Below are 72,089 nucleotides of genomic sequence, written 5' to 3'. Positions count from 1 at the left end.
GGATATATTCACCAACTATAGTAGACATAGAGTGACATGAATAGGTGCAATATCATGCCATCAGGAAAATGATACGGACACTAGCAATAGGTATATTAACTATATAATATTTTAATATGAATTATGTTGATTAGTTTATATCTAAAAAGTTCCATAACACAGAAAAACCATGTAATCCAGAGTGTAATCTAGATACATATCATTTATGACTATATTGTTCTTACTTATTTACTAATGTACAGGTGTTTCCATATGGAATCAATTAATTTTGTGTGTAAGAAAAGATCATTTTTGATTACAAATCATGAACACCAGCTTTGACATACACTCTTGGAACAATGATTAAGCACGTGGAAAAGTTAGGCAAGAACCAATTTTTTTAACCTTACTGGTCATATTTTTTATTTTATTTTTTATTTTTTATTTTATGGGGTGTTTTTCCTTTCAAATTTATTTGCATGTTAAAAAGTTCTAGTTTTTGTTTTCAAATCTGGTTGAATTATGTTACATATATAGTATACATTTTTAATATTGAGGTGAAAATAACAGTAGTAATGTACATAATAATAGTACTAATGTACACCATCATAATATGAGAAAAGAAAGTGTCTGCTATCCAACACAGATTAGTGACTAGTATATAGTGACATGTTTTAATACATGAACTAATGTAAACTTTACAATGCTAATCCCATATTACATTGATAAAACATTCATATTACACATTTGTATGTCTTTTTTTGATAGGCAAAAATGTTATACCGTCTGATACAGTAATTACAGAAAATGTGTGATAAGCAGAAAACAACATATTGTAATATTGTGCTACACTGTATTATGGATCTGGCAAATTGATGCATCCATACAACAGTCCAACATAACCTTACAGAGGATATAATCATAATATAATTCCCTACACAGCCATAGGAAACAACACCTTCCAACATGACCTGACAAATGGACTTGATCATTACACAATTATACCATACTTCATACAGGCAAAGGATACTAAGAGCTGTGAAGAGGCGTCTCTTTTCTTGCACATTGTCCATATCTAACTTTACGTCTTCAGCAAAGAGGTGTGAACAAAGGTGTATTTAACTGCAGTTGGGAAATGTACAGTTATCTTTGTGAGGAGGAGTTTATCTGTGAAACCTAATGTATTTGAGGTAGGGATGAATTGTCTAGGCTAGGGCATTGCCACTATCCCCTCCTCTGTTACAGAAGTACTTTAATTAGTGGGTAAAAGAGATGCAAATATGTAAACCCGACCCTTTGTGCTATGCATCATAAAAACCTCGAGGGAGATATCACATTGTATTGGGAAGACTAATGTATGATTCAGAGGCCACTGTATTACATATTCAACTGCAAACAATAAAACCTAATTGCATATTCATTTTCCAGCAAGTTCTACATGTCCTCTTTTGAAACTCTATTACGTATGCATAATACAGCAGGAAAAGACTATACATTATTCAATTGTTTCAACCTAATCTGTTCTGAACTGTTTTCACTCTCAGTGGAAAACAAAATAGTTAAAGGAGCAATCTAATAATTGTGTCATCTCCTAGCTCTGTATTGTGTTACATTCCTTAGTCTCTCTGTGGTTTGGGTTTGTTGTAGTTTAAATACATACCAGTTTATTCATGTGCAAATTCAGAGCCTGTCAGATATATTAACACATACTTCCACCGTTGTCAAAGCATATACATCCTTCCAATATGCTACAAAGGCATTTTTAAGCAGAGACCGCTTTCAAGGAAATAACACTGGATAAATCAGACTGGCTGAATTAAAGCTGCATTATAATGGCAAAGTGTGGTTCTGTTGATAGCATGGTCGCTTATCTAATAACCACCGTATGAAAAGTCATATTATAATGTACTCATATCAGATAAGTTTTCTTTTAGTGTTATATTTTTTTCAGTAGAGCTCTATCTTCTCCAGTGACATTAAATACTTATGTGCATTATTGTTAATTGCTTTACTTATAGTAATCACTATAGTCTGTTGCATAAACACAGTCAGTGTCAGAGTGGCCCACAAGGATACCTAGAGAATACACAGGGCCTCCAGTGCCTGACGATCCCTACTCTACCTCAACACTCTTCCTGACACTCTTCTCAGCTCCAATTTAAATCTGGATAGCTAAGCCTAAGCAAATGCTGCTATTACATAAGTATACTAGAGGGGGATGGAAGTAGTTGGTAGGCAGAATAATTGAGTTATAGCTATGCCCTCTATGAACTGGCATACACCCTCTGTAAGTTTACCACCTGCTCACTATTTCATCAAGCCATGCTTTACCCTTTCTACTCAGTGGAGAAAGCTGTTTTGTGGGCAGGATAATTTATTTAAAGTGTATTGGATACAACAGGAAGTAATAATATCACTTAGGTATCATATCACTGGAGTGAATTTATAGGCAGCATTCTCATGAACATTGTATCAGACTACAACATGGCTCCCTCTGTTGTATAGCTGATAAGCGCACTGATTACAACTATTGTATACTTTAACCCAATTCTCCATCATATATTCTGCCATACCTCCTAACTTTGGAGCATCGGGAATTGTGGTAGGGGGAGTGGCCCTTACTCCACTCCCCTTCAAACACGCATTGCAAGCAGATGGGACTAGTCTTGGACAGTTTGGAGATATGTTCTGCCATTCTCTTCATAATTAATATAGGCATAATGAACAATGTTTATTTATATGCTTTTTGTGAAAATTACTGTAGTGTATGTGTTTTCTTAACTTCTAAATAATTAAAAAAAGTTTTGAAGAAGCTTTGCGCAAAATTACTAGCCAATAGATTAAACCCACTCTTGCCATCCCTTATTCTTCTCGACCAGGTCGGTTTCATTCCGGGTAGACAGGCTCCAGATAATACCAGGAGGACCACTGACTTCATACATTCTATCCACAGTGGTAAAATCACCTCCCTGATTAAGACGCTTTAGACGCTGAAAAAGTATTCAACAGTATCTTTTGGTAATTTATGGGTGGAGCCCTCGAGTCGATGGGTTTCTCTAGTAGACTTCTGAATGGTATATTGGCCTTATATAGATCCCCATCGGCCACCATCTCCGCTAATGGTATTATTTCAGTGTTGTTTGGGATTTCAAATGACACGCGAAAAGGGTGCCTGCTCTCACCACTCATTTTTTCCCTTATGATAGAACCTTTGGCTGCCAGGATTCGTATTAACCAATAGATTTCCGGCATTGAAGTAGGTTCGATGGAGCACAAGCAGGCGCTCTACGCCGACGATGTTTTACTCACCTTGGCCAATCCAACTACTTCTCTCCCCTCTGGCCGTACTTGATTCATAAAGCTTTTTTCTGTCTATAGAATCAACCTGGACAAAACAGAGGTCCCGGACTTTACATTACTGGACCAGATAACTCTGCTTAGAACAAATTTTTCCCTTTAATTGGCAACTCCAAAAAATAAAATAACTTGGAATTTACACTATCAAACAATATCACCAACTTTTCCAAACCAATTTCCACCGCCTACTTTCCCAAATTAAATTCGATCTAACCACATGGTCCCGCTGTCTCATCTACTGGAAAGGTCGCATTAACACAATCAAAATGAACATTCTCCCTAATCTCCTCTATTTCAGTCTTTTGGCTAGATTTACTAAGCTGCGGCTTTGAAAAAGTGGGGATATTGCCTATAGCAACCAATCAGATTCTAGCTTTCATTTATTTAGTACATTCTACAAAATGACAGCTAGAATCTGATTGGTTGCTATAGGCAACATCCCCACTTTTTCAAACCCGCAGCTTAGTAAATCTAGCCCTTTGTCTCTTCCAATGTGTCCAAATTTCCCCAATTCACAATCTCCCGATTTATCTGGTCAGGTAAACGTCCTCAAGCTGAAGGTTCTACAGCGATTCCCATGGGGCAGAGGTCTAGGCATCCCTGACTTTAAACGCTACTACTTTTCTGCTCACCTTGCTCAATGTGTCCTGTGGTGTTGCTCTAATTCCCCTAGAATGTTGGTCCACATCGAGTCTGAAGCTTTAGGTTTAACATCTCCTGTGGCTCCCACTGACTCGCCGCCCGAAACGGGTTCTACTACATCCTATCGTTTCCTATTCTTTGACAATTTGGGACATTCTCGAGATGTCAGATTTTTGAATGACCTCACCCATACTGATCTCTTCCCTCAATTCTCTGATCTCCAGAATGCCATTGCAGTCCCTACCAAATTCTTTTACCAATATTTACAAATTTGCAGCTTTCCCAATACAACCAAAACCAACTCTCACCTCTTTTGAATCCCTCTGTCTTCGTCAATCTTCCACGGCAGGTTTAATATCACCCCTCTACTCAGAACTCTCCCTGACCAGGCAGTACCAGAATGACCCTCATGAACAGGCCTGGGAAAAAGAGATTGGGGAGGCCCTTGATGCTGAAGAGTGGTGTGAGATTCATGAGAGTGCTCCTTCTAGTTCCATATGTGTGAAGATTAAAGAATATTTTTACAAACTTTTATATTGATGGTACTATGTGTCTACCAGATGCTTCGGACCGATGCTGGAGAGACCGTACCCTGGAAGGGGCGTTCCTCCACATATGGTGGAGCTGCCCAAAGCTGTCTCGCCTCTGGCTTGAACTGACTAACTTCATAACTGCTATTCTACAGATCACTGTCCCCAGGAAACCTAAATATTTTCTATTCCCATTAGGAATACATGTGGCTACATGTCACCAAAACAAACTTATTCGACATATCCTCACGACAGCCACATGCCAACTCACTGCTGACTGGAAGCAGCAGAAACCTCCTTCCATCCAATCTATAATTAATCGGGTTTGGCACATTTAGCGTATGGAATTTATAACCAGCATTCTCAACAACTCCTCTAAATCCTTTGATAAAATTTGGTTCCCTGGATTATCTTTCTTCAACTTTCGCTCTCCCTTTATCTGACCTAAGAGAAGCTCATCTCCTTCCACTGATGTTTTTATGGATACAGACATTTGGGTCGAAATCTTTCCTCTCCCACTTTTTTTTTCTTTTTCCACGGCTCTAGCCACACCATCGCTCTGCTTTCCCTCTTCTTTCCTCTACCCTCACCTTCCGCCTTACATAAAAAATGGAGCTATCCGATACTCATATGTTAACGCTGATGTCCTTTTTTTTTACTTTTTTTTCTACTGGACATGTTATATCTTGATTTGTTGAAATTATATGCGGCATTGCTATATTAGATTCCTAATGTTTGGATTGTTTGACTCCCACACTCCAGAAGCATACTGGTAGATATATTATGGTATATATAGTATATATACAATATGGTACATATTGTCTACTGAAAAAAGTGTGTGTGTGTGTGTGTGTACTTGCATTCCTATTCTTGTGGGGACAATGACCTGCTTACACAACAAAACGGTGGGGACCTTGGTCATAGAGTGGACAAAAAATGAGGTCCCCACAAAGCTTACCAAGGTCCAATGCAGGGGGCCTTTCTGTTTTGCTCAGCATAAAAATCTGGCATGTTCTCGCAAGTCACTTTTGTTGGACCAAAAGTATGCGTGTGTCTGATGTGGAGGGGTGAATGTGTGTGCACGCCACCGCTAGAGGTCATTTGACCATCCACAAGGAGCAGGAAGAGGAGGAGATTGCAGCTTTCCTGGCCTTTTTACACCAAATGGGGCTAAGATATGCTCACATCAGTCTGCTGATGAAAGTGCAGTGGGAACAGTGGAGCATGACAAAGCCCATTGGTGGCTCTGACTATAGCTCAGAGAGCAGCGGAGATGAGTATGCCCCTGACACTTGAGAGTAGAGTGGTTCAGACACCAGCGGTGATGACTGATTACCTGAAAATGGAGCAAAGTGCGGGTACACAGAGATGTGTTCTCTGCACAGCCATTATCAACCTGGTGACCACAGTGTTTTAAACACAGGAGGTCGGAAAGACTGTGCGGTGTCCATCCTAATGGCATCCAGAAAGAGTGATAACTCCAGGGTCTATAACAAAAAGCAGTACTGCCTGTACTGTGCGAAGTCCCTCTCAAAAATAGCCTAGCATATAGAGCATGTTCACCACAATGAGACTGAAGTAGCCTTGGCTATGAAATTCCCCATGCACTCAAAATAAAGGTGTATGCAATGGGAACATCTTCACAATAGGGGAAAATTTGCGCACAACGCAGAGGCGGTGAGGACAGGATGGTTCTGTGTAAACTTCCAGACTAAGAGATGGATGCCGAAAGCACTGGGCAGCCTGCCAAGGCTTGTTTGCAAAAAATAGCTGTGGTGACACATGAAGAGATGTAAACTAAGCCAAAGGGGCACCAAACCCACAAATGACAAAGACAAAGTCCAGTCTCTGTGCATCTTTGCTCAGCCTGTTCCACCTAACATCAGTGGTGGCTACTGGAAGCATCTCATCAACCAGTTTGGTTTAGATGTTGGCAGGCACGAGTACATCTGTCAGAAGCTTCGAAAAATGGGCAGGCTACTGAGGCCAGAAAAGCTACCCTTTTGGAGAGGATGGAAGACTTTACTATCACATTGAATTTTCTATATGTAGTAGATGCTGTGAAGCTAGTAGCTGACCTATGATAAGGAGACAGGTACGTTTAAGACACCCTCGCTGGCACTGAAGGACAGTCATGGCTTGCAAAAGATAGTGAACATTGATGGAGGACTGAACTGCTGCAGTTGAAAATGCACGTAACTTCAGGAAGATTCAGGAAGAACTTTAAGACCAGAAGGAATCAGTTGACCTCATCGGCTGCCTCTTAAGGAGACCAAGTGGAACATGGCTCAGCTCTCACCTATCACAGAAGATGTGATAAAGAGGTATATATATCATGATGAGAAGCAGCAAGCCTAGTGAAGTGGTCTATCTACCGAGTTCACACTTAACAACTGCTTGCAACAGTCACGCTGGCACAGGTGATTTTGTTCAATTGAAGAAGGGAAGTGGAAGTTTGCAATATGATGCGGACTACCTTCTCCTCAAGAGATATTTCGGATATCCATGAAGAATTGGCCGTCGCGCTTTCAGAGGTTGAAAGCTCTACTGGCACTTCACTCAGGTTGAAATCTGGGGAAAATAAAGGAGAACAGTTCCCATCCTGCTGACACCAGCCATGCAAGGCACAATGGAACTTCTTGCAGAGAAGCATGAAAAATGTGGAGTGGCTACCCAAAATGTCTACGTTTGCCAGACAAGCTGCATTGTCAACCTTCAGAGGTTCCGATTGCATATATCTGTTTGCCGAAGAATGTGGGGTCAAACATCCCCACATGCTATATTTCACAAAGCTTCAAAAGCAAATTGACACTCTCTCTAAGGTCAAAGGTCCTCAACCTAAACGACACAGAACTGGATTATTTGGCAGACTTACTTGGGCACGACATCAGGATGCACCAGCAGTATTACTGACTCCCAGAAGGTACCCTCCAACTTGTCAAGATCAGAAAACTATTAATGGCTCTCAAGAGTGACAACTGCCTGAATTTAAATGCAAGAATTTGGACAAGATGCACACTGATCCAAACAGTAAGTTGGAAATCTTGTGTCCGATGTATGCTTTTGACTTTTCCTCGGACATTTACATATCTGTTTCTTTTCAGAACCAGTCCAGCTACAGAGCGATTGGTCAGTTGATGAGCAATCCCCTGTGACAGAGGACAAGTTATCAACTGTCCGGTCAACACATCCACACCAGAAGAAAGGCGGTATTGGGACCTGGCAACACTGTGCCATTGCCCAGCCAAGGCTTCCACAGGTCGGTGTAACACACAGTTTCATTAGCAAAAGCACTTCTCTGTATTTTGCAGAGTCATAATGGACCGCTCTACTTCCTTTTAGGTTGTAAAGAAGTGTAGTGATAAACCTGGAACAGAGAAGAGATCCAAGCTGTGGAGAAGCACATGATTAAGTTTATCCAAACATCCAGGTGCCCGTAAAGAGTGACTGCGTTGCATGCCTCATGGCTGAACCATCAGCCCTGAAAGATTGGAACTGGTCGGGGGTGAAATTCTACATTAAGAACCACATCACAGCTTTAATGAGAGATCAAACTTGTTGAAACGATAAAAAGGCATTAAACATCCCCCAACCATGCAGTCCATGTCAGTACTTTTAGCAGAGTCAAACTGTAAATCTCAAGTGGTGACATATGACAAACATGTTTATTCTGTTGACAGGGCATTAGGAAAGGAGTGTCCCTCTGCACCATGGTCCAGACATGGGTCCTCATGATACAATAAAAACAATTGTATCAGTGTGTGTGTGTGTGTTAGAGAATTTAGACTGTAAGCTCCAATGATGGATGACGATAAAATTGTGCACATATGCAGAAGTTGGGTCCATAAGAAAAGGACAACCACCGTTTTAGATGTTAGAGCCAAGGAAAATGGGACCTCAAGGTTCCGATTAGGACTACAAGAAAATGGAGGCTACTAATGTTTCTTTTGTGAACCTATAATATTTGTCTTAATGATTTTTCATTTTTAAATTAGTTTCCATTTATATAAATAGATATTGTTATTACTTAGCATATTATGTCAAATTTGCTATACATTAAGCTAGATACCAATATAAGTATTGTATGGACAGGAATTGAACAGTGACCCTGACAAAGTCACAGTAAGAGACAAAACGCGTAGAGTGAGCCAGAAGTGGTGTGCGGAAACTGGACTGGTGGAATACTGAGAGAGGCATGGAACACAGCAAACAAGATTGCACTGCCAGGATAAACTGTAAAGGTGACCTGTAACCGAACTCTGCATATAACGATTGATGAGTGAGATGTTTAAAGAAAACGTCTTTTAATCTTGACATATTAGTTTAAATACAAAGATAATACTCTATCCTGTCCCTCTCTCCTGTTTTGTTGTATATGCAAATGTGAAACTGCAAAATAAATTTTGGAAGAGCTACAGAAAGTGAATAGAAGAGCAAATCTCAGCAATAAATTGTATTTAATCATAAAATTATATAAGAAAGCCGATTATGAAACAACATGTGCAGCATTACACGAGAAGTATCTTGTGAATGGTAGATTGCCTACATTGCCTACATAATATTGGAGAAGGAATAAAATGCTTCCTTGCAGTGTTATTGTTACTCTCTAGTTTGAAATGCTTGTGACTGCACCAGATGCTCCATCAGATGACAGGCTCACATTAGAGTATGTCAGAAGCAAACTTGTGGATGAATATAATTGGAAGACAGAGAGTGCAAGCAATGATCTTGTGTCCAGAACAGAATCGGCATTAAAGACACAATGTGACAGCAATATGAAGCACATGAATGGAGAACTAGAATGAATTAAAGAGGCAAACTAGTCAACAGAAATCCATATTACTATATAATAGGATGACAACATTCCACATATCGAGGCTGCATTTATTATCAGTGTGGGGTGTCATCAAAGCATGCAGGGTGTATGGTCTCTGAAGCCATAAGACATATGACTAATAATATGAAAGTAATATGGAAAGAGCAACAGCAGCTAATAGATAGTATATGCCGTGAGAAGAAATAAATGAAGGTTACCTTTACTGCTACATCTCTCCTACACTCACCAGACACATACCAGTAAATAATATACAGTATGTAGCTACTCTTGAAAATATGTTATTTTCAGAAGTACAAAGAAACAGTCAACTCTGACAAATAGGGTTGATATATTAACTGCATCCAAATGTGGCATTGTTGTCTAGGACATGTAGATCCTGAAGCAATAAGGAAGCTTGCTAAAGAGCAGCTTGCTAACAGTATCACGTTTGATCAGTTCAGCCAAATGATGAAATGCACTAGCTACTTCAAGGGAAAAATGACAAGGAAAATGTTTCCACAAATCAGCAATAGCAGAACTGGGCAAACTCTGGACAAGATAGAAACATATATTTGTGGACCAATTGAGCCCCTAGGCAAAGATACACAAAAGTTTTCCTGCTTCACAGCAAAGTTATTTATGAGAGAAAGTTGAAGAATATGTTCCCCAAGTAAGCAACAAATCTGTCAATATGCTTAAGATACTACATCCAAATAACCGATCTGAATGCTCAAGTGGTAAGACTCAAGCCATTTTGAAATGGAATGGATTTTTTTTCTAGACCACAATACCAAACAGCCCCAAACAGAATGGTATAGCAGAGAGAAAGTGCCAAACTCTGTCGACAACATATTGGGGTGAAGCAATCATGACAGCCTGTATTGGAAAAATTATTTACATATGGGAAGCTTATGCAAATGAAAGAATTCTGGTAGGCTACATTAAGAGCCCCCCAAACAATCTGAACCAATACACCAACAAGATAACAATTACTATAAACATAGTGACTGATGAATATTCTGTGTTTCACTCAAATGTCACTAAACTTTACAAGTAGTTTATATTACGCAACAAGCTCAATCAGAAACACAGGAAAATGAGCCAAATGGTATTGATCAAATTGGGTGATCCAGATCTCAAGGAAGGAGGGAAAGTAGTATCACCTCTATATTAAGACAAGACAGAACAAGAGCATTTCAGCAAAGTGCCTGTCCTACGTGGTTTGAACAGCTCCACAGCCTGAACCTGAATCATGGAAGGAGATGCAGAGGTTGTCTATCCATGAGAATCAGAAATTTAATTAAATCTGCTGAAGAATTTAAATTTACTACTATGAGTTTCCACACCTGGAAACTCACCAAGTTACCATCATGCAAACATGTAATTGGATACAAAGGAATTTTTAAGACCTGGTGCAACTCTGAAGGCAAAGGTCACAGGTTCAAGATCGCAAAGTTATTAGCTGCAAAGGTTTATTTGCAAAAATATGGATATATTAGATATTACTTTTGTTCCAGTTACATAACAAAGTACATTCAGGACCCTGATGGCTATAGCATCTGTCAAAAGGATAGAAGGTAAAAGTAAAACAGCCTTCCTTTATGGTGACATTGAAAGGGGAGTTGTAAATGACACAAACTGAAGGATATGTCCAAAAAGGAGAAGAGCACTTTGCAATTTTTAGAGATCACTTTATGGACTCAAGCATTCAGCCAAAACATGGGACTCTAGGATGAATAAAATGTTAGAGTAAGGGATCACATGATAGCAAGCTGATCCAAGGTTGTACTCCAAGTATAAATATGACAAATGAATGCACCTACTGTAGATGACCTGGTCACAACTCACAAGGAAGCAAAATAAATAAAAAAATTCTCATAAACACTTTATATCTAACCTGGGAGAAGTGACATACTACATAGGAATCCATCATTATGGAGAGAAAGATGGAAGCTTTTTATTTAACCAGAATGCTAAAATCAGTGCGATCCTCAAAACATTTGAGATAACAGACAGCAAAGGATCACCAATGGATAAAGACTACCTAACATTGGAAGGAGAAGATGATCTTTTACCTAACAACAAGAGGTGCAGACAAGCTTTGAGAGCATTGATATGTAGATGAGGATTGAGCTGATAACTTTAGCGATCAAATGTCCAGCAGAAAGCAAATAACAGTGGTATAATCATCTACAGAGGCAGAAGATGTTTCAGCAGCTTAGGCCTGCCAAGAAGTGAATTGGTTGTGTCAGATGTAACTATTCAATAGCTCAACCAACAGTAATATACGGAGATCAATGCTAAACTTTCTTTTACACAAAAAAGATTCTCTAGGTTTGCTGAGCCCAATGCAGAATATAGAGGCACCATTCACTTCTCAGATAAACACTTTAGTTGTTATTACTTTTTTCCCTCAGTTAATTTTTGAACTTCTGATGAAATAATTCTCTCACCCTACACTTTGTTGCCTCCAACCGGCAAAAGCCTAGTGTGCATATAGCTAAACTCTGCCCTGTTTATATTGGACTGTAAATGTTACAGTTCTTAAACATTGGTTAGTTTGTGGATAAGGGTCTTCACAGGCAGCATCATAGCAATACAATGGATCTATTGAAAGATATGCATTCTTCCTAATTAGACAAATCACAAAGCTCACTGTTATTATTAGTTATACACAGTATATTAACTATACGTTGACCATAGTTTTCCGTTAAGACAGTAAAAGAACACCTACTAATACTTAGTCATCACATTAGTGAAAGCTCCAGTTCACTATTTGAGCAATGTGTCACTAATCAAGACAAATAAAATACGAGGATAGCTTCCATTTATCAGTTTGCTGGAAGTGGTACATTAACACTCCTAAGGTCATCAGTATGTTGTAATTTAAAACAGTTGTCTAATGAAGGTTGTTGTATTTTTTAGTAGAACAGTGGCAGTTTTTTTTATCTACAGTTTATTGTGTAATACCCAGCAACTCGGATTGACAAGAGGTGATAAACGAAATAATTTTTAATATGGTATACTAGTAGCATATGGTAAGAAATTAAAAACATAAAAAAGCAAAATAAAGAAGAATTAATGTTTTCTGGAAAATTCTGCATATGTATATTGCATTGTATCGTTTTACAAACAAATTTACAACAAGTACATAATAAATATATGTTTAGAACACTGATTTGAAAAGACAACTATTTAATTTATTTCATCTGTACAGAAAATGGAGTATGTTTTTAAAGGATTGAGTGTTTTAAGATGAATATTCGTATTCTTCAGCGCTACGACGGCCAAAATCCATCCATCCCATGTAATCTCGGTCATTTATCCGATGGGTGGGATCAATGACGGGTCTGTTTGGCAGAACTGCATATCGCCCAGTAGAAGATCCTGCTAAAATATAAAAAATATGTTTATTCCAATGGAAAATATGCATATTTGAACATAGTCTCAAGATCATTAACATTTCTTGAGTTAAGTTTTCTACAGCCACTCAGTGGTTATGCTCCAGCCCTCAACACAAAATATAAAATGTATCTAAGTTCCTGTATTTTTAGTATTTAAAACATACCAGAACTGCCTAATAATGCAAGACAATGGTTAGCAGGTATACACCTTCTTTTTTCTGTGTCACATGTGTGCAAACAATCTATAAGTTTTCACACATGCAAAGTCTTCAAAAATGAAGTCTATTGTGTTCCCCTATTCTGTAACTACTGGTGCAAAGCACAGCTTCAAAACACTGCATGTGAAGCAGCATCTACAGCATGGAATGGACTAATATTGAAAAGGTTTATGATAAAATTAATGGCAACACTTTTTGCTGCTTAATGGTTGCCAGTATTCCAATAACACATGATCATGTCCAATAACGTGTATGTCCAGTAACACATAAGTGTGTCTTTGTTTGCAAGAAACTTTAAAGAAGTGTAAACGAGGAGTCAGTGAGTAATATAACTAATAGTAACATATGTGATGTTTGCAGCCATCAATCCAGTTGGAACGATATTAACGAATGCAAAAATGTGATTAGATACTATGGGCTATAAAACCTTGACCAATTTGTTTGACTTGTTTGATTACAATATTGATCATAATGGTGACACATCAACATATAAAACATAGTACTTGGTGCTTGAATAAAACAAATTTGATTTCTACCAGTTGTCACAAAACGCTTTTATGAACTACAAAATGTAATGCTAAATATATATTATATCATTACAAATATACAGTTTCACTATTTGCTATTAATTTGGTTGTCTTCTTATATAATGTTTAAAAGACATTATCTTTTAGTTTAAATATTGTTACAGTAACACAACAAGCCAAACATCTTAATAAACACTCGGGATATATTGTGTAATGGATTTACAATGTAGTGTAAAAATAACAAATAGTTTAAAAAGAATTTGTTAAATATAAACTTTCATAATGTGAGTCAGTGTTATGATTTTATTTGTATGCTAAATATTTACATGTACCAATGTGGGTGATGATGTGCATTATAATCAGATAGAAACCTCCTACTGGATATTACTACACATCAAGGTGTTTCTGCTGAGTGTAGGAGAGACCAGGCAGTAAAGGTAACCTAGACCTATGTCTTCTCAATAATATAATTGAAATCATATATGTATTTATTTATAACAATCAAATCCATTCAGTATCCTATTTATCCCATGTCTACGCTTAATGTTGCCATCTTTGAAATGCTGCTTAGGAGGGAATGATGCATCATTCTGGAGCAGTTCAGAGGCTGAGAGATATGCTTGAAGTCTCTTAACCAATGCTGTATATATTGGTGGATTCTTAGACCAGATACAGGAAAAAAATTCAGTAGATAAAGTTCTCATGTGATACTACCCTAAAGGGTGTTTCTCCTGCTGTTTCTGATGGGCTCTCATACAGTAAATTTTCATTCATACTTCATATACAAAAAATTGTGTTTAGCTGCAGTTTAATGGGAGGCTACTGTAAATGTTGTTTGTAGTGTGGTGAATTTACTCTGGAAATGTGTATATGCAGGGCCTGATTAAGGGTTCAGGTCACCCTATGGTAATACACTCATAGTGCCCCTAGCTTTAGATCTCAGGCTAATATGCAGAAGTTAAACACTAACCTGTCTATAATTTAAAATCTGGCTCCCTCCACACACACACTATATCACACATCGGGCCTGAGTCATTAAGAAGAGCAAAGCATAAAAAAGGAGTAACTTTGCACCTTGGCAAAGCCATGTTGCATTGGAGGGGGAGGTAAATTTCAAATGTGAGGACAGATTTATAGTTGGGGTAGGGCATGTCCTATTTCAACTTTAAATTTCAGTGTAAAAATAAAGCTAGTATTTATTTGTGTGATACATGAAAAAGCAGCCAGCGTTTAACTTATGTGCAAAATAATAAACTAATTTTCACCCCTTGCATTGTAACATGGTTTGACCAGGGTCAAATTTACTCCATATTTTTGCTTTGCTCTTCTTAATGAAACCCAGCTCCACTTGACTTTTTAAAAGGGTTATGGCAATCATTGTCAATCATTTCATTTTCATTAACTGTATAGTAGAACAGAGGTGTGAACGAGTGCCACTGAGGGTGAAGATGTGAAGGGAAAGGGGGCTGTCACACCTGCAAGCCCCTACTTGCTTATCCTCAAGTGTAAACCCGAAGATGACTCATTGTCTTCAGCATTTACCATGAAACTATGTCAAGAGTAAAACCTTGCTACATTTTTATTTATTTTTTATTATTTTTATTTTCAAGAACAACTGTTTTAAACTTAATTTCAATTTATACCTCTACATGCCACAATTTTCCACCCCCAAATCTTTTGCCTCCCCCTTAAAGCCTAGCACCCTAGCCTAGTCTGACCCTAGACTGACCCTATTATCACTCTAGACTGAAGTCTATTGGATAATTAGGTGTGTATATGGTAAACATTTTCATACTTTTTGAGATGACCATATGTACTAAGGCCAGGTATCTACTGGCATTAAAAATCATGTTTAATAACATCACTAAATGCTAGATAAAGCATGCAAATGGGTATAGTGTTGCAACCTAACTTTTTCCAATTACCCCATGCTCACTTGTGCCTTCTGTCAGGAGCAGTGGCGGTGTGGCAGTGTACTTTGGATGCTGCCTACTCTATTTACTTGCATTCACTTGTGTCTTCCACTCACACCCCCCAGACTGTAGGTGTAAGCTGTGGATACACACCATGCGTAAGACACATGCACACAGGGCCGAAACTAGGGCTGTGCGACAGGGGCGACCGCCCAGGGCGCAACACTGAAGGGGGGGCGCAATTTCGGAATATTTTAGGTTAATTTGGTTAAAATTGAGGGCTAGGGGGGCGGCATTTGTCTTTCTCGCCCCAGACGCTAGAATTCTAAGTTACGGCTCTGCATGCACATTTCACATGCGGTGACATTTTCTTAATGACACCGCATTAAAAAGAACCATTACATTTTAATTGGTTAAGACACTGCTGAATCTTCTCCCTAACTGTGTTATCATATCATATCAAAATGCAGGAAGTTGTATGAGTGTTCACAGGTTCAATAATATAAAGAAAGTAAATTTATACTACTTCCAACTAATGATTTGCCTCAGATTGCATGATTATTTGTAGTAGGGGCAGGGCCGGATTAAGGCCCTGTAGGCCCCTGGGCTAGGGGTACTGTGAGGCCCCCATTTTTCAAGCGACTTATGCCTAATCCGATATTATTGGGGGCTCCCTAGTAATATTGGATTGGGCATAAGTAGTTTGAGCTGTGTTCCTTTTAATATACTAAATCAGTATTCTCAAAATGCACACTTTGCCAGCCAGCCCCCAACCCCCCCCCCTTGCTAATATCTCCCTCAAAAGTACACACTTTGCCAGCCAGCCCCCAAACCCCGCCCTGCAATAATCTACCCCAAAAGCACAATATGCGTGCCAGCCAGCCCCTCCCCTTGTAATTCTCTGCACCAAAAATACAATAAGAAAATGGTAGTGGGAAGGGGCCGCACTTCCTTATATGTGAGGATGCAGCCACAAAATAGAACCCGTGGTATACGGAGGGAAATCCCCACCCTCCCAAATAAAGATGGGTAACAAGATGAGGTTCAGGGCGCAAAAGTACAAAAGTATGTGCCTAAAGCTGGATATACCGAATAAGCAAAGAAATGTCCAAATGTAAAAAGGGCAAACTTTCGGTAGTATCGTGCATTGAACAGCTACTTACTTTTCATTTTATGGGTTTTGGCCCCAACTCATGTGTGTTTGGACTCTTTTTTTTGTTTTTCATTTTTTCTTTTCCATTTTTTCTTTTTTTTATCTATTTTATATCATTTTTTCATAGACTGTTTAGTCGTTTTTCATACTCCTGATCAGTTTGCCCTTTTTACATTTGGACATTTCTTTGCTTATTCAGTATACTGTTTACTGTATTGCCCAGTGCAATTATCTCATACCGTGCTCTGCATTGTGCACATTTTATTGTTTATATGTCTTTGTTCTGGCCAGAACATGTTTATTTGCATTTATGTACACATAATAGAATAAATTCCAGCTTTAGGCACATACTCTTGAGCCCTGTACCTCATCTTGTTACCCAAAAATACAATGTACAGTTGTCTGAGCCAACCAGCCCCCAAGAGCGAGCTTACCTCGGTCTTCATCGCTGGTCTTCTCTTCTGTCAGCTCACACCCTGTCCCTGCTGCCTGTAGTGTCCGTTCCGCGGCATGCACCTATCTCTTTCCTGAGGAGATCTCGTGAGAGTGAGATATTTAAGGAGATAGGTGCACGCCGCGGACGGACCATTGCCTGCAGCCTGTCAATGGAGGTGAGTGACGTGACGTCACCATCATTCAGGACTCTGAGTCGCCGACCGCGGTACAGGCTGTAGCGTGGCCGGCGGCTCGCTACAGCTCAACATAAAAAAAAAAAATACTTTCAAGAAAGGGCCCTACGGATGCCGAGGCCCCTGGGCTGTAGCCCAGTTAGACCTCGGGTTAATCCGGGCCTGAGTAGGGGTCTTGAATCATGGCATTAACAGTCCCTGCAAAGCAAGGGTCCAACAATCATATAAACCAATGGACTAACTGGATACACAAGGGAAAAAGGACTCATCAAAATTAGGGAAGCTCCTGGAACTACACAATGTCATATCCTGTGACACTCAAATTATATCAAGGATATACTTTTGCTTTAAGCCAATCACACATGCACCAATCTTGCCACTCTGCCAAAGTGAGAGTGATAGAATCAATGTTCTACCTATGGTCTGAGTGTTTGGATAATGTCTGATTCTTCCGACAGCATCTACCAATATATATGATCTAATTATTTTAGAGCGTCGTGGTCATTTTCAGGCCATATACTGTCTGATAGTTACTGTAATATTACAGCAATTGTGGTCAACATTACACAGATAAAATAAATTGGTTTGAGGGACTGAGCGAATTCTTTTACTTGATACTTTGCTACATGAGGATGATTTGTTTTTATCCTGTGAGTATATCTTGAACTGTTTTATGTAGATGTGATTAAATTATTGAAATTGTTTGTGGTACAATCATAATAATTGGGCCGGTTTTGATTTGGGTCCGAGAGTTGCAGTTCAAAGTTTGCAGCTTGCAGTTAAAATAAACAATAAAATGATGCATAGTCATGCTAAATGGCTATATTTTTAGCATTGTTAACATTTTTTTATTCAAGCTTCAAAAATTACTGTGTTCAAGTTTTTTGTTCACATGTAAAACTGTTAAAAATACTACACAAAGTAGCAATTTAAGATTGAACAAGCTTGGACATGTTATGGGACAAACTTGAGCTTTTTCTGCTTATGTATGTCCAAAACATAAAGGTGTGCTTGTAGCATTCATACAATTTCAGTGGAAAATTAAGCACAGCAGGAGAAGCTGTGGCAAACATCCAGATATGTCACTTAGTAGCCACAGTAGCTCTCTGTAGCATTAGAACTAGCATTTGGCCAATCGGAATATCGCTTTAAAACCCCTTCATACATAAGAGAAGGAAGCAGACACTAGACATAAAACTATCAATAAGACAACTTGTACATTTAAAATGGCCAATCTTATCCCTATCATTAACCATCCTTAGCCTTATCAATAATGATCATCACTATCAGTCATGGTCATTATCAGCCATAATTACCATTACATTGACCGTGTAAAATAACTATTAACAATATTAACACCAACACTACCAGCATGAGATGCCAATACAGGAAAGCTCTACAGTTTGATGAATGGTAAGTTCCTCTTACCATATCAATGTATAACGCTTTATTCAATTGGTATATAATTTGTCATCTAAAAAGTATTGTATATAATACCACTGCTATCTCCTTCATATGTGAAGATTGTTATCAGCTTAATGACCAGATCAGTGTTTATTCAGATATTGTTATTGCTTCTTAGGGTTGGCAGACCAGACAGAAAGAGACAAAATGTGCAAAATACAGTGTTTGAAGTGGGCTTGTACACGGTGGTATGTCATAACGCCACTTCTCCTACTGTCTTCATTAAAACAATCACATTTTCTATACTCCCACTTCTAAATTTCCATACTGTCACTTCTAAATTTCCACTTTGATCACTGGCTAAATGTATATACTTTTATTAAGGGCCATATTCAGAGAGTCACCCCAAGTTTGTATTGGGTTTTTCGTCTGAGTATGAGGTATCAAATATGTATATTTCACTCATGGACTTCTTCCAACTTTGAAATAGGTTTGACTAGTTGGGAAAACAATTTCTCATTGTGTGGAATACTCATATAGTAATTAGGTGGTTACATTGGAGCCCTCCAGAGCAACCTCCAATGTTACCTGATGCATAATATCATCTTGACAAAAATGCAGAGGCTGCAGTATTCAGCACTGGGGATAGGGGCAGTCCATTTCATTACATCAGCTAGGACAGGAATTATGGGAATCATGGGAATGCAAATTTCTGTGGCAACTGATCAGATGACAGTGATTGCTGTCCAATAAGATTCTTGCATTCACTTCTTTATTGCTGCCCAGCACACTTGAATCACATAGATGGTTCCCATCTTCCAAAACTGAAAGCTACTGTAAAAATGGTGCAGTGCGGGGCTCCCATAAGGTAGTTGTGTGAGTGGCACTGAATGGATTCCTGCCTAGATGGAACATGGGGGCAATGTAAGTGGAAAAAACCATGTTGGTGTTCTCCAAAAGAGGTGTCTGTAACATTTTTTTTTACCAGGAGATCTACATTACTTGGAAATATTTTTGGTCCTTCTCCATATTGAGAAATAGTCTAATCTAATATATAAAAGCCTAGCGGCATGTGTTAGTGTGTGTGTGTGTGTGTGTGGAAAAAACTACCGGGTGACAGAGTGCTCAAGCTGCAGAGCCACCTGCTGGGTGGAGTTATATACTACACCGACCTACTAAATTCTTAGCATTATCTAATATATAAAAGCCTAGCGGCGTGTTAGTGTGTGTGTGTGTGTGTGTGTGTGTGTGTGGAAAAAACTATTTTCTCAGAAAGGGCTCATCCAATTGACCTGAAATTTGGTATACTGACATTATTTGACCAAAAATTTATAATAGTGAAGTCAGTTAACTTCCATCATACCCCCTTCCCCCTGTGGGAGGGGTAGTAAAGGCTAAATTAACAAGTTGAGGGCTCAAACTCATTTTCGTGAGGTAATTTTACCTCATGAACACACATGCTGTGTTAGTGTGTGTGTGTGTGGAAAAAACTCCCGGGTGACAGAGTGCTCAAGCTGCAGCGCCACCTGCTGGGCGGAGTTATATACTACACTGACCTACTAAATTCTTAGCATGATCTAATATATAAAAGCCTAGCGGCGTGTGTGTGTGTGGCGATGAAGATGACAAGAACCTTTTTAACACCTTAAGTAGCTTGATTTGACTAGAATGCATGAGTATTATGCACGGGTTAACTTGTTTGAAATATCTATCTATCCTTATTCACAGCTAAACATTTATGTTTATGGAAAGCTTAACAAATCACATTAATGGTAAACCTTTAAATTATTTGTGAATTAGCCACTTTATTAATTAAATCTACATAATATTGTTTTGTTCCTCCATTTACCCTGAGGACAACCTGAATTCATCAGAGCATGGCAAGTTTGTGAGAGGGAAGCTTGTCTAAGTTGACTTTAATGTGTCACATACTGAAGCTATTGGTAATTAACTAATGGTCCAGCTCATAACATGGATACTTCATTGGGTTAAATCCAGTGTCTGGGATGTCAGTGTATTATGCTGAATTCATTGCAATTTTCCCGGCACAGTTCCATGACTTCCCAAGCCTTGAAGCATGGATCATTACCAAGCCCAATTTCAAATGGGTATGCTCTAACCATGAAAGTCAACAGCAATGTTCAAATATATTTTGGCATTTAAATTTTGTTCTACACATCTCCAGGGGCATCATTGCAACACTATCACCAGTCTGTATTGTTAAAACCTGGCAGGATGAATCCACCAATCGGAATAAAACGGAAGGGACCAGCATCCATTAGACCAGTGAAGAAAGAGATGAGCAAATGTGCAATCTTGTGTAATTATCCTTTGTATTTTTACAATTTGTAGCTAAATATCATCATTAAAAGCTCAAAGCCGATTTAAACAGCTGTGGCATGCATTGGGATGGATATTTAAACATGGAGACCAAGGGCCTGATTTTGAGTTAGGAGCAAAGCAAAGGAGCAAATTCGCACCTGGGCAAAACCATATTGCATTAGAAGGGGAGGTAAATTTATAATGTAGGAGCAGCTTTATAGTTGGGATATGGCATTAATGATCAACATTAATTTCAGTGTAAAAATAAAGCTATCGAGTATATGTGTGCTTCATGAAAAAACAGTCAGAATTTTCCTTGTGTGCAAAAAAAAATTAGTCAATTTGTACCCCTTCCATTGTAACATAGTTTGTCCAGGTGCAAATTTGCTCATTTCCTTTGCTCCTAACTCACAATCAGGCCCCAAGTGAGAAGACAGCAGCTTCATCATGTGATGTCTTGAGTGCACCTTGAAATGCACTTGATGGACAATAAGACGGCCATAATGTCCCGTGTTATTTGCATTTTATGAATAAGCCTCAATGTTAATATGCACTACCTGACTTTTCACTATGCTATTGAGCAGAAATAAATCATGAATACTGTATCTTCTATGAAACCTCATCATATTTTAATAACAAGATTCTACCCAAGGGCACCATAAAGTAAATAATTAATCAATCAAATTGTTATATATATTTAATTTGTATGCCTTGAATTTCATGGCCCCTTACCAAAATAAAAACAATCTGCTAATAGGCTTTCTACTAGGTACTTATTTTTACAACTCTAAAATAATAAGTGTGCCATTTATGTACGACTTCCCGATGTAAAGTACTGTCACAGATTATTTATAAAACAGTAACAAACTCTTTGTTAAAAATATATAATTTTCCCTGGTTTAGAGTGCTTTTATCACTGTGAATAAACATTTCACTGGTTAAAAATGATTTTTATCCCTGACACTCAATTGCAATTTCACAGGATTTAAAGATATCACTGTATTAAATATATTGGTTGCCCCTCATTTGTAGTTATACATTTTCACCATAATGTTTGTCAAAATGGTAGTTTGTATAATATGTCTTTTATATTGACTTTTCATAACTTTGATTGAATTTTGAATCACTTCAGCTTTTATAAACATGCGACCTTAATCTAAGAGTATAAATTTCAGATTGTATTAAAGATGTGAGAAGGTCTGATAGAAGCAGCTTTGCAATAATTGTTTTCTTCTTATTCTATTATAGCACTTTTGATTCAGCAATTAGCAAGAATTATTCTTATAACCCATCTTATTAGCTATTATCATCTAACGCTCATGTTACTTTGGCCACTTTTCTTTCTCTGTATGTGTACCTGCTTTATTTAGTAATAACTATACAGTAACATATGGTACAGACAGGCATGGTACTGGACTAGAACTTTGTATACAATAAAGTACTCACTGGACCTCATTTAGAGTCGGACGCAAGTCAGTTTTAGGCGCATCTAACAAAAATACACTACCACGCATGTGCAGAAAGCATCAAATCCGCCTGCATCTTGGACGCAATTAACACTTGCGACAGCTTGCGACTCACTACAAGAGAATGGGAGGAACACAGAATTGTGAAGGCGTGACCATGTAAATGCATCCCAGTTGCAGTGAGGCGCAGACGCAACACACGTCAAAACAGGGCTAAAGCTATGCAGCAGGAATTAGGTGGCGCAAGCGTTAGCCAGCTGCAGGAACTGCTTGCAGCTCAATAGGGTATTAAGAGTGGGACGCAACTGGGGTTTCTTGCCACTCATAATACCCTACCAAGCTGCAGCACACTCCCACTCCTACACTTCTTAAACTGACTTTGCGTCCGACTCTAAATGAGGTCCACTATGTGCAGAATAATTTTATTAGTGGAACACTGCAAAGAGAATGAGGCTTGCAAGATTATTACACTGAAACCACAATCAAGACTTTTGTTGCAGACAATTCATTTATGTTATAACTTAAAGGGGGAATGCACATGTGTGACGAAACAGGGTCCCTCTGGACTGAGGACTTTTTATTCATCACTGGTTTCTCATAGTTTATTGTACTTTTTAATCCTTCGCCCATTCTATGTATATACACCAGAACATCTGTGTATTATGTGTATTGTTATTTCATGTTATTAGGTACATTGTGCCCTTGCTATTACCTGCCATATTGTATGTATTGGAAATATAAAGACTCTTGCTAAATTCCTTGAAAAAGTCCAAGATATGGATGAAACGCTTTGGATGCTTTTTAACACACTAAATCCACCGTAATTTGGGTTCCAGGGGTCACTTTCGCCTTACAGATACGGCAAGAACTCCGGTTACACCAGGCGTGGATACAGAACATCGGAAAACAGGAGCCAAGACCAGGACCGCTTGTAGGGATTACTAGGGTAAGATTTCCAGGTCCAAGCAGACTATGCTGAGAAACAACGCTACTTTTTCTCAAAAAGAGCTATAATCATTTAAGCCCACAATGTGAATCTGGGTCAATTGTTTTTCTTTCTACATTACTTCTTTGCTAACCACAAATATATCTCCATTCATATATAGAAGCACTATTACATAACATTCCACTTTACTTTGCGCCCTCTGATTGTCTGTTTGATTTGAGTAAAAATAGCAGGACAGCAGAAACCCTTTTGCATGACAGGATGCAAAGTTGTGTTTGCTAAAGTAATTACCATTTGTCTCAAATACCCATGTTATGAAGTGTAGCATAGATTTAGAATGTTAGTAATCAGAAAGATGTCTGAGTGACTGTTAAACTGGCAGCCCACATTAGTTATCTAAGTCAACAGGTAATCTAGGTAGTAATTAGTTTAGAACTTCCAGATTATGTGCAGTGTGTCACCACAGTACTATACTGGCTAAAATAGCATAGGAAGATGTATTAATATGTATCAATATAAATGTTATTGTGTCAAAATGTATCACAGATTTAGGTTGCATAATGCTGTAGATACAGTGTTTCAAATGTCAATGTTTCACGCAAGCCTGAAGTGTCATTCCCTAATGTAATATTGTAACCCATTGTTGATAGTATCTAGCCAAATAGTTAATCCAGTCAAGCTATTTCATTGTATAATTAAAAGGACAGAGACAGCATGTCTAACATTTAAATAATTTAAGTGTTCACTGATAGACCCCTCCTGAACGGGGGAGGATTGGGACATCTTGACCCTTCTCCCTGTGTAGACAGCCAGGAATAAAAGGAGAGCAGAATGGCAATAAATTAATTCTATATTGGAGGAACCTGGTGAATGTAACACCTGCACAGAGGACTCTGGGCCAGGCATAGCAGTACTGCCGGAGGAAACCCTGACAGGTCTATGTGAGCCAGTATCCTAGACTGGGCGATATAGAAACTGCCTAGCTAAACGAAAGAGGTAATACTGCGGGAGGATAAGGATCTGAAGGATCATTACTGACTGCAAGAAGCTGCTGGAGGGTACACATTACCATTTACCCTGTATCTTGAGAACGTCTTATGGTGCTGTGCTATCGTAATAAAGCCTTATTTTGGATATATTCTGGTCTGCCCAAGTGAGCTGAATCCCACAGAGGGTAACCACCATCCGAGCTAAGGGTGGTTTCCTTACAACATGCATCCACCATTCACTTTTAAGTTCAATGCAAATCTGTATTTTAATAAATAAATTGTATGATATACTGTCTAAGTCATAAACATTACTGGATACATAGGTCTACATTCCACTGGTAACAATTTACTTCATCTGCTTGCACCAGAATTAGGGAATTTGTCTGGGCATGGAAATTGTTCCTGAACAAATCAATGTATAATATGGTGTAATAATGTATGCGCTATATAAAAAAGATTATAAAATATTCTTGACTGGCTTTTAACATAAATAGCAACAGCTTTCTTCTGCCATAACACATCTTTCTTTATTATTCACCCTTTTCTTGGGCTACCTCACACCTCTGTTCTTGACCATCTATTATTTGCCATCTTTGCTATTTCATTTGGCCAACTTATGTCCTCCCATAGTTTTCAGTATCCACTCTAAGCAGAGGATCACTGACATAAGGGGAAGAAACAGAAGCAACTACCTTGGTCATAGAATGTGGCAATGTCACTCCAGCATTGGATTTATATAAGTTCCAATCTTCAGCAGTTACAAGACAATCTTTCATGTTGTGCAAATCAAGGAATATTTGTCCTTGCTTTGATCATATGTGACCCACCACTGTGCGTAAGTTATGCAGTCTACTAGTGACCCAAATACATTTTTCCTACACTGCTGACAATAAAATGGCCATGTATTGTTATGTAACTTTAATAAGTAATGTTAAAAAGAAAACTGGTAGTATTTCCTCCACAAAATGCTCATGACATTACAGACATCTGCTACTTACAACATTTCCATAATCAAACAAATGCCCCATTTTCACTTTCAATTTGTCATTTTTTACTTGTTTTATCCTTTATTATTAATATTTAATTCCTAAGTAAATCATGTTGCTTCTTTCCTCCATATTATTGAAAGATATATAGATTTTTAACACAAGTAACTTTCAAGGTTTTGGCAAATCCTTGATGACTGCTTCTATCTGGGATATCCTGCATACTGCAGGTGTTTTCATACAACCTATCTGCACTTAACAGCTGGTCTGCCAATCCTTTCTTCTGGAAAACGAACAATTCATTCATGACACCTTTCCCTACTGTACCTATGTAACTTTATCTCCAAATCACACCATATGGTGAGCTTATGACTTCTTATTTTCTCTTTCTATTTAGCTATTCTCCTGTACACCTCAAAAACGTCTTAAACTCTGTACCCTAATTCTGGATTTACTACCATACTCTACCAGGTTCTCTCCCATTACCAAACATTTTAAACATTCCTTCCCAACCATTTTTTCAAGGATGTCTGAGTCCAATCAGAATAAGTAAATTATTTTACATTATTTTGGGTTATCCTCTCTTACATGCAAACCTTAACACTTCCCAAACCCCAGCCATCACTTGGGACAAAATGTAGGTCTTCCAGTACTAAACCACTCACCTTGATCCTTTACCTTCATTTAAACCTATAAATGTGAATACCTAGCTGACAGGGTCTTTACTCCATATTGTATTGCTATATGTGTATGCGATATTCTATTTAATCTAATATTATATAATTGTATGGAGAATGCTGGCACTTAGAGATGAGCAAATCCACTGAAATTTGACTGGCAGATTGTTTTGTTACTTTAAAACTTTATTAGGTCAAGTTGTGGTTCATTTACAAAAGTATAAAAATGGAGTTGTACCCATTCTACCACATAGTGGATAAAACACCATTCTCCATTTGTATGGCCTGTTTGAGCAGATGCTTTTGTTATTCATCCATAACTAAGACATTCATGTCTGCTAAATTAAAAGTCCCCTTCATTAGTTTTCCTATATGTTCCCTTTTTTAACCTAAATACCGCACCTTTGAAACACATTTATATGTTATATAATTCATGACATTAATTGTATTGTCTTTATTTCAAGTGTCACAATATTGTATAATTATATTGGTTTATCCAATACATTGGCATTACCTATTAAAGAGATTTCTCTATAAAATGCTCCTAGACTGAGAAAAAGGTTTTTGTAGACTTTTGTAGCATATAGTTTTAATCAATCTAATTAAACTAACTAAAAAATGCAAATGTCTCATTGGATGTGGTCGGCTACTGGTTCTTGTATTTACCATCAGACCTAAATAATGTATATTTCTTTTCCCATTTCACTTTGCCCTTTCTAACCCACGTATGCCTCTTTGATTTTCCCATTTCCATCTCCACCTCCTTACACACTGATGTTCAGCCATCTATTCTTTATTGACCACATTCACTACTACCATCTTCCACCAGATACATAATTACATATAGAGCAAGTACCTGTGTGACTGTGTCATTATTGTCTTGCAGTGGTGGGTGTTCATTTGAAATGGAGCCTACAGCAATGGGGTTGGTGTGACTATGAGGTGGAGCTTATGGAAACCCTTCAAAGTTTAGCTATGGGGCACAGTAATCTCTACATAGAAGCCTATATTTAGCACTATGCATCCTGGCTGCAGAATGAGGCAAAAAAATCAGTCTAAAATGACTGGGGAACGAGATTCTGCAGTTTAATAAAGTTATATTATCAGACAATAAAAGTTTTTTTAATATGTGACAATTTTCCTATATTCTTTTTAGCCAGTTAAAATGCAGGGTTTATTTGGGTTGAACCAATGAAGCAGCTCCTTCTCATTTGCTGGTCTGGTTGGTTTTATTATTACCATTCTAGTTATGACTTATATATATTTCTATAAACTAATGTGAATATGAAATCTTAACACAAATGTCAAATCTTACCTTTCCTGGCCTGTAGATATTTAGCCAGCATTGCACCAAAGTTAGCCTTTTGGTCTCCATTACCATCAGTGCGCTGCAAGGCCCTTGACTGGCCAGAAGAGGAGGCACGTATATGCCGGGGGTGCTGTAATAGGTTACGTTGTTCTATTTCACGAACCCCTGGGTCTTCATTCATAGAGCCCACAGTTTGCTGTCCTGTTGAGCTTGTAGACAGCACAGCAAGTAATACACAGATGCATATTCCACTGTACATAGCTGAGGGAAAGGAATACAGTAATATAGGTTTAATTCATTGGCCTGTTTTAAGCAATAACATTGTTAAAATCTTTCACATCAATATTTTATTTTGGGGCCCGATTCTCATATTGAAAGGATCAATATAATCTACCATGATAACTTAAAAGAATCTTAATTCATAATTTTCAACAAAAGAAAATGAAATAGCATTTTTATTAAATGTATTATTAGTTATTATTAATTTTTATTAGAAAGCAATTGCACACTGTTTTGTATAGGAAATGCTACTTTCATAAACATAGGTGCCCATTCACTAAAAAGATACAAGACTGCTAATTTGCAGCAAGCCATACCATTCAGTCATACATGTGCTTTAACTAGTTTAGCTTGAACTGTGCTGATGAAAGCTAACTGCTGAATGGCTGCTTTTGCAGCATGTAAGTAAGTATCCCAGACTGGCACTCAGAGAGCATCATGCAATTGTCCACATAGATAAATGCTGCTAGTAGTCTGACACTATGGTAATGATGAGTCAAAACTTTCTGCGATAAATGGTACATCATTTCTAGTGCCCATGTTATTCAGCTGAGACCACTCATGGTAATAGAATTACTATATCTTCAGCAGTGTGCCTCTCACAGGAATACATCCCATTACTGTTTATTAATCTCCCCCAATATCCCATTACCAGAGAGGAACAAAGACAGCAATGACACTGATTGAGCGATGTTATACTGGAAAGGGCTGGATGACACCAACATTTGCTGAGATTTCTAAAACTCTTTATAAGGTACCAATACATCTATTTGCTTCATTGGACTATATAGGTAAGTGTTTATAATGCAAGACAATAATGTAAAAATGTGGATATGTGATGTAGTTTAAGGTCTACGTCCAATAAATATTTTTACTTTCTAAATGCAGATGTTATTTAATTGTCTAATTGTTATGCAGGTTTTTTTTTATATCTGGAGACTAAAACTTTGATAAAACCTGTGCTGCTTCTATATCTCCATTTGTCAGTGACATTAATTATCACTGATTCCACCTATTACATCCTGCTATATTGTATTAGTCATATACCTTGTGTGCTTAGTAATGTTATTGGAAACTTACAATCAATCTTAAACATCAGCAAATCAACCTGAATAATTGCAATAATATTAAATTGTTGCCGCTACAGATTTCTGAAGTTATGTTTAGATATCTAATATATCCCTATCCTCACAAGAGTGTTGTGACACTTGAAATCTTTATATGCAATACTGAACTATTTTATAATTCAATCTTCTGATAGACAAAGACTAACAGGACTAGGAACATTATATTCCTATAACTGTTGTTTTAATGAGGGCTTTTAAGATCTCTGCAAGTTTAATGTCAAAGTTACCTTTCTTGTTTCTTGTTGAAAAAATGTGTTGATACTACAACTTGGCTATTCAGGAGTAAGCTCTCTGCTCCACACTGTCCTCAATATGTTAACTTTGATATATTTCTACCATGTAATGTACTAACTGCAGCAGAATACAAAAATTCTGAGTTATCTGCATACATATCAATATCTGCAATTTCTTACTGTATAATTTCTTACTGCATAAAAAGTAACTGAACACTGAGGAGTAATGTAAGTTTAGTTGTAGTTGTCTCCCCTTAGGACCCCTGCGTTGCTGTTTGACAGATGTACCAGCCCAACTCCCGAAATGTCACAGTTCTCTTAACTTTCAGGTTAAGTGATATTGTATCAACATTTCCTGTCAAAATGTGGGGAATTCTAAAATCAATTTCAGCTAACAAAGATTCTTGTAAGTAACAAAAAAAAGAATACTGATATGCCTTTGTAGTGCCATAAATGCTCTACTTTCTATGCAAGCAAATGAGTTGTGGATAACATTGGAAAGCCAAAATGTAAAGAAATAAAGTTAAAAATAGGTGAATGGATAGAGAGCAATTCACATACTGTACTATACACACACACATGAGCTGCATAGGCGGCTCAAAACGTGTCATTAGAATATGATGTGCAGAAGAAAATGTTTAAGCTCAGTAGTTTCTATTCCAAGACTTACGTACATAATACTATATATTCCTTGTAGTATACAACTATTTCATCAGCTTGTGTCTTTTGTGATGTAAACCACAGAAAACACACTTGATTGGAAGTCTGATAGAAAGTCCCGCAGTCTTACTGTAAGAAAATTCAAGACTCTCGGGGTAGTGGAGAGAATGTCCAGTTTTTTGAGAGCGGACATGTCCAGTAACCATCCCTGATGCTCAACTTCACGCGTAATACACCGAGCGCAGCCGTGGTACTTTCCAGTCCTGTGTTTAACTACAGTGTATAAAGCTGTAATTCCAAGTCAAAGGTGTTTAAGTACCTGGATAGTGAGTGTACTTACTAAGAATATCATTGTTCTCATTAGAGAGTAAAGATGCATGTGTGAAATGACAGTGCCTAGTGCTGAAGAGGGAGAGGGAGAGGATGCTTACCTTACAGAGATCTGCTCTTCCAAAATAGAAGCAGGAGAGGGCAGTGATCAGCGCAGGAGTTACTGTGCTCCTGGTAACTGTGCAGTGGCTTATATACTACTCCCTCACTGTCATCTGTTTGCACAAGCTGACGCAAACAAGGGATCACCACATGCTCAAGTGCTTGGCATAAGGTCAAAACCAATTTCACTCCAGGCGAAATAGAGTCTAATGGTTTGCCATATTTTCATTGTCATCTAATGCTACCTTCTACCAGTCCTTAAAAACAATATCCATGTTTTCATTGTATTGTGGAGCGCCCGACTCAGAAGTGGTGGCATTACTGATCAACCTCTTCATCATTACTGCTGAGTGACAGTTCCGTGCACAGAGGTTACATTGCTTCAGAGAAAATTGAGCAAACTCTTGTTTCATGCATTATTTGTTATGTTGTCTCATTGAAATTCCGATTTACTAGGCTGGCAAACAGTATTCAGTACACTCGTGTTCGGAATATTGCAGAAATATGTATTTCACTGTGTATCGCCGCATGTGACATTATAACGTGCCCATGTATACCGTTATATGTAAATTATACAGTGCTTAAACGTGTTTAGATTTGATTGCTGAAATGAAAAAGTGCACAGTCCGCAATGATTCATGATCGAAGAAATATCGTACAGAACTTGTAAAACATACAATAAAGGGAATATATATATATATATATATTATAATATATTAGTGATCCTTTTCTGTGTAGCAGGAAGAACATTGAGATAGGATAATGTCATAGAGACTTAACGTGTCTTCAATACGTCTCTCTCCCACTGGGAATAATTAGCAAGAGTTGCCAGTACCTTTCTCCAGGTGATTTGATGTTGAGATATTGGACAAATGAGCAAGGCTGACGTTTACGTCAAGTATATTAATACCGACAACATACTGAAACCTCTCTGTCCGTTTAAACGCTTAGCAATAAGGTTCCAATTTGTAACCCTTTAAAGCCATTTCCCTTCCCAATTGTCTTGCTGTAGAAATGGAGTTATCTTTACAGATTGCTATTTGTCACACATACTTAATAGATAAATGATAGGCATGTATGTATCTAGTGTCTCTGAAACCCCTGACAGGAATTACATGACACTAAAAGTCCATAAGACACAGACCCCTCCGGGCTTGGATAATAGGTTATTCCTTTCACAACCTATCATCCTTTTAGTCTCGCACTCACTTGCTTCACTGGCTTCGTTGTAGCCAATATTATTTAGGGTTTTATCACATAACATTCAGCAAAGCTATTAATTTGCCCAGTTGGATTTTGGGATACATTCGAGGCCAACGCTCTCGTCACCCCCACCCCTAAATAAATGTTAAGCATCAATTAATTTACTAGTAGCTGCACTTTATTAAAATGGACTTGATAAAGCATGGATATGGGAGTCTTTAATACCCATACTATCTCAGTCTTATGTCCCCCTCCCTCTCTCCCCACACTGTCTCCCCTCTCCCTCTCTCCCCACACTGTCTCCCCTCTCTCCCCACACTGTCTCCCCCCTCCCTCTCTCCCCACACTGTCTCCCCCCTCCCTCTCTCCCCACACTGTCTCCCCTCTCCCTCTCTCCCCACACTGTCTCCCCTCTCCCTCTCTCCCCACACTGTCTCCCCTCTCCCCACACTGTCCCCCCCCTCCCTCTCTCCCCACACTGTCTCCCCTCTCCCTCTCTCCCCACACTGTCTCCCCTCTCCCCACACTGTCTCCCCTCTCCCCACACTGTCTCCCCTCTCCCCACACTGTCTCCCCTCTCCCTCTCTCCCCACACTGTCTCCCCTTTCCCTCTCTCCCCACACTGTCTCCCCTCTCCCTCTCTCCCCACACTGTCTCCCCTCTCCCTCTCTCCCCACACTGTCTCCCCTCTACCTCTCTCCCCACACTGTCTCCCCTCTCCCTCTCTCCCCACACTGTCTCCCCTCTCCTTCTCTCCGTCTCCCTCCATCTCTGTCTCATAACGCTCTACGTTACTTCCAGTAGGACAGGGCTTTGAATATATTCTCAAGTCCATTACATTACTAGAAACTTATTGCATAGTTTGTGGTCTCTGCAACTGTGTCTGCCTTGTGTTTAAACTTTAGACAACTCAAGAATTGTGTACTGAGCACGTCTTAAAAAGGGTAATTAGTGGCGCTATATAAATAAATGGTGATGATGATGAAGAAGGGTAGTAAAATGCAACACTACTGTATGTCCAAGTAGCGTTAAGAAAAAAGTATGGAAGACATCATTAGAGTTCGTCAGAAATTATCTACGTAAAAGGCCAATTTTGACTAAATTGTAATGCCCACCTACCTTCATGTAAGATGTATTCTTGTATATCATTAAGACATTGTAGGGAACTCTTGAAAAAAAAACCCCGCAATATGACAGTCATTGTAGTTCTAACAAGTTTTTGTCTGATTTAAGCCTTTAGAAGTTGTTACATGTATACAATACCAGGTGTGTTAAATAAACATTTTAATCGTAAGAACCACTATAATATAGAAACATAAGTCTTACCTAGATTAACTCATATGGCAGTATACACAGCATAAAGGAGTACATTTATATAATATATATGTAAAGAATAAGTGATCTTTTGTTCAAGTGACAGCTAAGAAATTGTGGAATTAAAATCCACGTAGAGCAATTTCTTTCATTTTCAACGAATCTTGATTCATATTTCATTAAATAATCTATATCCCCCAAACACTTCTGAATACAGTTCAGGAGTCAGCATTACATTGTATCCAACTCCTGGCAGGATCAATAGTAGAGTTTTATACTTTTTTTTTGCTGTAGGTGCTGCGGACTGTAAATATAACTAAATAAAAGCTATTTATGTTTTTGTCCATGTCCAGCATCACCTAAAAAGATCTTTCCTGACTTCTGCTGCAATACATGATTTCAGCACGCTGATACCTGCCTGGCTTAAGCCGCAGGAAATCTATACACTGTTGCAGTTCCTTGCCTCATTTTAATCACTGCCCAGCAGGATCATAGAGCAATATAAGCCCCGTCATTGTTAGCCGTTGGATTCTCTAGAGAGACAGATTAAATCCCTTCTCCAAACATGACATTATCATTTACACCGCTTTGTAAGATCTATAATGTTGACATAGCGAACAGCCTCCTTCCTGATGTGTAATCCATTTAAACGGTCTCCATCTCACCTCTCCCCAAGTCTACCCATTGCTACTCATCTGTGTGCATCTCTGCAGATCGATCAGTAAAAGCATTGTCATTGACAGGTGTCTTTTTATAAGGCAATTTGTGTAAGATCATTATCATAATAATAATAATAATACTTAAGTCATCAGGCTAGCAAAGCTAGAAGAGGACACACAAACCAGACTATTCTTTCTAATTCAGCATTGTTTCATGAATATTTATGTTAAATGACAATTCTAACCTAAAAGCAAGAGTCTAGCTGTAGCTAGTGCTCCGTCATTTAACTATGTCAGGGATGAAATTCTCTGTCATGAATCTGCTTTGGCACTCTATGCAGATCTGAATCTTCATTGCAAGATTTGTCCCTTCAGACTATATTTTGAGTCAGTCCGTATGTGTAGAACGCGAGCAAGTCACTTTGAGCTGTCTGTGGTGCTGAAACAATATTGCGACAAAATTTAGTTTAATTGCTTAGCAAGCCAAACTCAGTGCAATGCTGTGAATTCTATTAACTCATATGCGGTGGTAGAGATTTACATTTGTGAGGAAATATTCTTCATGTGATAAAATTTTATATTTGTCTTACCAAATTGTTCTCTCCTGCATGTGATAGAAGTCTTGTTTTAAACTCACCAGATTTCAATCTAAAACAACCAGTTACATATATTTACAACAAATTCAATGAAACAAAAAATGGTGCGTGACCAATATTAGCAATAAAATAATGTCCATGTAGTCCTTTTTAACACTTTCCAATGTGCAGATGGCTGACAATCCCCAAAAGGGCAGATGGTATCACTGGAAAATATCTATAAATGCAAAGAAAGGGATAGGGCACACAATAGTGTAGTATTGAGGAATATATTTCAGAATCCTTAAATTAAATTAATATATATTTACCGAACTGTCAATTTGATCAAGCAGGTCAGAACCTCACCCCCGAGTATTCAGGATCATAAACAGTAGGTTTCGTAATATGTAACCAGGGCTGGATTAAGGGAATGGAGGCCCCTGGGCTAAGGGGGCCTTCATTCCCCCTTGAAGCCCCACCTGTGAGCCACCCCCCCCCCGTGACCTGCCCCAACCCCTCCACACAGGTGCTTACCTCTCTGTTTTCCTGTCACTGTAGTCCTTCCGCGGCATGCTGTAAGCTCCTTACTGAGGAGATCTCCTTCTATTTTTCCTCTAATACCGCGTCTGAGTGATTTGGGAACCACGTATCTTCACAGTAATACACTCACATTATTCAGATAAAATACAGATTATCTAAAATGCTGGTCTCTCACTGCATTGGATCCTGGATCTGTAAGAACCCCGGGTATATTCCACCAGTATTTCCAGTACCACTGCCAAATATGAAGTTGAAATAAATGATGTCTCTGTCTCAACGCGTTTCATCTGTTCAGTATATCAGACTTCATCAGGAGAAATTCAATAATCCATCTCACTCGATCACAGCTCTTAATGTACTGTGCCGCGACATTTTGCGCATGCATATTCCAGACACTATCCATCATTTTGCGCATGCGTTTTAATCCACTAATCCCCATTATACCACGCATGCATCATCAAAGGATGCGCTAGTGTGTTTGACAAATTTAGTCATAACATCTGTCAGTTAAGTACTCCAAGCATCCGGCAAAGTGCATATGTATATACATATAGAAATGGGGGCAAATTAAATACATACAATTATATCGCTAATAAATAGCTATACGCATTACTGAATATGAGCATCAAATAAAGTGCAAATGCATATATACATAAAATAGGTGGAAAATTGGTTGCATACCATCTAACCATTAATTAATCAATATGGAGTTATACAAAACAGAATAAAATATATTGCACATCATGTTTAAAATGAAATAAGACCATGACAAATAATCACTCCAAAATTTAGTTTAATTGTTTAGCAAGCCAAACTTTGCTGTGAATTCTATTAACCCATAGAGATTTAGATTTGTGAGAAAATATTCCTCATGTGAGTAAATGTAATACCTGTTTTACCTAATTCTTCTCTCCTGCGTGTCATAGAAGTCTTGTTTTAAACTCATCAGACTCCAATCTAAAACAACCTGTTCCATATATTTATAAGGTTTTTTTTAATCAAGGGATAGAATGACGTGAAGGGGTTAAAACACTAAACTTTAAATGGAAGAGTGCATCAGGTTGTGTCATACACTAAAATACAAAGACATATGTAGCTTTTTTAATATGATGAATAAATGATTTCCTAGCAGTATAAGATCCATTAAGAAATAATAGGAACACGTGGAACATGAAATTAAACATATTCTATATTTTCATAATTTATATGGATTTCAAAGAGGGTTGTTTGTAAATACACAGAAGAAGCCACAAGGTAATCCCTTTTCTAACTGTAATTTCATCAAACTACTTCTAACAGATTCAAGAGGAGACTGTCAATGGAATTGCATTTAAAGTAAAATATGTATGTAATTAGAGCATGCTGTATGCCTGAGTGCACAATCATTCTCCCTCAACGGAAAGACATGCTATTCATAAAAATGTTGCCAGGCCCCTTTGTTTGTTAATGTTTAGACTCTTCAAGCAACTCATCAGGTATCTTGCAACACAAACTCTAAAATATAGAGGGAGGTAAAAGCTCAGTTGGTTCACGCTATACATACTTATGGGAAGTGAGTGACACATACTGTAATCCTATTGCAATGTAATAATTAGTTTTTTGTTTCAAATACTTTATATTGTCAACTGCAGAAGAATGTTAGTTAGAAGCTGAGGTAGAAAGCAATAATAATGTCCTTTTGTATTAAACATCACCTAATTTTTAACCTAAGGACATGTCTCCGTCATGACCCTCTAGTCATTCTATAGCCATGTACTTTACATATTCTGTATGTCACAGAGATATCTACAAACTATTGTATTATCTGTCTTTGTTTTTCTTTAGTTAACAAACATTGCCAAGAAGCCAGTTTAATCATTCCAGGGGGATTTTATTATCTGATCAGATAAGCAAGCACATTATGCTTCAGCATACACATATACTTTCATATTGCTTTTATTTGTTTTATATAGAAAATGATCAAAATAATTGAAAACATATTTGGGTTGAATGTTGCTTTTTCAAGGATTTTCAATTATTTAACTGAATTGTGACAAGTTCCACTTAGAGGAATAGTTAGCAAATAGCATATAATCTCTGACAGTCAAACGAGGAGCAGTGTCATTCACTGAGCAGATTCATAGTTGTGGCTACTACACTCACATATATTTATGAATGTTTATTTAGTTATGGATTGTAGCAATGGAGCTTGGGATGTAGCTCAGGGCCAAGGGCTGTAAAGGGACCTAGAATTTTTCCATCAACACACAGCGCTTGAAATATAACCAAGCTATAGACAATATGAACTTTGGATGTTTGGCTTGTTGAATATTGCAGTGAGCTTGATATCATTTTGCTGTGGTTTATAATTGAGCCGCACCCAGTGCCAATGGTTTATCTAGTCCACCTTTGATCTTATCTACTTGTGTTGTTGATTTCAATTTACACACCTAGGGCCTGATTCATTAAGGATCTTAACTTAAGAAACTTCTTGTTTCAGTCTCCTGGACAAAACCATGTTACAATGCAAGCGGTGCAAATTAGTATTCTGTTTTGCCCATAAGTTAAATACTGACTGTTTTTTCATGTAGCACACAAATATCAACTTTAAATTTCAGTGTACAAATAAGCTATCGAGTATTTGTGTATTACATGAAAAACAGTCAGTATTTAACTTAATTTGCACCTTTTGCATTGTAACATGGTTTTGTCCAGGAGACTGAAATAAGAAGTTTCTCAAGTTAAGATCCTTAATGAATCAGGCCCCTGGTCTGTAGAGGTTAAGAAAGATGGTTAGTAACTACTATGGGCATGGGCGTAACTACCATGATTGCAGGGGTGACGACTATGAAACTCGGAGTTAAGAGGGCATTGCCAAGTCACCCCTCCCTACTAGCCTTCCACTTTCCCCTGACATCCTCATTGATGCTCCTACACTGCTTTCAAAAGGGGGAGCGTCTGCCTCTTCTGATAATACACGAGTACGGCACATACTCTGGACCACACATGCTCAGAAGAAGTCCCCGCTTTATTAAGAGCAGGGGGAACCTCAGTAAGGAGGGCCAGCATTTTCAGACTCCTATGCAAATTTTGATATGGGGCCTGGAGATGTACAGGACCCTGGGTTAGGAGTGAGACAGTTTGTTGTTGGAACTATTAACATAATTTGAATAGCCACTACCCTACTGTCAGGCAAATGGCATTCAGTAAAAGTAGAATCAATTTACATTTATCAGTTATGATTATCCTCACTAGTATTTACATATCTTCTAAGATTAAGTTAGTAGCACTCGGAAGAGATCTTAGTTGCATAGTTTGTATGATATATAGATATAGATATAGATATATAGATATAGATATAGCTATCAACCTGCACTTACAAGATGCCTCTAGTCAGTGGGTCAGCATTTACATGTTTTGCCCCATGTTGCTTTCGCTTTGCTGCCTTTTCATTCCCACAGAGCTCCACATCCCGTACACCATGCTTATAAAATAAATAAATGAGTGTGTTTTACTAGTAATTAAAATAATTATCAATTGAGACAAGGTGATGAAGCCATGAGCTATGTGCTGCCCCTGTGATTCTGCAGTCTCGGGTCTGGAACCATGAGGCCTTTCCATAAATCTGGACATGAACACCAAAGCAAAAGGACATTTAAACTGTTTCTCAAAATAGTGAGATATAGTAAACCACAGTAAACACTTCCATTTGAAAAAATACATACACATTTGGAACTTACATTTGTTTTTTTATCTCTCTAAAATGTTTTTACAATGTAGTACACTTTGTGCCTGGCCTACAGCTTGTTAAAGCTTGAGATACCAGGTAACTAATTGCTATGTGATGACACATTTGGGAGGAGATTTAAAGTGCTAATTTTTTATTTAGCTTAAGTTTTCAAAGTGTATAAAAAAATAACCCATAGTGGACCCGTGGTATTTACTAGAAAGCCGTAGCTGTCTATCCAATACGGCTCCTCCCCCTGTAGGTGAAATGTAGCTCTTGGGCCGCCTCCGGATCCCCCAGGTTGGATATGGTGCGCTGCTGGTGAGTAATGTCTGTATGTTACTTTTCTTTTTGGTAGTCAATGTAATTGTGTGGCTTAGCTTTTCCTAGCAATGTTCTAAGTTTGCTTACTTATTTATTAGCGATATTGTTAACAATACTTGTGCCTTACTACCTCCCGCCCCTTCTTCCTCTTTCCCCCTCCCACCGATATAAAATATAGAGGACACATCTTGAATATTAAGTTTTATGTCAATCGTGTCGATTGTATTTTTTCCTGTTGTTTAAATAAAGAGTTTAAAAAAAGAAATAACCCATAGTGTCCATTTAATTACAATATTCTAATAGACGTAAGAAATAGAGGTGTGTGATGTAGAGTTAGACACCTTTGTGCCATTAGCTGGAAAAAATGCAATAAGGAAAAAGCGCATTTGTATATGTGGTCAGCTAAACAACAGTAGCATATACGCCATGTTTACATTTCGAGCAACAAGTGTAGCATAGAGAAAGCTTAGAGATGTGACTTGACCAGTGTTAGTAGTTAATGCACAAGTGGCATTACCTTTTTTTTTTGCACAATATAATAATGCACTTAAGTGTCATATACAATGAATAGTGTCTGGATAGTGTCATTAATAAAGTAATTTAGCTGTCAATTTAAAAGCACATATATATGTATGGCCCAAAAATAGGGACACTTATTGTGTTAGGACCACGCTATTATTTATTATTATTAATTTTTATTTATAAGGCACCACTAGGTGTCCGTAGCGCCGTACAGGGACAAACAAAGTTACAATACAAGGTGAGACAGCACAGTACAGTAAACAATAAGCACAGTAACTCGGTGAGCTCAAAGCACAGCTAGAGGGGGGGGGGGGGGGGAGAGGGTCCTCGAGGAGGAGGGCTAGGTAGCTGGAGAGCCGAGTTAAGAGTGGTGAGGACAGGAGGAGAGATGACCCTGCTCAGAGGAGCGTACAATCTAAGGGGTGGGCTAGACAGACAGAGACACAGGGGAGAGAGAGAGAGATAAGGATAAGGGAAGGGGAAGCGGTAGAAGAAAAGGTAGGAAATTAAGTGGGAGACTGGAAGGCTGTAAGAAAAAGGTGGGTTTTTAGAGCCCGTTTGAAACTGGACAGATTAGGGAAAGTTCTGATAGAGGGAGGGAGCTTGTTCCAGAGAAGGGGGGCAGCGCGGGCGAAGTCTTCGATACGCGCATGAGAGGAGGTGATCAGGGGGAAGAGAGGCGACGGTCATTGGCAGATCGGAGAGGGCAGAATGGAGCATGAATAGAGAGGAGGGTGGAGATGTAGGGTGCAGTGGAGTTGGCGAGGGCCTTGTATGTAAGAGTGAGGAGCTTGAAGAGGATTCTGTAGAGGAAGGGGAGCCAATGAAGGGATAGGTAGAGGGGGGGGAGACAGATGAGGAGCGGCGAGAAAGGAAGATAAGCCTAGCGGCCTCGTTGAGGACAGATCGAAGGGGAGCGAGATGAGAGTGGGGGAGGCCAGTAAGGAGGACGTTGCAGTAGTCCAATCGGGAAATGATCAGAGAGTGAATAAGACATTTGGTGGCATCTTGGGAGAGGAAGGGCCGGATGCGAGCGATGTTACGCAGCTGGAAGTGGCAGGATTTAGCAAGAGAGAGAATGTGGGGGCCAAAGGAGAGAGAGAAGTCGAGGATGACACAGAGGAAGCGAAGTTGGGGGACAGGGGAGATAGAGGTGTTGTTGACAGTGATAGAGAGATCAGAAGGGGGCGAGGTGTGAGAGGGAGGAAAGACTGAGTTCAGTTTTGGCAAGGTTAAGTTTGAGGAATCGAGAGGACATCCAGGATGAGATGGCAGAGAGGCAGGCGGACACCCTAGAGAGGAGGAAGGGAGAGAGATCAGGAGAGGAAAGGTAAAGTTGAGTGTCGTCAGCGTAGAGGTGGTAGTTGAGGCCGTAGGAGCTGATGAGTTCACCCAGAGAAGAGGTGTAGAGGGAGAAGAGTAAGGGTCCCAGGACAGAGCCCTGGGGGACTCCGACTGGAAGGGTGGACAGGGGGGAGAGAGATCCAGAGGTGGTGACAGAGAAGGATCGGTCAGCAAGGTAAGAGGTGAACCAGGACAAGACTAGGCCGGAGAGGCCAAAGGACTGGAGGAGGAGGGGGTGGTCGACGGTGTCAAAGGCTGCAGAGAGATCAAGGAGGATGAGAAGGGAGAAGTGGCCCCTGGCTTTAGCAGAGAGGAGATCGTTGGTGACTTTAGCTAGGGCCGTTTCAGTGGAGTGAAGGAGGCGGAAGCCAGACTGGAGAGGATCAAGGAGGGAGTGTTCAGAAAGGTAGGAGGAGAGATGGCTGCAGACGAGCCTCTCGAAAATTTTGGAGGCAAAGGGGAGAAGTGATATGGGGCGATAGTTAGAGGAAGAATATAATAATAATAATAATAATAAATACACAATTGTCTGCTCAGAGTGAATAGGAACCTGTCACTGTGTCTATGTTGTTACATATAGAGAGTGTTGTAGGTGGATTAATTCTTTCCGAGACTGAATATTTTGTTTCAGAGTCACAGAAGCTAACAAAATTTATCATGACATTATGGAAAAGTCAAAGATTTTGTTCGAATAAGTGCTGTCGGTGGAATCATTTTTCAGTTCGTCAAGTTTTTTTTCCTATTTTTTATAATCAGTGTGACAGGAATGACCGACTACACTGCTCTTGGACTAGATGAAGAGCACAGATCTAAAGGTAAATCGAGTATAGTGTGTACACATGAATTGGGAAACTGGAATGTCAGTCGTTTGTAAAATTGTTAGTGATAAGAAATTGGTCAAAAATTTTTGCAGTGTGTACCTAGCCTTATAGTGCCACCAATCCACTGAACTAACAATAATCCACAATCTACTTTTTACAAGTTTACATTTTTGGTATTATAATGTATGGTATTCTATTATGTGATTCTTCAAGTTTTATTACTTTTTGGGAGCAATTTCTTTATATTATTGAAATGAACATATAAAGCAGAACACTGTGAAGTGGAAGGTTTTGCTGAGCAGGGTAATGCTGAGTGACCAATGAAAACCAGAACCAACTGACCATTGGACGATCAAGTGCTATATTGTGTAGATGGTGGTGTGCCAACCTTAGAAAATGTTTGCCTTATTGTAATTGAGGCCCAAAAAGTGCTACTGGCAATGAAGGTCAATTTAGCTTAACATAATGAGATCTATTGTGAGATTTTAAATCATACTTGCCCAATTTTGAAACTTACAGTATCATGTGAAAAGTGAAGGAGGGGGCCATGGTCCAGCTCCCCCAGCTAGAAAATGGCATTGCATAACAGGGGGCAGAGCTTGATAACATGAATTACAGCATTAAGCCCTGTCTCCAGCAAGATCTGGGAGAATGCCTACTTTTCCAAAATTTGGGACCTCCCCTAATTTCCGGGAGAGCAGGCAAGTATGCTTTATATGCTGGAAAAATAAGAAAATGATTTTTTAAAAAAAAAATCAAGGTGATCCTTGACCATACAGAACACAGGGTATACCAGTGTCTGCTTGTAACTAATACAAGCAGAGCACCCTAAACAAAGACTGTATAACAGTTGTAGGCAATATGATCAGGACACCACCAGCTCTTGCACATGGTAATACACTGTTGAAGATGCACAACAGACTAGCTCTAATTATAATTTGCCAGAAAAGTTAGCGGGCCCACCCAATGAGGGATGGCACAAAATACAATGTCAGGATGAGAGCATAAATCTGATATGATGAAATAGAATATTGAATGTCAGGGCCTAAATAAAACATTGCATTGATACATAAATGAATCTGATTTTCAACTCAGATAAATGTTTGACCAAATATTTTTAAAAAGGAAACAATTAGCCCAGTAGGAGGTAATTCGGTTGAGCAAACCCATTTGTGAGGTGACCTGCTTAAGATATGCAGATCAGACATGCATGGTTTAGAACATGTACTCCACCTCTTAATTGACTTCATTTCAATAGGTAGTGTAAACACAAAGAAACACTAAACGTAAATGAGAGAGCCATATGCCTAGGTGAGAATCTTCAAGACAAAGGCCACATTTGAAAGCCTATACAGGTATATAGAAATAGGGGCTTCAAAGGAAAATGTCTTCATAGTTCATATTCTGAGAAATCTGGGTGCTACTCCATACCAAGGATCAGAAATCACACCAGGGTTGTGAATGACAGGTACTGGTGGTATCTGGGAACAGCTATAATCACATATCTTTGGAAAAGATATGTCACATTGTCATAATTCCATCATGTTTGGTATTTAAATGTGTGGGAGATTATGACCACTTTATTGAAGGGAAAGTTATGTCTCTGGGATATATCTGAGAGAAGCTACCAAATGTCAAAACTTTAGGAATCATTTTAAGTAAACCCTAGGTGACACCCAGGGGACATTTCCGCCCCCCACATTAACATCCACACTTGTCCTGTGAATGCCGTCCCATTTAATTATGCTTAAAAACCTGTGTTGTGAAAAGACAAGTGGTCAGGCTTGTGGGAAATCAATTCACATTGATAAGCTGTCCATCTTTCAAGCCATTTTCCCTTGGCCAGAAAATGCAAATTCATGTAAGTGCTACTCTGAATGTAACAGCTTTTATTTTAAACTGCTTTGCTTGTGTACGTCAATATATTAATTGTTTATTCATTATTTTTATTTATATCTGAATGCCCTGTACTTTTGTATATTAAATCTATAATTTAATATGTGGCGTCATTGATACTCTAAAGCAGGGGTAGGCAACCTGCGGCTCTCCAGGTGTTGTGAAACTACAAGTCCCAGCATGCTTTGCCAGTAGATAACCAGCAGATAGGTGGCAAGGCATGCTGGGATTTGTAGTTTCACAACACCTGGAGAGCCACAGGTTCCCTACCCCTGCTCCAAAGTATACATTAGCCTGTTATGAAGAATATAGCTCGACCAAGTTAACCCAGTGTGTGATTTGTTGATGCATTTGATTAACAAGCTGTGTGCGCTTGTATTTACATTTGGTTAACAGTCTGGAGGTGTGAAGAGTTAACCCTTTGGTGTGCTGGTGTGGGTCTTGCTAGTCTGTGAGCAGCTAGAAGCCTTGTGTGCCAGTGTGGGACAGTATATTGGGTCATATTGCCCGTATTCAATATGTGGTGGCAAAACTGAAGTGTGTGGGGTGAGAGCACTGTGTGGGGGCGATTCAGTAGGTCTATAACCTGTGTGATAGGTGGAGAGAGACTGTGGGCTGGATTCGTGTGTGACTGTCACGGCTAAGGATATTTTATGGATCCCTTTCGCCACTACTTGGATGTTATTAGCAGTGGATGGTGGAGGTTGAACAAAACACAGAAGATGATAGTAGCGTTGCAATATAGTATATTGGTAGATGGTATAACAGCAAAAGTGAAAGATATGTACAACTCAGCAAGCTGAGTACACGGCAGTTCACAAAATACAATGAAATCACGAAAGAAGTTCAGTTGGTAACCAATAGCAACGGCATGAATAATGAATGCACACAACTTGAATAACGGAACTGGCAACTAGCTTGGCAATATATTCTTAATAACAGTCCAGCAACTAATAATCAGCAGAGTAATAACAATAGCTGTGCCAAACATAGAATCACAGATGACAAGGTAACTTAATTGTAGCTCAGTAAAGAATACAGGCAGCCGAGCAGAGAGGTAGTTGAGCCAATCAATATGAGTGCAGGTGTAATAGGCAACTCACGAGACAGTTCAGTGTGCAGATGTAGAAGTCCAGTACACAGGTAACAGCCATAGGAGATTAAGTAAGCAGTGTGGAAATACAAGTACCAGGTATGGTGGCTGTAGATGTAGAAGTCCAGCACACAGGTAACAGCAGTAGGAGATTCAGTAAGCAGTGTGGAACTACAAGTACCAGGTATGGTGGTTGTAGATGTAGAAGTCCAGCACACAGGTAACAGCAGTAGGATATTCAGTAAGCAGTGTGGAACTACAAGTACCAGGTATGGATGTTGTAGATGTAGAAGTCCAGCACACAGGTAACAGCAGTAGGCTATTTAGCCTAGACCAAGGTAGACTGAGTAACACGAAGATCAGGCAATGAGTCCATAACCTTGGGAGGTTCATATAGTGCTCCAGGACCAATGAGGTTTAGGGAGTAGTCCAGATCACAGTAGCTAGGAACACCTGTGAAAGTAATGTCTCTGAGAGAGAAGCAAGCAGAATCATGGTTCTTAAAGGGAAAGTCACAGAGCCGGGACCTGACTATAGGACCGGCGTGTGACAGTCACCTCATACAGCAAACACCCCAAAGTCATGATAGCAGGGAGCGTGTTCGTGACATACAAGATCACAGAAGCCACTTCTATTGCAAGCAGACAGTCGTTTATAATCTATCCTTGATAGCTATAGGATAGCAGGTATTGCAGTTCTAGTAAAATTCTTCAACATGTACTCTAACTTAAAGTGAGAGTTCAGTTTGTAAGTGCCAGCGTACTTTTGACTCCATTAATATTAGCACTTCAGTGAGGACATTTATAAACTAATTACTATTGATAGTAGAACACCCTTAAAACTACATAATTGTGTTATGTATTATTAAAGACATAGGCCTGTGATAATTAAATAATGATTTGTTCAATGGACAAGGCTGGTGCAATAGTGGTGTAAGACTATAACTATAATAGACTATTATAACTACCAACAGGAAATCCTGGGTCAGCTTAGTAATCATTAAGCATATTTTGGATTGTGATCCTACAATTATATTCAAATCATTAATTGACTATTTTATTTTACTGGGATTTGAAAGTGATTGTTTCGCTTTGATGCTGCACCACCACATCTCCTAAACCTTGACGACGTCCACTTCTGGAGGTCATGTTGGAAATACGTGCATGCCGATCTTTTTTTTTTCTAAACTTGTTATTTATAACAGCAGGTAATAACAACAAAGGTCATTGAATATGTTTAATATGATTGACAAGAGATACAAGGAAGGAGCATAAATGCATGTCGGATCTTTTAATACTGCGATCACATGACCACCCAGGCCTCCTTTGCACCTCCTGAGTGTCCCTACACTGTCTTTAAACTGCTCTGTGCATCTCTAGGGTGCCTGTCACTATAACTGGATTCCCTGTGCTAATCCGCTTCCTGGATAATTATACATGGGCTCCCTGTGCTATCCAACCTTCTGGCTAATCCTGTACTATCCTGTTTCTTGACACTTTTCTGCTGGGATTTGCTGGCTAATTTCTGAACCTGCATATCTTCTGATACCTATTCTATCATTGCTCAAGAGCTAACACACTATATCCTGGTTACGACCTATGCTCACCAATATATATATACATAGTAAATCCACTGATAAAATCCACTATTCATTAAGTGCCACTAAGTACCAACTGTCTTTGCTCAAAAGGGGACTGCCACTATCCCAACTTATCAAAGTCAAAAGGATTGTAAGTGATAGCGTTGAGCTCAGAAAACAACTATGTATAATGGACAATACATTTATTTGGTGAGCTTCTCACTAACTTTAGAGCCTCTCCCTAAGTGTGAGGTGGACCTAGCATTGAGGCCCCACAAAAACACCAAAAAAACACTCTGCTTGCAAAGCAGCATCTACTTACATTTTTTAGTTCCTCTGGATCATGGCTATTCTCACAAAGGCAGGTTCTTACAGCACCTTGTGTCCTGGTACCCTACATTGATTCATGCTTAACAGAAGATACATTCTTTATTTCAAGTTTTCATAGATGCAGGCAGTCATTTAGCCTTGTAGGCCAAAAATACTGTAATGGCTTAATGAGAAGCTGACCTTCCCAACTCATCAAGTGCTCATTCCAGGGCACCCTACTTTTCAAGATTGTTCTAAAACTGACTAAATTTTTGCTCAGATGCATGTTTAATTAATAAAATGATTAATCATATGCTTTATCGCTTCCATTAATTGTCTGTGTTGTCCTTTGATCACTTTTGTCATCTGGAACTTAGGGATCCATTTATCAAAGAGCAATACGGGGTACCGCCGCAACAGCACTGCTATCTTTGGTGGTGACCCCCGTTGGCAATAAGATTTGCCAAGTTTAGCCACTGATAACTTTGCCTATTTAACACAGATCGACTACCACCGTGATCCTTGTTCTGTTATCTCCATCTCCAGTTATTTTATTTATACGTTGTGGAGATTTTATATCTCCTCTATAACCAGTTATAGAAGATTAGAGATATTACAGCACATTGATAAATAGGTCCTTTAATGTATAAAACCTTGATGTATCTAAGTACAGGTGAGCATGCTTGAAATAAGGGAAAGGTAACTTTGAAATAAGAAGACCATGCTATGCTCATGGACCCTTGTGTGTTTCTATTAGCATAGTTGACAAAAATAAACAAATACCTACATTTTTAATGACTCCACTAAAAATGATATGATTGATTAAATGTAAAGTTTTGCAGTGACATTTTTCAGTATATCTTTTCCATTGCCTGAAAGTTTGTAAGAATATGATGGGGCTTGAACCCTGGAGTTCTGTGCTTCAGTGCCAGTACTTTAACCTATCTCCTGAAACAATAAAAGAGATGGGGGGGGGATTGTAACATAACTCTGACCAATTTAATAAATCAGAAAAAAAGTAGGCAGATGTATCATAAACCAGGCTTATCTGTAAGCTTTCAATATCGGAATTGCATCAGAATCCTTGGAATTTGGTATATCCTTCTCCTGCGAGTTACCCCTTTGTTCCGCAATATATTGCAAAGGCTGTTTAAAGCATATATATATGCAGGCACAAAGGAAAACTAATAGAGCTGTATATGAAACACCTTTTAATATAGAATAAAAACATTTCCAGGTTGGCCTACAGTAGTGGCGGGGGAGGTGGGCATAAGGGGGTGGAGCTCAGTGAATTGCGTATCTGTAAATCATTAGTGATATATTCCTACAAGAGTCTGTCCTCCAGATCAGCTTCCTTTTGCCTATAAAGATTCTGATTCGTGGTCTGGAAAAAGGGCTCCTATAATATGTATTTTTACCTGAAAGCAAAGGGAATAAAAGGAAGGGAAGTATCTTCAGAGGTTCATCTTATCCAGATAAGCTATTATTTCTATTATTGAATGTAAAAGTATTTTATATTGTTTATTAAAGTGATTAATTCTGAATACTACACTATATACATTCTTGTTTTCTGCTCTATGCATGGTTTTCTAAACAAAAGAATTACAAAGTGCAATTCCATTTGATCCTCTACACATTGAATATGGTAGATTTCCAGTGATGATGGTGAAGCTAGAGCACTTCAGAGACAAGTAATTGTATGCTCTGAGGTCAGAAGGTGCCCACTCAGGGTTCTTGTTACTTATTCACATTACACATAAATGTTAATTAATTCAAGGAACACTCGTTAAGTAAAGTTGTGAGGGCTAATATAGATTGTAGGTTTCAGAAACAGTTGATTGACGAAAATTATTTTTATTATTATTCTGTGAGTAATTTTGCAAATAATAGTCTTAATTACTCTTAATAAAGTTAGCTGACATATCCTAGAACAAAAGGTATTGTTAGCATAACAAAATGTTATCACTCAACTATATATGACTGATCTTCATGACAATTATATAAATCTGACTTGACACCATTTTCTTCATATCAAGTTTTTATGAATATACACAATTATAGCTGTAATTTAAATAAAAAGATGTACAATTAATTTAGTGCATGGATGGGGATGAATCATGAATAAATTATTGTTTTTGTTTCTTCTTATAATAATAATTTTAGCAAAAATACAAAACTTAACTTACTTTGATCTGGTTTAAGAACCAAACTAGCTTTTCGAACATCAAACTTACAATATTTGTAGGGCTTACCTCCCAACTGACGAATTCAAATCAATCAAAGATTTGTTCTTTCCCCTCATTTCCCTGGGTCACCTCCTCCTTCTTCTCCTCTTCTTCATTCAATATCCTCTCCTCTGCTCTGCATAACAGGGTGCTTTTTCAAGATTATTTGGGGCGGATGGGTATATTAATGTTATCTGTAGGGTAAGTGTATTAAAGTTATCTGGGGGATTGGGTTATTATGTTATCTTTGAGGGGGGGTGAAATAATGTTCTGTAGGGGTTCCAGTGGTAGGTGTAATGATGTTATGTGTGTGGTTGGTGTAGTAATGTATTGTAATGTTCGTTTTGTCCCTACCAATAAACATTGTCCAATGCGATTATTGTGGTTCCAACGCACAAAGAGATTTAATAGCAAAAGGTAGCAGGATTTACAGCAAGCCATGATGATTCATAAAAGGTATAACAATAAACAGGAAAGTATAAACCGAATACATTACATTACGCAAGCGTTTCCTGGGCCCAGGTCCAGATTCAGTCTAATAGTCTGCAGTCAGGAAGAGAGAGCTTTACACTGGCCCAGGAACTTGCTTATATGCAGTTTGCATTAACATAAACAGTGATGATGCTACGAATATACACAGATAACACTAAGAGAGGTTTTCCAGGGTTAACGATGTTCCAGTAGACTGCTGGTCATAGGTCAGTTCATTTGATCTCTTCTCAAAGGTGGGGGCAACTTACTCCAACTGTTGCCTATGTGTCTAAACTGACCCATAAACAAAGTGCTTTTGAGTATTAATCTCATACCATTCATAACTTGCAATCACAAGATGCGATCGCTTCCCTATTGACACAGGACTTCAGCTAGTAAAATATAGATTAATATGAGACCAAACTGCTCACATTTCTGTGGACTTGAATCATAATTACCTTTACTGTAGTATTATCTATGTATAAATAATCTATAATACATTTTAAAAATAAACAAATGTGGATTGGAAGCTTAATAAATGTGTACTATTGTTATTAATCCGTGCAATTGCGTCATTACATGTGGCGTACTAATCGCAATTGCATGGTAAAACAATATTAATCAATTTAGTCTACTGCATCCAATTATTTGACTTTCACAGCGTCTATCTATCTATCTATCTATCTATCTATCTATCTATCTATCGTGGTGAAAGTGGGGGTGTATACAGTGGTATGGCTTACCACCACTTCTACTGCCTTCATTGTAAAGCTATCACATTCAATTCACTTACATTCCCATTACACTTGTCATACCACTTTCATACCACCACTTTCGTACTGCCACTTAGAAATTTCCACTTTGACCACTGTGTATATATGTATAAGTATTTACAATTCCATGTGACCCTGCTTCTAGCTAGACACTCGGTCACCTCACTAGTCACCGCTCACTGGCTGCCGCTGGTTCCCCCGCCTACAACACAGATCCAGCTTTTTATGCTTCCTCCCCAGCACTAACTAGCTGAACAATTAATTAATTACACCTGGGATCCACCTGTGATCCTGGCTCTGTGTATAGAAAAGTATGAAGACTTAACCCTGTCTGCAGCATAAGCTTGCTTCGTCAACCTAGGCAAAGCAGATGTTGCAGGGGGCACATATTTCTCAGAGTGAGCATATGCGTTTTCAAGCAAAGTTCCTGGTCTACAGTGGAATGGAAAAGCTGCAAAGCCAAGAACCATCAGGAAGTAGTGGAGGACTTCCACAGCCCACTTAATGGCAAGGCAATCCTGTTCAACAATCGCATACCTTTTCTCCATAGGCAAGAGCTTTCGACTGAGATACAGGATGGGTTTCTCCACTCCATCCACCTTTTATGACAGTACTGTGCTTAGACTTACTCCTTACTTTATTGAGAAGCTCTGTCAGTGGAGTAGCCAAAGTAGCAAAGTTCTCTATGAACCAACAGTAGTATTCTACCAAGCCAAGAAATATCCTCAACTGGGGTTTTCTCTCTGGCTTGGGCCAGTTCTTTATGGCTTCCACATTTCTCAGGATTGGCCGTAAGGTCACGTGCCCTGGAAGATTCCAGCACAGCTTCCACTTTGGGAAGATTTGACTCCCAATCCTGGGTATAGATGACTATGTCATCGAGATACGCTGTAGCGTATGCCCTATGGCACTTTCAGAGCTTAGCCATGGCCCTCTGGAATGTAGTAGGTGCTCCATATAGCCTAAAAGGCAATACCTTATATTGGAATAAGCCCTCAGGCATATAGAACACAGTTTTAGGCTTAGCAGAGGCTGATAGGGTATCTGCCAATAACTCTCTGTGAGGTTTAAATGAGTCAGATACTCACTCCCATCTAAGTTCTCTACCAGTTCATCTATTCATGGCATAAGATAAGTATCAAACTGGTAGACCTTATTTAACTGTCTAAAGTCATTACAAAAGCGCATTGTCCCATTAGGCTTTGGGACCAACATAGTTGGACTATTTCACTCGCTAGTGAATTCTTCCACAATGCCCAGTTGAATGATGTTTTCAACTTCTCGCTTCACCGCAGCTTGTCTAGACTTGGGTATACGGTGGGGCCATTGCTTAACTACTACCCCAGGGGGTGTGTTTATATTATGCTCTATCTGAGTGGTACACCCAGGTATAGGAGAAAGACATCCTTTTTTACAGCCACCACTTGTTTCCTTTAAGGAGATCTCAATAGGTACCTCACAGTCTTTGTTTTAATAGCTAACATTGCAGACACAGGGCTTTCCTCATGCCAAGGTTTTAGTAAATTGACACAATGAACTTGTTCTTCCTGCCTTCTACTCTGCTGGCAGACTCTATAGTTCACCGGGCCATCCACCTCTATAGTCTCATAAGGTCCCTGCCAATGTGCAAAGAACTTACTTTCCTAAAAGTTTGTCGCCCGGGTTGAAAGAATGGACTAGTGCCAGTGTGTTATAATGCAGTTTCTGATGCTCCTGGGCATCCTCTAAGTGTCTCACCATAAGACCTATTTGTCTCATCCTTCTATATAATTGTGCAACAAACTGAACTACATTTGGCTCCTTGGGTTTTTGTTGTACCCAAACTTCCTTGAGGATGTCCAAATTGCCCCTCAGTTGTCATCCATAGAAGAGCTCAAATGGACTTGTGATACTTCCCATACCGCGAACATTAGACAAGGGAGGAATGTATCCCTATCTTTCCTTTCTTGTGCCACCGCCCTCCTAATGATTTCTTTCAAAGTACTGTTAAAACGCTCCATTGGACCATCCATTTGCGGATCATAAACCGAGGTGTGGAGGTCTTTTACGCCAAGCAGCTGACTTAACTCTTTCATCAATTTTAACATGAAAGGAGAGCTCTGGTCAGATGGGATTTCTTTCAGAATCCCCAACCTCATATTAAGAAGTAGTAGCTCTTTGACTATGGTAAATGACTTGATATTATGTAAGGGAATGGCTTCCGGATAGCGCATTACATAGTCCAGAATAAATAAGACATACTGGTGCCCGCAAGCCGATTTTTCCAAAGAATCCACCAGGTCCATTCCTATACGTTCAAAGCGGACTTGAACAACCGTAATAGTAAGCAATGGAGCCCTGTTTTGGAGAGCTTTTCTGACATGGATCTCCTGAGAGTGTGAATTAAAACTCAAAATATTATGGATATCATCACTACTGTAGCTGCAGGGGTATTCATATACAGTTACCACTGCTCATGTTACCATAAAGTATGAAGATCTAATATAATAGAACTGTGTGTTTTTTTTGTACAAATAGCATTGTCACAGTTTTTTTTTGCTTCATCAAAATCCATTTTTTCAAGGTGAAAATAATAACATGCTACATATTAGTACCTTCAATTCATATTATACCACAGTGGTGCATCCAATTCATATTATTCCACACAGTAGTATCCTCAAGAGTATTATGCCACAGAGTAGTACACCCAATTCTTATTATGCCACACAGTAGAACCCCTAGTTCATATTATGGCACACAGTTGTGTCCCCAATTCAGATTATGCCTCATAGTTGTGCCCGCAAATCTTATCAGAGTCCCGGTTGATATTATGCCAAATAGTTGTGCCCATAATTCATAACATACCACATAGTAGAGTCCCCAGGTCATTTTATGCCACACATAAGTGCCCCCAATCACATTATGCTCACATAAATGCCCCCAATTCACATTCTGATACACTTAAGCACCTCCAATTAATATTATGCCATACATAAGTGCCCCAATTAATATAATGCCTCATTAGGCAGCTGTGTGTGCGACTCACCTCACGAGTCATCCGTTTCGCAAAGATTAGTAAATGTTATGCTTAATAAAAGGCTGTTATGAAAATAATTACATTGCTTATAGATTGCATCACAGCTGATTGTAGTGTACAGAAAATATCAATTACCACCATCATCCAGTTATTAAACCTCAACAGAACATTGACCATTGATATGTATTATACGTATTTAATCAAGTGTTTACCAATTCTATTTTAAATGTATACCCACATGAGGCTAACAAGTTGCGTTATTTTTGGTGCTATCTGCTCTTTGACAAGGTTTTTATTTATAGGATCTAAAATTTATAACAGTGCAGAGGTTTCCATTTATACTCATGAACAACTGTGCCTGATTCTAATTTACTTTGCTACTGTTTAAATGGACTATTAGTGTGATTTCAGCTTATTTTCTAAGATTGTAATGTTATTTATATAGAAATATTTAAGTGATTTCTCTCCCAGACACAACACGTCAATACAGTATCATACAGTGTAATAACCCTCATAACTCAGCTGTATGTGTGATCATGGGCACTGCGAGAGGGGGGGACCAACTTTTTTTTTTGTACTCTTTCAATTTTTTTTAATTTTTCCATTTTTGGCTTGTGTTTTTTTTTTTATTCTTAAAATTAAGGGCAATGTGCTGCCCTTTTGAAGATTGGATGCATGTATCATATACTGCGTGACCTGTGTTATGTACTGTGTTCACTTATTCCTCTGCTTTTCCATATTTCATGTACCTATAAGTTTTCAAAACAGACCCCAACATTCCAGGGTCCAGACAAGAAACCAGCAGCAGACTGTGAAAGCTGTAATAACAGGTAGGACAGACCAACACTGTCCACCAACAATCTTGTTCTTTAGACCTGCTAATTTTCTTTACTAACCTCTCTTACACTCTACCTCTGTTAATACTCCTCTAACTGTCCTCTCACCTCCCTTAATGTCCTTTCCATCTAGATGTGTTTCTACCTTCCATCTTACCCACCTCCTGCCTGCCACCTTCACTCCTCCTCACCCTCTCCAACCTTACCCTCTCATCACACTTTTCATTTTTGACTCGGACCAATTTGGTTTGAAGATTCTTGACGAGCTATGCCCCAGAGGGTGCCCTCAACCTGTGTGCCATAGCTAAAGGCCGAATTGCTGCTTTAATAAAAATTATTGAGTTTGAGTAGTCTCCATTCTTAACAAAATAATTTGTATATAAAATTAAAATTCAGTTCTCTATGGGACCTTTATGAATATAGATATGAACATGGGCTCCTATAGTTTCTAAAACTGTAGAGCTCTGAATACATATTCCCGGCCTGATTCATCTTCAAACTCAATGTGATCGCACATAACTTGTATGCAAGTGCCAAAGCAGCATGGCAGAGGGTGATGAAGGAGGGCCAAAACAGCATGGCACAGGGTGATGAAGGGGGGCCAAAGCAGCATGGCACAGGGAAATGATGGCGGACCAAAGTAGCATGGCACAGGGTGATGAAGGGGTGGGCAAAAGCAGCATGGAGGGAGCAGTGTGAACATAAGGATGCACAGCATGGTGATTAAGGGGCACAGTAATGTGTGTGTGATGGCACAGCGGGCTTGTGGCAATGTAAGGTGTGTGTGTGTTAGGTGGCAAAATAATGGGTGCTATTTTGTAGGGTGAAGGTGGGGCAATTTAATTTTATAGTGGGGATGGGTTTGGGGGCTATTAATGGAATGTGGTGCTGAGTTTGAGGAGCATGAGGTCTATTTATTAAATGTGAATATGAATTATTTAATGGCAGTGACAGCTGTGGGAAATAGGTATATTTAGTATATTTATTATACGTAAATGCGATTAATTTATTGCAGGGGCTGTCTGGAGGGAGGAAAATAGGTTTATTAAATGGGAATACTATTACTTTTATGTTGGGGCTGGAGGAAGGCCTAAGAATTAATTGTGGGTCCTATTGATTTAATGCCGGGACTGGTTGGAATTTTCTAAATGTACCCATTATTTTTTCCAAATAGGGCCCTCAACATTCCAGGATCCAGACAAGCCGCAACTAAAGACACTTGCAGCCACAGGTGGTAAAAGTGACAAGAACAGGTAGGACAGTCTGTCAAATGTTCTGAGTCTAGTGCAGGCTTGACTAACCTGTGGCACTCCAGGTGTTGTGAAACTACAAGTCCCAGCATACCCTTCCAGCAATAAGCAGCAATGTATTGGCAAAGCATGCTGGGGCTTGCAGTTTCACAACACCTGGAGTGCCACAGATTAGCCAAGCCTGGTCTAGTGGGACAATCCCGATTTTTGGTGACTCTTCCCAATCTAAGGGGCAGGTCAAGACTGTGTACTCTTTATATACACACTGCTTTCTTTATATACTACACTATGGTACCAGTTGTCCTTCGTGGGCTGACCACTCCCCCTCTAGTGTCTGGTCTTCCCTCTATGATGGCTGGCCACACCCCCCCTCTGGTGGGCCCCTAGCATTGCAGTCCCCCGGTGGGCCCTTCATGCCCCAGTCCGACACTAGCAGGATACATACATGCATATGTGCAATATAAAGTTCAACCCGAATGCATGCAAAAGATAGGTAAAAAATTTACAACTCTTAATACTGCATTCATTAATAAAAGTATATGTTTTTATAAACTTTTTTTTTTTTACATGAATTACATGAATATCGGGACCCCACATGTTAAGTGTTTAAACACTTAACCTGATATTGCCGCTTGAAATTAGCATTAATACAAGACGCGATGACGTCAAAGAGTAGTGCCAGAGAGGTCTTCATTCGGAAGAAGTTACGGTCAGCATACTGGTGCATCGGAGATGTGCAGCATCGGTTTTCAGGTAAGTCTATTTAGATTGAAATAGTTTTTTCCTAAATTCGCTTTTTATTTGTAGGCCTCCTTGCTGTCGGAATTTTCACCATCGAAAAACAGTACCCAGCCCGAAATCGGTTGGGGATCTTCTAAAGGTTATACAAATCTGTACATTAAATAATAGTAATAACAATCGGTCATGTTACGAAAAGTGGAGAAATTTGAATCACTACAGTTGATAGTTTATTATGGCAAAAAATCCAGAGTGAAACAGAAGTTTGGAAAGCCTTATTGCAAAGATTTCTGGATCTAGTTCTGTTTCTTGCTGAACCTGGACTGGCTTTTAGAGGAGCAAGCAACCTATCGGACATCCTAGAAATGGCAATTTTTTAGGAATATTAGAAGTTGTAAGCCACTACGACCCTTTGCTTGCAGAGCATTTCAATAAAAATGTAAAACAGTCGTAGATGGAGAAAAATGATTACAAGTACATTGTCAGCAGAAATTCAAAATAAATTTATATCATGATGTGCTGAATATGTGTTTAACTGTATGTTAAAGGAAAGAGAAACTGCAAAGTGTATTTCTATCATTGTAGATGCAACACCAGACTCAGCACACATGGAGCAAACTACATTCATTTTGCGTTATGTACTTGTCAGAAAACAATGAATATGAAGTTTCAGAACAATTTATGGAATTTGTCAACTGCAATAAAAAATTAGGGAAAGCTATTGTAGCTTTAATTCTAGAAACACTTCAAAAACATAATATTCCAATAAATGATTGTGGTGGACAAGGCTATGACAATGGTTCTAACATGAGTGGAGCATACAAGTGTGTCCAAGCTTGAATTTTACAAGTAAATCCACTTTCTACTTTTTCTCCTTGTGTCTGTCACAGTTTGAATCTGTGTGGTGTCCATGCAGCAGAATGTTTTCCTGAGGTTGTGACAATTTTTGGCATTGTACAAAAGCTGTATAATATATTTAGTGGCAGTCCTCAGAGATGGGAAATTTTGAAAGAAAATATTGGTGCTTTACTCCACTCCATGTCAAATACACGTTAGTCTGCAAGGATAGGAGAGAGTGTCAAACAATTTGCTGAAAGACTTCCTGGGATCCAAAAGTCAATTGAGTCAGTGTTGGAACTATACCTAACGTCAGAAATCCGAACCGATCTAAATTCTGTAAGCATCTATTTGGAGTCATTTGATTGTGTTTTGATGCCATCTATTTGGCTAAAAGTCCTTACAGCTATAAATTACAGAACCACTGTTTTGCTAGCAAGAAAGACCACAATTGATAAAGAAGATGAAAATCTTTCTGGTAGATGAATTAAAAGCAATCAGAAATATTTGGCAAGCTATCTTAAATGAATCAAGACTGGTTTCTGAATACCAACTGAGTTTAGATCTTTTCAAGTAAGATGTCAAAGAAAAAGGAAAAGATTTTTTGATGAATCATCTACTGAAGAAGTTTTCTCTAACTCAAACCCAGAAGAGATGTTCAAGTGCAAAGTATTTCACATTCTTTTGGACAGTGTCATAGCCAATATGACAACACGATTTGGTGCAGCAAAAGCCATAATGTCTTTATTCAGTATTTTATAGATCTTCTCTGAGGTAGAGGATGAAGAAGTTCAAGAAAAGGCAAACCAGCTTCAACAAAGATATGAAGATGATATTAGCCAAGCTATGTGTGATGAGCTAATGCACCTCAAATCAATATATAATTCAAATTTAGGATAAGATTCTCTTTTACCTATCAAACTCCTAAACAAATTGAAGCAGCTGAAGCTTGAAACCCTGTTTCTGAATATTGTTATTGCCTTAAGGTTGTTCTGCACCATACCCGTAACAGTGGCTCAAGCCGATCGCTTTTTCAGTTGTCTATAAAGAATAAAAGATGTTTTAAGATCAACAATGACTCAGAATCATTTCAATGATTTAGGTTTGCTATCAATAGTGGGCAACTTGGCCAAAAATTGTGATTTTTTTTAAGTATTATCGACTTATTTTCAAGTCGTAAAGCTCCTTTGTAATGAATGCAGATAAAGTCTGGGCACCTGTTAAGAAATAAAAGGGATAGATGGTAATTCCCACTGATTATATAATTGTAAACCCTTACATTGTTCCCTGGCACTCAAAGTTGGTGGTTATTACAGCAAAAGGAAGTATATGTAAAGTTTTATAAAGATATAAATTAAAGTACAGTTTAATTTATATCTTTATTAAACTTTGCATATACTACCTTTTGATGTAATAACCACCACTATCGAGCGATGGGGAACAACAGCATAAGCACCCAGATTTTAGTCTTGCTTGCAATGTTCTGTAGTGTGAGCCTTTGAAGCTGTGACAATGTAAGGTATTTTTTATGATGGCTTCTAACTTATTCAGAGTCATGTTCACCTTTGTTATAAGTATAGTTAATTGGTCATGTCAAATGTAATTTTATTATGAACCAAATTTGTTTGAGAATGTTTTAAGTGTTTTGATGATTACAAACTAGAAAAAAATAACTTGATGCAAAACCATCTATTACTACTGCAGAGGGAGGTGATATATGTAAAATACAGGAATAATGTAATAAAATATATAAACTGTATTCTTATTGACATGCAAAGAATTTTCACCTCTGGGTAAGTTACTTTAAAATTGCATTCTCTGGGCCTGATTCATTAAGGCAAGCAAAGCAAAAAAAAAAAAAGAAGCTGAAAATTTGTTCTTAGACAAACCATGTTACAATATAAGGGATGCAAATTAGTTTATTATTTTGCATGCAAGGAAAATACTCTCTGTTTTATCATGTAGCACACAAAAAGCTTAATTTTTACACTGCAATGTAAAGTTGATCTCGGACATGCCCTATCCCAACTATAAATCTGTCCCCACATTTACAATTTACCTCCCTCTCCAATGCAACATGGTTTTGCCAAGGTGCAAATGTATTCCTTTTTTTGCTTTCGTTTCCTTAATGAAGCAGGCTCTCTAGGATCATTGTTTAATTGAAACAAAAAATATAATTTTGTATTGTGACTAATACATACCGGGTAGGTCTCCCCGACTCCTGTTAGAGTATTTCAGCCTCCCGCATCTGCCCACTTCCTAGTGAAGTGGGCAGAATTAGATAAAAAATGAAGCGATTCTCATGGAATCGCGGCATTTGGCCCACGTCGGCGGGGCCAAAATGGTGTGATCTGCATAGCCCCGCCCCCACACAGCTCCCGGATGCTGACGGTATCTGGGAGTATTTATGGCCACACCCTCTTTCACGGCGCCCCACCGCGCAGCTGCAGAGTGAGGTGAAATGGGTTGTGGCCATACAACTATAAGGGAGGCTCCATGACGTTGTTGTACCAGGGCCCAGAATCCTCTTGGGGGCCCTGCTAACATTTGATCAACATTTTTCTCATTAACAACCCTCACTCTATACAATAAATTCACTTTAATAAAAAAATAAGGTACACCTTCTGCCCGCCTGTTTAAATGCATTTTCTAATGCAGCATCAATAAGCTATTCCCTAGCAAAGTTTTGTAATGAAATGAGCCTTGGAAGTGGGGACCAGTCCTTAGCTCCCTCTGGTGGCACCAAAGTTTCCATGATAGTGTCACTGGCAAATTATTGCATCAACTGTTCTTTTTATCTCCTTGGTGAGACTTGTGACAGGTAGTGATCGTGGACCTGTATTCAGAATCCATAAGCAACAGTTCTGTTATCTCTTTTCCCAGTTCCAGCGAGTGTTGGACAGGTTCCTTTAATTTTGGACTTTCAGACAGTGTATACGTTGCCCACGTGTCCAGCTGGATCTGATCAGTAAGAACCTCTTGGAACAGTCACTACCTCAATTTTAACGTAAGGGTGTTAAAGTAATAATTTAATTTCTTCAGCAAAAGAAACTTTAAGAATACAATTATATCATTGTTTATTTACAAAAGAAAAAGCTTGCGCTCATTTTCAGTCTCTGAAAATTCTGTCTGTTCACATTCCAGACAATTACTTTTAGTTCCAGCAAAAGTAGGTTGTACTACAATTTACAAATATCATATTACAATTGGCTGAGAAGGTATATAGGCGTGTCTTGATCCTTTCAGCTTCCCTGGATGCAATGGAAACTCTGAAGAAATTCTTTGTCCAACATCTCTAATTAGAAACATCTGTTGTTTGAATAACTATATATATAATAATACCACATCAAATATTAATAATATACTAAAATAAGATAAAACAATGTAAATATTTTCATATTAATAAATTGATTTCATCCAAAATAAAATATCTTTGACAAGGGGAAGGAAAGTCCACTCATATTCCTCAGTAGTTCCATAAATGCATAGCACTTTCACCTTAGGTAACCAGGCTGTCACTTCTTTCTGACATCTTGGACATTTAGCATGGTAATGCCCAGGCTCCCCAAATTAAAAGCATTTATGTGGAGTGACTTTTCCTACCGAATATGCTGACAGTGGTGTCAAACTTTTGCCTGGACAATAGCTTTGGAATTCACTCTGGAGTCTTGGTCATGTGTTGCAGAGGTGAAAACCAGTAGACATAGGAAGCTCCTTGCAAGACTGTAGATCCGCTTGTAGCTCCCACCTCTGTAAGCCACGGTCAAGCCCATGGACATAGTGATCAATTGCTAGTATCTCCAGCATATGGCCAGGTGAATTGGCACCTGGCTGCAACCAGTTATTTAACACTTTGGAGTGTTCTGCCAGCTGTGAACAAACTGCTTTACCCTTGAGGAAGCACCAGTCATGGAATCGCTGAGCTCTCCCTGGTCTCGTCACTCATTTCCAGGCCAAAATCTCAGCCTTTACTTGCTGATTGCTTATTTTCAGTCAATAAATAAGCACAAGGCTTATTTATTGATTGAACCTTTAATTGTTCTTTTATATATTTTTTATTTATTTCATAATTTATTAGTACAAAGTGTATTTGATAAAATGTGATAGACATATTTTCGATGGTTAAACAGTTATCACAGCGATGGGCCTTTTTCTTTTATTCCTTTTTATGTTTTGCTTTATTTATTCCTTTTATCACAATTGATTTGGCCTACATGCTTCTGCCTGGGAGACCTTATTATTTATCAAGCAGTGCAACAGTAATTTCAGTGCTCCACTGCTTGGTTAATGCCAGCGTTGACATACAGCCTCTGATGCCTTGCCACCCATACCCGACCTCCCTCTGGCAGTATGCTACGCTCAGTACTATAGGGCAGCAGTAAATATGCCCACAGCTGGGGCTAGGGATGCCCCTTAACTGGAACATGACACTACCCCTTCAGCGGAGTGCTGCGTTACGTGTTACTTGCATAACCTCCCTGAAATTGTTTTTCAGAAGTAGTCAAGTGTGCCTTATTTTAATTGGCTGAATAAAGTACTCCCTTCATCTTTCTCCTCCTCTTTGCCCTTCTCCTCCCCATAGTTAGCAACAGTTGATAATTATTTGAGGGGTATTTTGCTGCTGAGCCATTGAATCAAGTTTGTCACCATTTCTATCTAGAAACTTGGGTTTGGTGCACTACAATTCCTGCCACGACATGTTTATTGAACTTGGTGATAACGTCTTTTTTTTCATTTAAAATATGCCACTTCAGTAAAGACTAGAGAATAGGTCAATAATGCCACAAAGTGTAAGAAACCTATAATTAAGTTTTCAAATATTAAATTGTGTCTATTGAAATGCTCCATGGTAGATTGGCCAGAATTTTTTCTCCTCAGAAAAAGAAACCTACCATTTGATTTTATAGAGAAACTACTATAGGTGAACAACAGTAATAATTTTCTGACACGGCACCACAACATGAAAATCCCACAGGACACACTGCTTTTCAAATTCTCTGGCATTGATAAGCTCCTCTGAGCTTCCAATCCCAGACATTTCCCAGGATCCACTCTTACAAGCTCACATACATGCTAAACCAAAAGGTCTCTTTATTTCAAATCCCTGCTTGTTTCTAGGTTTACGCTTTGAACTTAAACCCTTGAAGCTGAAATGTATTTATCAGAAACGCAGCTGGCCCCGTAATGAGAACAGGGTGAGATCAGAAAAGACTCAGATCTTTTTCCCTAAATATGTGTATAAGAATAGAACTGAGCATTTTGTTTGTAACTGAGACTTACAGATATATATTGATTTCTACAGTTTTTACGCTCCTAACCATCTAGAATGATTGCATTTTTTTTTGTATAACTAAAGATCATACACATTTTATGAATTTATGTTGCTATAAATCTACTGTACATACATTTCTTTACATATCTAAATATTTCATATGCTTAGTTCGCATAGACTAATATAAGCCATTTATTTTCTGTAGAGATTCAGAACTTATATTACAATATTAATAAGGTTTAATAAAGCAATTTTTTTTATATGACTGTTTAGTAAAACATATGAGCAGAAATTATTTAGCAGATATATTCCTAGGCCTCTGTATGTGTAGTTGTAGTATGGATAGTTATTAATGAAATGCTTTGCCAAAGTATTTTCTGTACCATGTGGTGTCAGTCAGACATTTATTAATAAACCATTACTAGAACTGTATGTTTGGGTAGAGCATGTTATAGAAGAGAGTAAAGCTAGTTAGGCCACAACAACAACATCATATCCCACATGATATGTGAAATCCATCGATTCATCCCATTTGATAGCTCATAGATGAGACTGCTTGGAATGTGAGCATCCACGCCAAGCAGGAGAGAGGACCTGCAGCTTGGATTGTTACAGCAAGGGGGAATCTGTTGGAACAGAGGAACGGTGGGGTGGTCAATGAGGCCATTCAAATCTACATTTTTATTTTTGAGCTGAGCTATTCTTTAAATCTTCCAGGCATTGAAAGAGTTTTAAAGAATCTATACTTAAATTGCACTGTACAAAATGGCTCTTTAATGTACATGAGTCATAATCAGAGTCAATTGTTGTACTTTATGCTGCTGTGTATTTGCTTTGTTTTATACCACTTTATCTAAAGAATACAGCACTTATGCCGGTGCATGTAATTGGAATTTAAGCAAAAGCTTAGCTAAAGAGCTATGCCATATAAATGATCTTGCCCCAGGCTTAACATAGTATCACTGGCTGAATTAAAATGGGTTTTTGATAAAACATGATAACTGTTTTAAGAGTTTATTACAGATTTCCACTAAGTAAGCCATCCTTCTGAAATACTGTTCAACCAAGGAATTGCATTACATAGTAGTAGTATTATTATTATTATTATTATTATTATTATTAATTTTTATTTATAGGGCGCCACAAAGTATCCGTAGCACCGTACAAGAACAAACAATGGCACAGTGCAAGGTGAAACAGCACAGTACAAGTAACAGTAAGCACTATAACTCTGGGGGCTCAGGCACAGCATGAAAGAGAGGGAGGGAGGGGAAAAGTGAGTATAGGCAGGTAACTATGGCCCAAGAGGGTAAACACGGATGACAGGTTGAGAGTCACTGAGGGGAGCGGAGAGAAGCGAGAGGAGACAGAGGGCAGAGGGACCGAGAGGAGGTGAGCTGAGTAGCTGGAGAGCGCAGTTAAAAGTGATGGAAACAGGAGGTAGGAGAGCCCTGCTCAAAGGAGCGAACAATCTAAAGGAGGGGAAGACAGACAGACACATGGATGAGACGGAGAGACGGGAGAAACGGAGATGGAGTCGAGGAAGGGGGAGAAGGGAAGAAGGGATGAGAAAGAGAGGTAGCCGACCGGTGGGAGTTTAGGCATGAGACTGAAAGGCTTTAAGGAAAAGGTGGGTTTTTAATGTTAGTTTGAAAGAGGACAGATTAGGGGAAGTTTTGATGGAGCAGGGGAGCTTGTTCCAATGGAGGGGAGCGGTGCGGGAGAAGTCTTGGATACGTGCGTGAGAGGAGGTAATCAGAGGGGAAGAGAGGCGACGATCATTGGACGATCGCAGTGGGCGGGAGGGAGTGTGAATAGAGATAAGGTTAGAGATGTAGGGAGCAGTGGAGTTGGCGAGGGCCTTGTAAGTCAAAGTGAGGAGCTTGAAAAGGATTCTGTAGAGGAAGGGGAGCCAGTGAAGGGCTTGGTAGAGTGGGGAGACAGAGGTGGAACGGCGAGAGAGGAAAATAAGCCTAGCAGCGGCATTAAGTACAGATCTAAGGGGAGCGAGATGAGAGAGGGGGAGGCCGATAAGGAGAAGGTTGCAGTAGTGTAAGCGGGAGAAATTCAGAGTGGATGAGAGATTTGGTGGCATCCTGGGAGAGGAAGGGCCAAATGCGGGCAATGTTGCGAAGCTGGAAATGGCAGGAATTGGCGAGAGAGTGAATGTGAGGGGCAAAGGAGAGAGAGGAGTCGAGGATGACACCTAGGCAGCGGAGTTGGGGAACAGGGGAGATAGAGGAGTTGTCAACAGTGATAGAGAGGTCAGAGGGGAAGGAGGTACGAGAGGGAGGAAAGACAATGAGTTCAGTTTTAGCAAGATTAAGTTTAAGAAATCTATAGGACATCCAGGAGGAGATGGCAGAGAGGCATGCGGATACCCTGGAGAGAAGGGAGGGAGAGAGATTAGGAGAGGAAAGGTAGAGTTGAGTGTCATCAGCATAAAGGTTGTATTTGAGGCCGAAGGAGCTGATGAGTGCACCCAGAGAAGAGGTGTATAGTGAGAATAGTAAGGGTCCAAGGACAGAGCCCTGAGGGACCCCGACTGGATGGGAAGAAGAGGGGGAGAGAGACTCAGAGGTGGAAACAGAGAAGGAACGGTCGGCAAGGTAAGAGGTGAACCAGGAGAGAACCAATGGACTGGAGGGTGTGAAACAGGAGGGGGTGGTCAACGGTGTCAAAGGTCGCTGAGAGGTCAAGGAGAATCAGGAGGGAGTAGTGGCCTATGGCTTTAGCCGAGAGGAGATCGTTCGTAACTTGAGCCAGGGCAGTTTCAGTGGAATGGAGGGGGCGGCAGCCTGATTGGAGAGGGTCAAGGAGGGAGTGTTCAGAGAGGTAATGCTTTTGGGAAATGGGTTTATTTATTACATGTAAATGCTATTAATTTATTGCCAGGCTGTTTAGTGCACAGGGAAATAAGTTTATTTATTAAATGTGTACTCTATTTATTTATTGTCGGGGGTGTTTGGGGAAAATAATTCTATTATTAAGTGTGAATAGTGTTAATTTTATTGAATTTTAAATTTGGGGCTGGTTTCAGTGACAGAGGCCTAATTATTAAAGGGGGTGCTATTGATTTATTAACTACACTGTTTGGGGACTCTTAAACTTTATGTACCTGTTTTTGTTTCCAAATAGGGCCCCGACATCACAGAATCTACACAAGCAGCAACTGAGCTTAGGACATCAGCAACCGCAGGTGGTGAAAGTGACAAGAACAGGTAGGAGAGAGCAGGACCATCTGACAACTGTCCTGATAATGGGGGGTAGTCCAGAATATGGGTAACTGTCTCGCTTAGTCAGGATTTGGTCTGACTGCAAGGACAGTTGGGAGGTATGTCCTACTTCACACTGTTCTGCTTGTGATGGCAGAACTGCGTGGATCTAACACTAGTGCACACAGTATTTCCTGTTTATTTGTCTAAAATGAAAACCATATTAGACAATAGGGGGCCCCCTGTCTTAACCCGTGCCCTGGGCCCCCCAGAACCTCAATCCAGCTCTGGGGGAGGTAAATTTAAAATGGGGGTAGAGATTTATAGTTGGGGTAGTACATGTCCTAGATAAACTTTACATTTCAGTGTAAAAATAAATCTATCAAGTATTTGTGTGCTAGATGCAAAAAGTAGTACTTTATGTGCAAAATAATAAACTAATTTGCACCCCTTGTATTTTAACAAGGTTTGTTTCAGAGTACATTTACTCCTTTTTTTGCCTTACTTTCCTTAATGACTCAGGCCAAGTATACGTGCCTTGATGAATCAGGCCCTTGGCCTTTAGAGCATGACATGAGCTAGTGTTGAGACAGAATTACAGCCTGTAAAAAATGTTTTTTCTTGTCATGGGTTTTCAGTGAAGGGTAGTATTTTTTGCTCATAATGGGCTTCATTTAGAGTTAAGAGCAAAGCAAATAAAGGGGACGAATTTGTTCCTGGGCAGCCATGTTGCAAATGCATTTTTTTTATTGCATGCAGCGTAAATACTGGACAGCTTTAGTTTACAATACAATTTAGAGTTGAGGTGCAAATATGCCCTTTTTGCTACTAACTCTAAATTAGGCACTATGTAGAGCAGTATAGTGTCACTCAGTGAAACAATGAGGAGTTTCTGTGATTTTAGCAACTCCCTAGAGACAACATGCAACTAAACTTCTTCAAATTAGATAAAATATAACACATATACTTAAATATAAATATACTTATATCTTTATATTACATTTATATATAGCATAAAAACAAATGCAAAAATAGGATTTGTGAACTTATTACTGTCAGGCGCCGCTCGTCGGCCGCCTGCCCTTCCGCATAGCAACCAGACGCGTCACTTCCGCTCGGCTGCCCGGCTACAGATCTGGAAGCGTTCCCGTTGCCAGGCAACCCTCTTTGGATCCCACCTCCTGTGCCAGAGTTTCAGGTCCTCCTGTCCTCCAGCGTTTCTAGTGTATTCCTGTGATTACCCATCTCCTGACCTTTGCCTGCCTCCTAATTATTGCTGTTTGCCTGTGACCCTTGTGACCCGGATTGCCTTGACTACTCTTTTGGATCTCCCTTTTGTACCTCGCTGTCAGAACGTTACCGACCCAGCTTGACTCACCACCCCTTCGGATTCTCCTTGTGTACCTGCATTGCCCGCACCATTGCCGTACCGGCCTGTCTGACATTTCTCTCGTGCTTCGCTATCTGACTCGTGGAAGGACCGCGACCTGCGTGTTCCCTGCAGCTGAGTCCATACCTCCTTGCGGGGGTCCCTGGTGAACACCAGGGGCACGTTAGACTCTGCACCTTCCTCTGAGTAATGCCAACGATAGCAGGTACGCTATACTCAGTCGTGACAATTACATAATATATTGAATTATGATAATAGGGAACTCGTGAACTTATGACTTACCCTATTTCCCGTTGAAATGTTAAAGATTAAAGCTATAAATACTTGAAACTCATTAAATTTTACACATTATTATTTAATACAAAATTTTATTTAAAATTTTTCACAATTCTTATTCTTTATTTTTAATATTTCACCATTCTAGGAATAGAATTAAACTCAAACAAAGTGTTTAATTAGGAAGAAATAAAGATTGATATTTTAGAAGAATGGAATACCCTCCTTAGTGCACCACAAGATATTCTCTTTTGGTATTTAGGAAACCTGTGTCTTTATTTTAGTGGTAGCCTCCCTGTAAGAGAATAAATCTGAAAATTAAAGGAAACTTGATAAATATTTGTGGGTGAAGACCTTATACACAAGATAAGCATAAGCCATTAGATATAAGCCTTCTTTGGAGAGCAGAGATGTAACTTTCTTCCATAATGTAGGGTTAGCCAGCTACTGTGTCATTCCAATATGGCATGTGGTGACAAGTGATTCAAGTAATTCTAGAAAAACCAATAACCATTACATTAGAAAACCTTCTAATGGGCAGCTGACATGGTTGTGGTTGCTAAGAACTGAATGAGTCCCTCTCCCCATATAGAGGACAATCTTCAGATACAAATACCATTAAATGCTACAGAGTGTATCTAACCACTTATCTTTCAAGGTTGGATGCATCGAAGGTCAATATTAATTGTACCCATTTTAATCACATTTGCAAAAGTTCTCAATTTTGCATTTGATAAATTTGTGTTTCAGGTCTATCTCTAATTGCTGTAGGACAGAGGTTCTTGAAGCATTAGCTCTGAACCAAAAAATGTTTTCCTATGTATTTCAGGGAGGTTCACCATGGTCCTATTTTTGCAAGTCCCAGGCAAAAAGGTTAGAGTCATGCCATGTTAGAATAGTGGGGGAACAGCCTGTAATCAAGTTAGTGATCACATATGTCTTAACCTGGACACTCCCACATTTGTGACAAATTGGATGGACTCCCTGCATTGCAATCAATCTTAAATAACTTGATTGCAGTTGACCAATGGCCACACACACTGACAAATCACAATAAACCCCTGGCCTGTTTTCTGTCCCAAACAACATCTTGTTGGTCATAGTCAGGCCCATATGCATGAAGATTTCAAATCCTTGGACACATGACCAAATTGGGCATCTAAATGACTGGATGTATGGGCAGTATAGACTGTAAGTGTACCTATATGGTTGTTACATAGCAATTCCTTAAAATAATAGATTGTCAGTGAAAACTAAATATATGCAGAGTCCCCTGGGTTTTGGTTTTGGATTTTGTTCTAAAACCAGCCTTGTGTTTTGGCTTTGGCTAAACCATCCTCATATGTTTAGGTTTTGGATCTAAATTTCATGCGAAATAGTCAAAAACAGGTAAAATCATGTTATTTTGATCTATTTTTGTTCCTACATTAATATTCATATCATTAATATTTGTTTACAGTCTATATTCTAAGGACCACCTCACAACTGTCAATATTTTCACCAATATTGGCCAAAGGCTGCTGCGAGCTAGTTGGCTAAAAATAGTGACACTATTTCATTCTCAATGTTATAGAGCATGTGTGATATGGAGAAAAATAGCAATGGCAGTAATAAAAGGTAATTTTATAAAAGATGAAACACCAAAATGGACAAAGACCATAATGTAAAATAGTAGAAAATGGATTTTTCCATAGATCCTCTCACCCACCCTTATGTTGTATATTAAAAAGAACATGCACAGTTTAACAAACCAAGCACTTCAGTGACAGAGAATGACACTTTTGTGGCTAAAGTGCATGATTTGTATGGGCCCTCATCTTCAACATCAATGTCAATATTATCCTCACACAATATTAGTTCATCCCCACTGGAATCCAGCATTAGAGATTCTGTTTGTAATAGCAACAACGGTATTCCTCATCCAATTTGTATGTCAGTTGGATGAACACCAGATTTTCAACATTTTTGGTTCCTGGCTTTGGTAAACACTCTTTCAGAGTACATTCTGGTGGCTGGGCAGCTTAAGTACACCGTAGCTAGTTTGTACAAGGGACTCAAAATTTCCTTTTTTCCTAAAAGGTAAGTTTTTTTTCTGGCAGTAGCACTTTGAGGAGAAACTGAAGCAGGGGATGTGTCATGTGCGACTTGAGCTGACAGCTCACAGCTCACAGCTGCTTGTATTTTTTGAGATTTGTGTCAGTTGGAAAGAAAGACATTATTTATTACTTAAAACTAGGATCTGCGTGTTTGCCAAAATGTAGTGATCGATTTTCAAGATGCTGCAATCCCTCGAGTCCTGGCGAAGCAAATAAAGAGCATGATAAACAAGGCCAACATACTTAACAGAATTGTTTACTTTCATATCTTTAGCTTCTCCAGATGCTTTTCCTGGATTTTGACTAGGCGTATGTCTTGACTCAGACTGGCAATGTCTGAACTCACTTCATTTGTTACAATTTCAAATGGTTTGAATAGCTTGCAAAAAACAGAGAAGATTCTTCGGGGTGCTGGATTGAAGTAACATTTTCCCCCTCTCCCTATCTCATGGTTTGATGTGTAGGCCGTGATAGCTTGTTGCTGCTACCTCGTTACTATTTCTTGCTTCAGATGGTGGCATGGAAGATGAATTTTTTTTTGCAACTGCTGCAATGTTCTACATGTGGTGGCTAAATGCCAAAAATGGCCAGAAAAGTTATGGAGCACAGGCAGTATCTCCAGTACTGACCTCTCATTTTTTATGAAATTCTGAAAAAACATATTTATTGTGTGTTCAAAGCATGATATGTGTTGAAATTCACAGAGTCCTATTGCACACACAATGTTCACTCCGTTATCGGCAATGAGGAATTTTGAGAAGAGTCTTAGCGGAGTAAGACATTTTGCTATGATATTCCACAGTTTTTCTATCAGATTGATATCCGTATGTTTCTTAGTAAAGCCAGCGATACAGCGACTAGCTGAAAGGATGATGATGATGCTACAGGTATTGCTTCTCAAGGCGATACATCCACCAGTGGGCTGGTATTTTGTTTGATTAGTACCACTTGCTCACAGGTCCGTAGTTAAGTGGATAGTCAACATAATGGCATTTTTATGGACTGAACTAACTTTGTATTTAACTTGAGGAACTGCTGTTCAGGAGAAATGGAATTTGGCAGTGTGGACACATGACCTGAACTATTCTGCTAAAACCTAATGCATTGATGATGAAAATTGAACGCACATCCAATACTAACATAGGTGTCATGGCTTTAGTGATCCGCTGTGCAACAGGATGTCATGTTTGTTTCCTTTTGCAAACGACTGTTTCACAGACTATGCTTAGTCTTCTTGGTCCCCTTCTATATAGAAGTTTCACATTAAGCAGCAGCAACTTTAGTGCATAAGGATTCTTTTTAGAAATCATAGATTGCATTAGTGGAGTCAGTTCGCATTTGCAAATTGGATGCTAGACTACTTACTAATAATGAGGAGGTTGATGATGAAGGTGTTGATGGTGAAAATTGCATGCGGTATTGTGGTTGTCACATAATCGGCTAAATTAATTAATCTTAGTTTACCTTGCGATTAGTACGTCATGTGTAATGATGCAATCGCACGGATAAATAGCACACACTTACATTCCCACTGACACTTGTTAATAGTACACATTTTCTAAAAGTTCCAATTCAAACTTGATCATTTAATAAATGAATTAAAGATTATTTCTACAGATAATATTATAGTAAATGTATTTATGGTTCAGGTCTTCTAAACTCTAGAGTTTGGTCTCATATTAAAGCTTATTTCACCAGTATTAACCTGGTTTCGACAGAGTAACGATTGCATCTAGCGGTCGCAAGTTATGAGCAATATGAGATTAATACTCAAAAGCACTCTTCTTATTGGTCAGTTTAAGCCGGTTCTTCAGCGGGAAGACATGTAGGCAACGGTTGAAGTGAGCTGCCCCCCCCTTTGGGAGAAGATCAAATGAACTGACCTATGACCAGCAGTTTACTGGAACATCGTTAACCTTGGACCAATGTAGAGCTCTTTTAGGGGTATATTTACTAAACTGCGGGTTTAAAAAAGTGGGGATGTTGCCTATAGCAACCAATCGGATTCTAGCTTTCATTTATTTAGTACTTTCTACAAAATGACAGCTAGAATCTGATTGGTTGCTATAGGGAACATCCCCACTTTTTCAAACCCGCAGCTTAGTATATCTAGCCCTTAGTGTTATCTGTGTATATTCTGTGACATCATCAGTGCTTTTTTCTAAACTTAGCAACATGAAAGCAGCCTCTGATTTAGGAACAACCTTACTCTTTGCCAACAGACATCAGAATCGATTGGCTGTTTCTGGATCCAGGGCTGCGCAGCGTATGTATCGGTTGTACTTTGTATTATTATTGTGATCTGCTAAATTTTGATATTAAATCTCTTTTGTGCCTTGGAACCACAATTGTCGCATCCAACAATATTTATTGATAGCAACAATACAAACACTACAGTATCTATCCATTCTGCTGGTAGTTCATCCTGGACTGCTTATTACTATACATGATTTTCCTGCATTTGATAAAACACTTGAACATAACTGGGATTAAGATGGTTAACATTTCTTTATTTATTTTGACAGCAGAAAGGCTACAGATGCCTTGAGAAATGTCTGGGTTGGGATAAAAACATTTCCACATGAGGTGGTACCACTGATGCCTTCCTTACTTGGACATAATCAACATCATCCTCAATATCTTATTTAAGTCCAACACATTCATCATTGTCAGATCCAGAATTATTACCCTCATCCTTTTGCACATTAGCAAGTTCCGAAGTAGCATTCTCAGCTTCTTTGCCTAAAAAAGCATCATTACTACTCAACCTCACGTTTCCAAATGATTGAGACATTTTGGAAGGAGGCTGCTCTATAAATGCAGTGTCATAATCTGAAATGTCAGACTTACATATAGCACTCATAAACTTCATTACACTCTTCTCAGGATTATGTGAATGCCCAATTTGTTATTCAGTCTCAGTATTCTTTTCATGCATTGATGTGGCTGTTTTGGAGGTGACAGACCTTCACTAAGAACAAGAATGTGGAGCATAGGAAGATACAGAAGATGCATGATTGTATTTGGCACTCGCTTTTTCAATGGGCATTCTAGTACATGTAAGAGCAGTAACAGGACCTCTACTAGCAATTGTGCCCATGGTCTGAGCCTTTCCTTGATGTTTTCTTTGAGAGAGGCAAACATTGTTTATATTTGGAAAGCCCTTTCTCACTCTTTCTTCCCACATGACCTTTTTTACTATTAGATGTTGATAAAGTACTACTACTGCCAGTACTAGTACTGGGATGCTCCTGATCTATACACTTGTCCATGATTGACAACAGGAGTAAAGCAACTTGAAGTTGAGCTACTTGTAGTCGTCCCCACACCAGGTGATTGCCCAATGAGATAGGGAAGAAGGGACTGTTACCTTGCAATTCAGACTATGGTCAACAAATTAATGCAATTGGATTGTTTAAAAAAAATGCTTTGTTTCTTTTAGGTCTGTGCTTTCAAACACAGCACCCTGCTTTTTGTCTGCTTGCTAATACAGATATGATACTGACCTTCACACATAGCCTTCAAAGTCAAACACTTGGATTTTAAAATCAAGAAATGTTTTGTTTTTTTGGGGATTGTTGATCACAGTCAAACAGCCCCTTGATTTTTGGCCACATACTATTAAATATGTAGTATTGCCCCTCACACAATAACATTCACATTCATCAAACACTAACATCAAGAAATACTATGTTTTTTTGTCCGCTCCTAATTACAAATTATTATAATCGTAGATTTGTAAGGCGCCACAGTGGGTAATATTATAGTAGATTGTCTACTCTTCACTACCTCACACCCACTTTGATATACA

At 38.9% G+C, this 72,089-nt stretch overlaps 1 protein-coding gene across 2 annotated transcripts; it reads right to left on the bottom strand.

Moving 5' to 3' along the window:
* Nucleotides 1–12,502: 12,502 nt before the first annotated feature.
* CCK (cholecystokinin) lies at nt 12,503–30,095 on the bottom strand. Of its 2 annotated transcripts, none has more exons than XM_075212465.1 (3): nt 29,998–30,095; nt 27,274–27,528; nt 12,503–12,714 (listed from the first exon to the last, which is right to left on the bottom strand). In XM_075212465.1, exons 2-3 carry the CDS (start codon nt 27,524–27,526, stop codon nt 12,575–12,577), a joined length of 393 nt encoding a protein of 130 aa, XP_075068566.1. In that variant the 5' UTR covers nt 27,527–27,528; nt 29,998–30,095; the 3' UTR covers nt 12,503–12,574. The 2 variants fall into 2 exon arrangements, with proteins under 2 accessions (XP_075068566.1, XP_075068567.1); XM_075212466.1 differs by having other exon boundaries at nt 12,503–12,711.
* Nucleotides 30,096–72,089: the final 41,994 nt, after the last annotated feature.

This window comes from Mixophyes fleayi, chromosome 5, assembly GCF_038048845.1.
Source record: "Mixophyes fleayi isolate aMixFle1 chromosome 5, aMixFle1.hap1, whole genome shotgun sequence".
Classification (NCBI taxonomy): Eukaryota; Metazoa; Chordata; class Amphibia; order Anura; family Limnodynastidae; genus Mixophyes; species Mixophyes fleayi.
The sequence above is the reverse complement of the archived record's forward strand: the minus strand, read 5'-3'. Positions and strand labels throughout refer to the sequence as shown.

Excerpts from the sequence above, each read along its gene's own strand:
- CCK (XM_075212465.1), bottom strand. The coding sequence starts at position 27,526 with ATGTACAGTGGAATATGCATCTGTGTATTACTTGCTGTGCTGTCTACA. Across the intron at positions 12,715-27,273 it reads ATATCTACAGGCCAGGAAAG|CAGGATCTTCTACTGGGCGA; the intron begins GTAAGATTTGAC and ends TTTATATTTTAG.